Source organism: Agelaius tricolor, unplaced genomic scaffold, assembly GCF_023055355.1.
Source record: "Agelaius tricolor isolate 1412-34295 unplaced genomic scaffold, bAgeTri1.0.p SCAF_17, whole genome shotgun sequence".
NCBI lineage: Eukaryota > Metazoa > Chordata > Aves > Passeriformes > Icteridae > Agelaius > Agelaius tricolor.
This window is the reverse complement of record NW_027269277.1, coordinates 18,835,103-18,893,155: the sequence shown is the minus strand read 5'-3', so window position 1 is coordinate 18,893,155 and position 58,053 is coordinate 18,835,103. Positions and strand designations below refer to the sequence as shown.

Here is a 58,053-nt window from a genome sequence, read left to right as displayed (position 1 = left end):
GCTGTGGGTTCCAGCGTGACCCAGCATGAAAACTCCCAAAGGACCAGGATATGCCCTGGTTTCCTTTCAGGAGTTCTTTAGATCCCAGAGGGTGGGTGAGTATCAGCAGCACTGAGCCTGCCCCAACCACCCTCACCTTATCTCCTCAAAATTCCCAAAAGTCCCCAAACCACCTCTGGCATCCTGTGCCTGCGGCCTTCCCAAGGGCCCTGTTGTCCCACACTGGGTTATCAGATCCTACATGACCCAAGGGGTTCCACAGACCCCTCTCCCCCTCCTTCCCAACCCTACAATCGCTCCAGGCCCTTCTTCCCTTGCAAAACCAACCGAGTCCTAATTGGAAGCACAGGATTCTCTTGTGGGAATTAGAAATGGCAAAATGAGGAATGAGGAAGGGATAAGGAAGGAGCAGACATGGAAGCTCGCTGCTGTTTTGGAAGTGAAAAAAGAAACCAAGTCCAGGTGGTTGGACTGATGGTTACCAACCCCAACGAGTCCATGGCTCCATGGCTGCTGGGATGTGGGGTACTGTGACCGTGTTCACAGGGATCTTGGATGAGGGAAGAGATGAGGATCTGACTCCTTGTTTCAGAAGGCTTGATTTATTATTTTATGATATATATTACATTAAAACTATACTAAAAGAATAGAATAAAGGATTTCATCAGAAGGCTGGCTAAGAATAGCAAAGGAAAGAATGATAACAAAGGTTTGTGGCTCGGCTCGCTGTCTGAGCCAGCTGACTGTGATTGGCCATTAATTAGAAACATCCAACATGGGCCAATCCCAGATGCACCTGTTGCATTCCACAGCAGCAGATAATCAATGTTTACATTTTGTTCCTGAGGCCTCTCAGCTTCTCAGGAGAAAAAATCCTAAGGAAAGGATTTTTCATAAAAGATGTCTGTGACAGGGTACAGGCTCCTTGGCCACAGGAACAGCTGAGCTGGGCTTTCCACAGCCATTTAATGGTGATCCTGTTCTCCTGCTCACTTCCAAGGTCTTGCTCAAAGACCCGAGATGTGAGTCAAGGGAAGGTGGAGGCCTTGTCCAGATCTCTTCATTGCTAAACCTTAACATGAAACAGCAGCTCTGGGGGTTCATATCTGAGCAGCCTGGCCCAGTGGAACTGTCCCTGCCCATGAGAGCTCAATGAGATGGGCTTTAAGGTCCGTCCCAACCCAAACCAGTCTGGAGTTTTGGGATTACTGAAATGGGTTTTGCACAGCAGTGGGTGGATCCTTTGAGGTGGCCTTGTCTGTGGTGCTACAGATTCTGGAGATTTTTGAAATTTCTGGGCGTGCTTTGCCCAGAACAATTCCTCCTGTCTGTTGAGGAAATGAGTCCCACCAGATCTGTGGCGGAAGAACAAGAGTTGGTTGTGTACCTGTCTTCACAGGTTGTTTTTTCTTCCTACTCTGCACGAAATTACATTTAAATGGATAAAATGCAAATTCACGGAGGTGTGACCTAACTGCCACCAGGAAGATGTATTTTCCTGCCTCAAACAATTATCTGACAAATAGAATTCTTTGATCAATCAGTGAAAAAAGCCCAAGAAGAAGGAAGGAGACAGGTATGGGCAGGGCAGAACCGAAACCAGCCCGCAACAGCCTTGATGTGGGGCAGCTCTGGGAAGGGTGTCACCAACCCCTGGTCTAGGAGGGACTTCCTTATTTTTAGACTAAACCATGAGTTGGTAAAAGCTGCCCTAAGAGAGTCCAGGCACAAGGATGAGTTGGTTCTCTGTGCTGAGACAGAGATGGAAATCCAGTTCCCTGGGAAGCTGAGCTGGCCAAATCCTGCTTTCCTGAGAAAGGAGCCCCCTCCGAGGCACGGGAGCCCTGGTGGTGCCCAAACGTGCTGCCACTCCCCAGGCATTGGTCCCTCAGTCCCAGAACAGGCCTGGCCATGGTCACTCCTCAGTATTCCCTTCACAGTCTCCTGGAGCACACATGGGATGCCCTGCAACGCCATGGGTGTTGGTGCAATTTAATTCCTTGACAATGTGAATGCTCAGTTTTGTACCAGCACTTCCCACCAGTGTTTCTTTTAATAAAAGAATTAATAAAATAATGCCCTGCTATCTAAAGCCTCCTCTCCCATCCCTGCCTCTCCTTCCCTGTCTCTGCACCCACAAAGGGCTGCTCCTCTCTGCCAAACATGGTCCCCATGCCTGAAAATGATTTCACTGGAGCTCAGCTCACTTTGGAGCAAACACCAAGGTGAGAAGGGGTGGAAATTATTAAAACCATCCACAAGAGAGATTTAGGAACAAATATGACAAAGTTTGCATCCTTTAGCCCTAACTCTGGTTGACATTGCTGTTTCCATTGGGAATTGGGCCTTCCCAATTGGGAATGAACTTCCTCCAGCGTGCAGCAGAATGGAAAACACAACAAGAGGTGTTAAAACTCAGCAATAGCTCTGATGAAAGGCGCTTGTGTTTAGAGAGCCTGACTGAAGGAATTGAGGGCTCCTGTTGTTGATCTAAGGGAGGTGTGTTTGTTTCCCTCTAAACTTGCAGGAACACCGGCAGAGGCTGTGGAGACCTGGGGAATTTACTTTGGAAGAATTGTGGGAATGTGATGATGGGGATCTTGCTCCAGGCCCCAACGTTCTTGGGCTGGGTTTGTGTGTCAGAGCCCCAGCACGGTGCTGCTCACCCCTCTGGGGGATGGGCTCTAAGCTATTTCCCAGCCCAGTTTGTCCTGGGAACTGCTCAGAGCCCAGTAACCAATTCCATCATGTATTTGGCTAAAGGGATAGAACCAACAACCTAATCAAAGAACCCCAGAATTATTTGGGTTGAAATATTTGGGAATTTAAAGATTATTTCCTGCCATGGAAACACCTTTCACTCTTCCAAGTTGCTCCAAGCCCCATCCAACTTGGCCTTGGACACTTCCAGAGATGGAGCATCTCCAGTATATCACTGCCATGAAAAAGTATTTTTGATAAAATGCTGTGAAATACATTTCCCAATAACATCAATTCTTTGCCATTTGTCTGAGATTTATCAGCAAACCCAGCAAATTTTTGCTCCACAATCTCCATGATGTTGGTCAGAAATTCCCAGCTGTGTGTGCAAGGCACAAATGACCTGGTCCAGTGGAAGGGATTGGAAAAGGGTTATTGATTGGGTTTGGTCCCTCCTGACCCAAACCATTTTAGGGTTATCTGATTCTCCCAAACATGTTTGTTTTGTTTTGTTTTGTTTTTTTCAAGGAAATACTCCCCTTTATTTAGCAGCAACACTGAAAAATCAAATTTATTCCCTTCTTTGCAGCAAAGAGAGGTGAGAACTTGTTCCTGGCACAAACTGATTGTGCCATTTATTGTGTTAATTAAAAATCCCCTGTTTTTCTACTTTATCACCTGATGGTGGAAAACAGGTGCAGAGCAAATACCTCTGACCCATAATTACTCCTGAGTCACCAGAACACTCATGAGATGCAAGTGCCAAAGTGAGCAGCCCAGACTAGGGTGACTGTTTGGGTTTTTTTTTTCCTCTAACATAATTTGTTTGTTTCCTTACTCAGTAAATTATAAAAACTCCATTACTGCATTAAATTTTACACCCCTGGCTCAGTTGCCCATAAGTACAGATAGATTTCCTTGTGCTCTGCTGGGAAGGGACTCTTTACATACATTTTATAAGGAAATACTAATCCTGGTTCTCCCTGAAATGAAGTCATAAACTCCTGTCATTTTCTTATCCTGCTCCACTTATAACAGAAGGTCTGGATTTTTTGTAGCTCTGGTTGGAATCTGTTTCTATTATCCCCCCTGATTTCCCATCCAGAGCTTTCCTCAAGGGCTGACACATCCTGGGCTCCCTTTACCTGCTGCAGAGCTCCAAATGTAATTTTTTTACCAAATCCTGGCAGTTTGGTGTGAACAATGAAGGGGCACTTGGGGAACTCCACACCATTCCCTGGAGCTGCCACCTCCCATGGCACCAGCATGGAGATGGTCTCACACAGTCCCAGATCACAAGTCAAGAAGGGACCTTCTACTTTTCTACTTTCTTGGGGTTTTTCTGCTGTTCCAGCAGTTTATAGCCAATATTAACAAACCTCACTTGCTCAGGAAGTTCAAGTCGTTTTTCAAGCATTAAGGTGTTTAAACATGAGAGGAGTCCCGTGTTGTGGGACTTCACCACATGCCTTAAAGTTAAGCCTCTGCTGGGTGGTGATGAACCTCAGCTGGCGCCTACATCCGTTTATTGAAGAAGTGTTTATCACACAACCGTGCAAGGGTTTGGCTTGGAAGGGACCTGGAAGCTCATCCCCTTCCACCAGCCCAGGTTGTTGGGCTGTCCTAAGGCATGTGCAGGGAGGAGAGCTTGACTAACTTCCACTTCCAGATGCTGGCACGGGCTGGGAAACCACAGGAGGCTGGGAATGCCCAGCTGTGCCCGAGCAGGCTTCAGGGTCAGGAGGCTGCGGGGTGAAGGGGAGCCTGTGTTCCATCCCAGGAACAGCTGCCAAGGATCTCTGACCGGGACTTTGGGGAGCTGCTGGGATGAAACAACATCTGTGACCTGGAGAAGGAGCAAGAGCTGCTATTTATGGCGACTTCTGAGTGCACATGGGACGGCAGCACCAGCTGGACAACAACGGCAGCGCCAAAGCAAGCGAGCACCTCGGGCTGGAGTTGGTGTTGACATGTCAGAAATGAGGCCTGGGTGGAATCCAGCCCCAGGGCTCCCAGATATTCCTGCCCAACTCCCACAGCAGCAGGAGGAATCCAGCCCCCGGGCTCCCAGATTTTCCTGCCCAGCTCCCACAGCAGCATCAGGTGAACAGGTGGGATGTGGCCTGAGGGAGAATTCCATGAGCAAGATGCTCCAAAACAATGATAAGGAGCAAGAGAAGGGAAGGGTCTTGTCCCGTGGGAGGTGGGACTGTGGCTGTGCCAGGGGAATGACCTCCCTGCCCAGAGCAGGAGGGAGGAGAGGGAACAACGACAGGGAACTGGCAGAGGTGTCCCACTTGGACACTGCCTCCAGGATGGGAAAAACACTACAGAAAACCTCCAATCTGTCACGCACCTTGCAGTGTTTTGAAGCCTTTGGGTCTAACTCATTGTTTCCTTTGTTGAGGTTTGACTTTAGTGATTGGATTCCCTCATCCCTGGCTCCCCCCGGGGCTTGTTTGCTTTGGGAGAGAGGAAGGTTTTGTTCTCTGCTCTTGGCAGAAACTTCTGCCCCTCCACAGCGCCTAACACAGGGACAGGGGTGGGGACAGCCCTGGGGACTTGTGTGGGGACAGCTCTGGGGCAGCAGCACTCAGCCCAGGAGCAAGGTGTTGGAATGAGATAATCCTGAAGATCCCTTCCAACCCCAGCCAGCCCATGACTCTGAGCCCTTGGCAGCCCCCAGCTTGGCCACGGATGCTCATGAATGTTCCTTTGCATTTTCCAGGAGCTGAGTGGTCTGGGATGAGCTGGGAGTGGCAAGGAAGATGGCAGGGAAGGAATGGGGTGAGAATGCTTGCTGCAAACCCTCTGTCATGGAGCTTTGCCAGTTTGGGAGGATGAAGAGCTCGGTGGAGATCAAATGAAATACAAAGCCTTCTCCTTATGTTCCAAAAAGAAGATTTATTTAGTGGGTTTTGGAATTTTAAACCACACAGATGTGAGTGTTGTGGAAGGGGATGCACAAACATTGTGTTCACAGTCCAATGCACTTCAGAAGCACAGGAGCTCTGGGAGTTCCTGCAGTAAATCATCAGCTCCTGGGCAGCTCTCCTGGAGATTCCAGGCACTTACTGGGGATAAAAAACAAATCACTGCAGAAAGGTCCCAGGAGAGGCCCCAACTGGGGAAGTGCTGCCATTCCCAAGGAGGTAAGAGCAGATCAGAGAAGGAATGGCTCTCCCAAGGCCATGTGCTCCAGCAAAACATGGGACACCTCCTGTTTTTAGGGAGAGCAGACTTTGTTCCTTTGCTGAGGGAAGGTTCCTTCGGTTCAGACCACTCTGTTCTTCACCCTTTCAAAGATCTGCATCACTTTTCCAGCTGGGATGCAGCCTTCCCGCACGATGGTGATGCCACCTTCCCAGAGGGAGAATGAGCAAGTCAGGACAATCCCCAGAGTGGCACAGAAAGGAATGTAAAGGAACATCTTGCACCAACAAAGCCACTCAAAATAAACTTGTGTGGAAGGACCAGAAAGTGAAACCACTGATGAACACTGACATCACACTTTGTTCAAGGGTTTGGTTTTCCACTAATGAATCCTTCTCAAATGTCAGCCCAGAGTCACCCAGGACACCTCAGCGTGTGCTGCTGCATCACTGTGGGCAAGCTCCTGTCCCACCCTCATTGTGGTGGGCTGAGGCACCACCCACCCTTCTTTCCAGCAGTATCCACCTTTCCATGCAGCACCCACCTCTCCTCCCAGCAGCACCCACCTTTCCTCCCAGCAGCACCCACCTTTCCTCCCAGCAGCACCTAGCCCTTCTTCCAGCAGCACCCACCCTCCCACTCAGAGCATTTCCACCCTGTCGAGGCAGATTTTCCTTGCACAACTGTGTTTGTCCTCCTCCCTTGTTCCCTGTCAACACAGAGGTCCTCCCAGGACATCTTTTGTTTGTTTCCCTTCATCAACATGTTTGCAAATGTCCAGGCACTCAGGAGCTGTTACTCTTGGAGCACTCTGTGCTGCCAGACTGATACTGGGAAAGGCATGGAAGCCTCCCAGGAAAACGCCAGGGCTGACACAGGGCGGGTCTCACACTCACTTTCATCAATCTTTGTGCAGTTGACCACAGTGGACGCCACCACCTCGTCAGACTCTCCATCACACAGAACACCCTCCAGCTTATGGCCAAGGCGCCTGGGGGGCAAAAAATAGCAACAACCCTTCACAGACCTTGCTGTGACCTCGTGCTGAGGTGGTTCCCCACGGTGCAGGGCACCAAAGCAAGCTCTGCCAGCTCTGAAGCAGGAGGGTGGCACTGCCAGGGAGCAGGGACTCACGAGATGACCATGTCGTGGTGGGTGCTGTCCACCTCCCCGCTGGGGTTGGCCGAGGTGATGGCCAAGGGCCCGGTCATGTCGATGAGGTGCACCAGCACCGTCAGGTCAGGGACTCGGATCATGATGCTGTCCTGGGTTCCCACCCTGCTGTATCCTGCTCCGACCCCTGGAAGGACAGGCAGAGGATGTTGGCAGGGGCACAGCTGGCACAGCCCCTGTCGTGGCACCAGGGGGGATCTCCTGCTGCCTTTGGAAGTGACCCAGCTCCATGCACCAACTAAATGTGTTTCTTTGGATGTCAGTTCCTGAGCAGAAGTCTGTGAGAGCAGAGGTACAGTTTGGGGTCCAACTGGGTAAAAAGGAAATGATTCACAATTGGAGACATCACAGCTGTTTCCACAGACACAGGTTCTCCCTATATCCCAAGTTTGACTTCCTGTGACCACTGCCCACCCTCCCACCCTCCACCACCTCCCTCTGCCTGTTAAACGTGGTTAACTCAGAATCACTGAATCCACTGAGTCAGGAAAGACCCCTGAGATCATCAAGTCCAGCCTGTGACCCAACACCACCTTGTCACCCAGACCCTGGCACCAAGTGCCACATCCAGGCTTTCCTTGGACACCTCCAGGGATGGAGACTCCAACACCTCCCTGGGGAGCCCCTTCCAATGCCTGACCAACCTTTCTTGGAAGATTTTTTTCTTAATGTCCAACTGAAAGCTCCCCTGGTGCAGATTAAGGCTGTGTCCTGTCCTCCTGTCCCTGTTCCCTGGGAGCAGAGCCTGTCCCCTTCTGGCAGGAGCAGTGCAGACCCAGAAGGTCCCCCCTGAGCCTCCTTTGCTCCAGGCTGAGCCCATTTCCAGCTCCCTCAGCTGCTCCTCACAGGACTTGTGCTCCAAGCCCTCCAGTTCCCTCATTCCCTGCTGTTTGCCCAGGAGCCAGGGTTGAGGTGAATCATCCCAGTGCTCACAGTGCCTGCCTGTGTCCGTGTGCTGGAGGCAGAGGCGATGAGCAGGGATGACCATCAGAACCCTCTCATCTCCTGGACACTGCTCCACCCTGCTTTGCTCATTCCAGTGAGCAGCAGGGGGCTTGGGAGAGGGGACCCTCCCAGGCTGAGGAGCCTCCCTTGCCTCTGGTTAAAGAGCTCATCCTGCTGCTCCCACTCTTGATGAGTCATTCCAGCTGATTAACACCCTCTGCTAAACATCCACCAAAGCATCCGGGAGCTCTGGGGAGGATTTCTTGGAGAAAGTGATGGGAATCTCTCCCCATCACATCCCAAAGAGTGTTGGGATTGCAGACCTGCCCTGCTGAAAACATGAAAGGGGGACAGAAGGGTTGTGCTGCTCATCTCACCCAACTTCTTCAGCCACTCTCCCTTCTGGATAATGCAGCCAATGCCGCCAGGATAAACGTTTTCCATGAATTCCCAGAGCAGGGGGCTGATGGGCGGGGCAGCTGCTCGCAACTGCTCCAGGTTGGAAATAAAGATGCAGATGGGCTTCTCTTGAGGCCTGTCCTGAAAAAAACAGAGGAGGAAAATAGATGAGGAGAGAAAGTTTGCCTGGAGAGCCTTGAAGCCTGCTGGGATCCTGGTTTGTGTGTTTCCCATGGAGCAGGAGCTCCAGGCAAGGAAAATGCTGTGTCTGCACAAATGCTGAGCTGTGATGGATGCCCCAGCTCAGATCTGCACGTGCAAATTAAAGAGGAGACAGAGCAGCAGCCTGCCCTTGGGAACTCCTGGGATGCATCCAATTCCCCCTCTTTAAGCACATCCATCACAGGGACACCGATGCTCCACTCAGTATCAGCATTTTTGGGATGTTGCACCAGGGGCCTGATTTTTTCCAAGCTTCTGCTGATGTAAACCAAGGTCAAACACACCAATTTGTGATGGGATAAGGGATGGGGAGCTCAGCCCCCTGCAAACCAACATCTCCATAATCACCCCTCCAGAGCTTTGAAAGAAGCTTGGTGAAATAAGTTCAGTGTGAAACCAGCAGTGGAGATGGAGGGGAAATAAAACAAGCTCGCAAAGCGGTGTCATTTCAGTCCTCAACTGACATCAGCTTCAATGGGGCCAAATGACTCAGGAACTGGGCATGTATTTACATTCTGTTTGTATTCTCTCATCGGCAGGGAAGGTCAGCACTGGCACCAGGGCAGTGCAGAAGAGACGGCCTTTGTGCCGCTGCTCGCGCTCGGCCAGCTGAGATCGTCTGTTATGGTTATTTCTCCAGGCTAGCCAGGAAATTGCCTCATGGACAGCAGACAGGGCCAGGTTGCAAAAGCTGGATTGAAGGTGCAAACTCTGGGGCTGGTTCCAGCACTGAATGGCTCCAAAAGTCTGGGGTAATGTAGCCCTGGGATTCTGATTCAGCACTTCGTGAGGCACAGAGGACAAACACAGGTTTGGACCCGCTTGTGAGTGGCTGTTCCTGTTTGGGGCTGTACTTTGTCCATCCCCAGGGATGTCACTGCCTAATTACCAGTGCTCCAGCCTGGAGCAGAGGGGCTGTACCCTGGGTTGCTCAGAAAATGGTCTCTGATGTTCTGGTGTGGCTGCCATGAACTCTGCCCACGGTCACCTCCTGAGTCTTGGGACAACCTGAAACCAGGGGCATCCCCTTCTGCTTCTGCAGAAACTCAGGACAGGACACAGAGCCAGGTTAGCAGGGACATCCCTGAATTCCCACCTTGATCCTGTAGACCTTCTCAATGGCCTGAGGGTGCTTGCAGGAGGCTGCCAGGGCATACACGGTGTCTGTGGGGACCCCACACACAGCCCCCGTGTTCAGCAGCTCCGCGATGGTTCTCAGGCCACTCGTGAGGTGGGACTTGGGGCAGACACAGGGCAGGGGATCCTCCCTGTCCTTCCTGGAGCTCTGGACCTGCCAGGAATCAGGAGGCAGTGAATAAGCAAAAATATGGAACACAGGGGAGGAATGCACCCAGCTGAATGCAGGGATTCACCATGCCATGATCCCTTGGCTGTCCAAGGTCACAGGCAGCACCTCTAGGAATGCTTCTCCCACAGCAGGGGATGAAATTCCAATCTTTAAAGTCAAAGAGAGCAGCTCAGGGTGGACATTTCAACTGCCAATGCCTTGAGTTAGAGGAGATGAATCCTACCCAGCACAGCTTCCTGGGGAAATGGCTGCTCTCCAAAGTGACCTAAAGAAACTGTTCAAGAATCCAAACTTCAAGATGGAGTTTCAAGTGCCTTCCCACGAAACGCTGACTTAATGGAAATGTTTCTCTGCAGCAGGAATTTGAGCTGGCAAATCCATCACCCTGGATAGGGGTAATTGCCCTAGGCAGACACACCAGATGGCAGAAGGAGTTTGAAGCTAAGAAAAGATGGGGAATTCTTGCTGTCCAGTCTGGGAAATTTGTAAGCTCTCTGCTCCCAATGTTATGGCTTTAAAACTTCAGTTTATGAGGAATTCTTAGACTGGGGATGACTGATTCCCCAGGAGCAAGGTATGAGTCTTGTGAACATCCTTGCCCTTTTCCCAATGTTATTCCTAATGGAAGAGAGCTCATTTCCAGCTCACAGCTCCCTACAGAAGTGCTGTGACCAGGACTTCGAACAGCACTGAAGGATTCAGCAGAAGGGAAATTCCACAGGAATCTGCACTGAAGGCCCCAGAACATCCCCTCTGAGCAAGGAAGCTACACCACCATGCCAAGCTCTCTTACTGTGAGCAGAGGAGGTCCTGTCATCAGGAGGTCCTTCCCAAACATGCAGTTGGTGAGAGAGGCCATGGCTCCATAGAAGCAGATGACACTGAGGATGCTCAGCACCACAACTGGAAAAAATCCCAGAGTCAGAGGCAGGAACGGTGATTGAATCCCTATTAAATATTAGACCCTGAGGTTTCCGGGTGTGGGGGTGCCTGGCTTCTTCTGGCCCTAGATGCTGGACCAAAGGTGGCAGCTGTGGTGTTTTCACCACAGAGATACCTTTGGCCAGCTGGATGCTGCAGCTGGGCACTCGGAACAAATCCAGGCAAAGTAGGAACTCAGTTTACCTTTGGTGGAAAAGGTTCAAGCAGCAGTGAAGAGAAAAGAAGCGGGTTCTGTCATAGAGACTTAGTCCAGAGTTTAATTGCAGCATGGTAGACCTCTGAATGTGGTAACAGCTCACAGACAGACCACAGCCACATGGTCTCGTGTCCTTTTAAGCCCCGGGCACAGGGGGAGGGGAGAGGACAGGTGAGGGCCAACCAGGTGTGAGGAGGAGAAGGCTCAAGGGATACAGACACTTGGACAGACCTGAGGAGCATCTTTTGAACTTCTGTCAATCACACGACGCCTTGCTGGAATGTTAAGATTGATGGACAGCTCTTAGGCAGGAGGGCAAAAGGGGGAGGGGGAAAGGTTGGCACACCTGAGGAGGTTGGGATAGGTAAAACAGGAAATCACACTGCAACATCACTGGAGGGATTTAATAGTGTGGATGGGGCACTTGGGGACAGGGTTTGTCAGTGCTGTGGGGATGGTTGGGCTCAGTCATTTGGATTTCATGGTGCTGTGATTCTATTCTGTGGTGACAAGGTCCTGGTGGAAAAGCTCCCGCTAATCCCCTTGCTAAAGCACTCCATGGAATTAAAACTTAAATTGTCACTTGCAGCAAAGCCAAGGCTTCAGCAGAACTGCAGCCATTGACAGCTGTGGCACATCCAGCTCATCCCACACCTCAGGGAACATCCACTGGGAAGCAGAGCTGGACAGAACCTCTAGAGGTGCTCTGATCCAGCAATATCAGGTTTATTTGGAACCTCAAGGCCCTGAGGGTTATAGGAGGAAAGGTTTCCTTCTTCAGTCATGCTTGCACACACCCCAGACTTCCAAGGAAAGAGGAACACCCTGCTTGATTTCCCCACACTGCTCCCCAACCCAGGACCCACTCCCTGCACTCTGTGGGTGAAGGTTTAATATCCAGGTTCCCCTAAAACTCACTTTCAAATGGCAAAGGGAGGTTCCCCAGTGTAAAGAGCAGAAAACAAACAGTCAAGAGCTCCATGGCCAGGGTCAGGCAGAGAAGCACCATATTAAAAGAGGAAGCTGTGGAAAGAAACACAAACAAGAGAGACCCACATCAAGCACGGCCCATAAAATGTCCATGAGCCAGCAGAAGAGTTCCTAAATCAACTGAGGCTTGTTTGATTGAACCGAGCAACCCCAGCTCTGATTTCCCTGTTGGTGGAGGAACAAAGAGGCATAGCCAGGGTCTGTTCAGCCCTCAGGTTCCACAGACACACTGCCAAACCCTTGATCTGCCAGGACACTGTGCTCACATGGAAAACACTTCTCTGGCAGCCAAGCAGGTTCTGATTTACACCAGCTGGGCTGGAGCGTGGCTGAGGATTGGAGCCAGTGGCCCAGTGCGTCGAACACTTTCACCTGATTTGATCCTTTTATTTTCTTTGAGATGTTCTTCCATTCCCTCGGGGCTGTTTCTCTTAAGCCCAGCTCAGCTTCTGTTACTGGCTGTGGGCAAAACATCTCTGTTCTTGCTTAATCAGAGCGACGGGCAGAGCTGAGCCTCCCTCACTGGTGCATCTCCACCACGGAGCAATCACAGCAGGATTCATGATCTGACCCCAGATGCCCCTCAATAAACATCCCACGTGGTTCTGAGACTTACCCAAAATGATTAAAAAAGCATTGAGCACCAAAAAGGCAACAGAGCCAGCAGTGAATCCCTCGGTGTGCCCTGCCCCGATGTCCAGCAAGTGTCCTGAAACAGAAGCAGCACATCTGGTTATGAGCAAACCACAAAGAGCAGCGTGACAGGAGAGTGGCAGGAGAGTGGCAGAGCCTCAGCTGGGATTACCACAGCTCCAGCTGTTGGATGGTGGCCTCCCAAAAACCCTCCCTCACCGACACCCGCTGCTTCTGCCACGCAAAGTATTTGAGGTATTAACTGTGGGGCTGGTGACAGTTGTCCAAAAAAAGCTCTGGATTTTACCTCCAGCTTGGAATACTCAGGGCCTGGCTGGACACTCCAGCAGCTCCTGCCACAAGTCCCAAGCCACAGCTTTAACTGTCCCCACAGGTGCTCATTTTAAGAGCTCCTGGCACGGAGGCTGTGTGAACACTCTGCCCACCTGGAGCAAAATGCAGCTTTTAAAAGCCAGGCTCAGCTTCTGAGAGCTTCTTTCATGGCTGTGATCAGCTGGGATAGACTTCTCCAGGCTCCCGAAGGAGAAATCCAGAACCTGGAGCCTCTCACTGCCTAAAAGCGTCTCCTGAGTTGTTATTCTGAGATAACAGCCCAGAGCCAGCCCTGTCTCACAATGTTTTTGCAGGGAAATCTTGCGTTTTATTGGAGTTGAAGACACAACTTGAACTCCTGGAACTGAGGGCACCAAGTGCCTGCAGCAATGGCAACCAAATGCAAACCGGGGTGATTGGTGAATTATCTTTTTCCATGAAGGAATATCAGTAAACCTGATGTCACTGACTCTCAGGAAAGAAGGAATTCCATCAGAGAAAGCCATCTGAAATTCCCTGGGAACGCCCCTTAAGCCAGGAACCATCCTGTGCTTTACCTGCCAGGCGCAGCCAGGTCCAGGCTGCCCAGAAGGCAGCGTAGCAGAAGGGGAGCACGGACCCGAACCTCTTCCCGCCCTGCACCTGGATCCGGCACACGAAGAGCTGCCCCAGGGCCCCTGGGATGAGCACAGAGGGGATGGAGAGCAGCTGCCTGCCCGGGGCACCCACGCTGCCCTGCACGGCGGCTGCTGCTGCCAGGCCATTGCAGATGTAGAACAACGAGTCTGGCACGGCAGCGCTGGTGCCGCTGGGGATGTCCTTGGAGCTTGAGAGCCAGCTCTGGGCAGCCCCCAGCATGGCCTGGAGAGCTGAGCTGGGCACGGCCTGGGTGCCCACGGGAATCAGAGCCTTCTCCCCGATGGAGTTGATGAGGCTGGCGAAGGTGGCATACAGGGAGAGCGCGGTGCAGAGGCTGCAGGCGGCCCCCAGGAAGGGCCGGGCGCCAGGCAGTGGGATCTGGTGGATGAAGGCCAAGGTGAGGAGGATGAAGGAGGCGTTCTGCAGCATCTCCAGGGTGTCTTTGTGAGTCGACATTAGAAACAGCAGGCAGGCAGTGGCCAGGAAGAACCACGCTCCAAACATTCCCAGCCTGCTGTCCTGAGCCACGGGCAGCCCGAGGAAGGCAGTGAGCACAAACTCCTCCCAGGACATCACCAGCCACAGGAGGCTGTGGGCACCAAACTTGGTGGTGTGGTAGCTGTCCCCTCTGAGGTAGCTGTAGAAGCTGGAGAGCAGCTGGCAGCTGGAGATGATGGAAATCCACGCTGTCCCCACACAGAATGTCTTCATGTACCCAAAGAAGTAAAAGGCAAATATAAAGGGTGACACAGTGTCGCAGATGTTCCCCAGGGCCATCGGCTCTGCATACTTGGTGTTCTTCTTCTTTTCTTCCCCAAGGGCCTTGGAGGAGCTCTTCTGTGCTGATCCCAGCAGCAGGACGTTGAAAAGGGGGTGCCCAAAGCCAGGCAGGACGTACCTCTGGGTGATGCCCTTCAGGAGCAGAGCCACAGCCCCATACAGCCCGCACAGGACGATGCCCAGCTCCAGGACCCCAGACACCACCAGGGCCCAGTCCCCGAAGAGCGCGACCGCCTCGAAGCTCAGGGCTAGTGCGATGGCCCCGAAGATGAAGGGCATGATGTAGTTGACGGTGGCCGAGCAGAAGGACAGGATGAAGGAGATGGCAATGTAGGCCACCAGCCCGGCCACGGAGCTCTGGCTGGCTGAGAGCAGGGCCGTGCCGGCGGCCGGGAGCTGGCTGGCATTTCCAGAGGGGAGCGTTGTGTTCTCCGGGGAGGGATACGCGGCAGACAGGACCTTCGTGGCCCCATAGCTGCTCCACAGAGCAGAGAAGGTGAGGAAGGCCGCGCCTCCAAGGTGGTCATACTTGCGGAAGGCGAGAAATCCAGCCAGGAGCTGGACAAAGCCTCCGATCAGGATGAGGTGGACACCTGAGGGATGCAGGAATAGGTCAGGTGTGAAGTCAAGCACAAAAAGGCTGGAGCTGCAGGAAGTTCTAGGGCACACCCCCACAGCAGGTCCCATGGCCTTCCTGTGAGCAGCCATGGGGCCTCTGCCTGCCCCTCTTCCCACCTTTATGGGAAATTTCTCTGCGTGGCCCCTAAGCCCCTTGGCTCAGTGTGCTGAGCAGGCCTCAAGGACAGCTTGGATCTAGCAGGGAATGGCACCTGGAATACTTGGCCCTGTGGCTGGGGAAGGAGGAGCAGCCATCCCCAGGAGCACACCAACCTGCACAATGGACACAGCCCACATTTCCCACCAGTGGTGCCCACTGGCTCATGGGGATGACCGTCAAAGAGCTCAGGGGACATTCAGGCCCACCCACCCCACCCTGAGCAGCAGCACCCACCTGCCAGGACCTGCTCTGCTGCGCGAGGCCCGAGGCCGGTGGCGGCCACGGTGAAGTTCTGCAGGCACAGGAGGAAGGCGCTGACCACGTTGCCGAGCAGCCCCAGCACCCCCGGCTCGCTGTAGAAGACGGCGGCAAAGCCCTCGGTGCTCGCCATGGCCCTTGCAGACAAAACAGCAGAGTTGGGCCTTGCAGGCAAAACAGCAGAGTCAGCCCTTGCCTCCACAGCCTCCTGGCCGGGCCCTCTGCACGGGCCTGGGCACCTATCCTAGGTTGACTATATGATGCTTTTATCCCCAGTTGTCTTGTTCTGTTCATGCTGAATAATAAGTTTTGCACCTTTAAGCCTTGTTGCAGAGAGTGAAGGGGGGAGAGAAGAAGCAGCAGTTTGTTTTCAGACACTGCACTCACTCCTCCACATTCCTGCTCCTGGACTGTGTTGTCTGTGGATGAACAGACAGTGGGACAGAGCTCTCCTTTGCTTTTAGTTAGTTTTAGCTTGCTGAGGCAAGGAAGTTCCCTGGACTGTGGTTTTTTTTCTTTTTTCCCTTTTCTTTGGACCTCTTGAAACCTGCTCTGGACTGAACACCCAGAAGAGCACCGGCAGCTAGCACCTGTGGCCCACCAGGCCGGGCCCGGCCCACAACATTTCCAGCACCGGAGGGACTGATAAGAGCCTGTGTGAGCTGAACTGCAGCCGAGGGAGGGGACTTTCTCAGTTTGTCATCTCTTTTGGAGCAGCAAGGAGTTTTATTGTTGAATATTGTTTAGGTTTTATTGTTTAATAAACAGGTTTTTTCCACTTTTCTCCAAGGAGGTAGTTTCCCCCAGACTGGTTGCGGGGAGGGGCCAATTGAATCTGCTTTCCTAGAGGAGCCCCTTTGGGGGTTCTCTCCAAAATTTGCCCTGAACCAGGACAGCACCCGGCCAGCCTGCAGAGCCGTGCCCCTGCCCCGAGCAGGGACAGGCTGGTGACAGGCTCAGGTGTTTCCATGTTCCTCCCCACTCCTTGCTGCAGACAAAGGCTCCATTCAAAGCACCACTTGAGGTGCCTACTTTCCGCAGCCCTATCCAGAAAAAACACACACAACCTATTTAGGCGACCAGGATTCCTGGCAAAAACATGTTTAGGTGCCCCAAAGCGCTGCAGGTGGTGGTGATGGTTGCTGTCCCCTCTTCTCCAGGCTGCTGGAGATGGAGAGGCATGAATAGCCCAACACAAACCAACAAACATCCAGACAAAACCCACAAGGTATTTTTGAGCCGTTCCAGGACGTTTCTTATCCACTATTGCAGACAAACAGGGCAGGCACGGTGCACACACACACACAGTCTCCCTTCCAGATGGAATTTTCCAGCTCCATCCCTTTCTTGAAACCCCAGTGACTAAATAGGCTATTTTCAAACCCTTCATATTTCTCCCATGAACTCGTCTGTTTGCAGGCAGCCCCCACATTTCCACTCCTCAGCACTCCTGGGTACCAGGAGCTGAAGTTTTCTCTCTGGAGGGTTTTGTTGGGAAACAAAGATGAAAATAAAACAGCAATGTTCTTGTTATTTGGGTATTTTTAGAATATTTGGTGAGCTAAAAAAGCTGGAAAGGGAGAAGGTGATGTATTCTGTTCTCAGCCACTCCAAAGAACCCTTTGGAAAGGGAGGAAAGCTCCACTATTGTTAGGGGAAGTGAGGAGGAGGGAAGGAGCACCACCCAAAGAAAAATAATATGGGAATAATAATGAACCTAAATCCCGGGATCGCACAAATCCTCAGACCAAATTTACATTTTGCAAACATCAGTACCTTCTGGACTCTCTTGTTCTGCTAAAAACCCTGTGTTTTCCTCTCTCCATTTATTCTAAAGGATGTCAGTTCCCCAAAGGAAGAAGGATGAAGGATAAATCGACTCCAACAGCTCCAAACTGCTCTGGCAACATCAACTCTCATCAAATAAGTAAAAGCTAAAAATCTCCAAGCAAAGCTTGGGGAACAATGAATTATTCAATTACTTGGTTGTGCTAAAGGCTGGGATTTTGAGTTCAGAGAGGGAGATGCACCAAATCCCTGTTCCCAGAGAGGAATTCTCCCTTTTCCCATCAAGGCACTGCCTTTCAGGAGGTCCCAAGGAATGCTGTGCCCTTGGGCAGAGCTGAGCCTGTGGATTCCATTATTTAGTCTCTATAATTGTTTTAAATGATACTTCTATATAAAGAAGCAGTTTGGTTTAAATGGTTATATTTGGAAATGAGCCACAAAATTAAGCTCTTCCAGATGTTTTGCCCTGAAACAGCCCAGGCAGTGGCTCAAAGGCACACTCAGAGCCCCTGCTTGGAGTGGGTCCCAGGAAGAGGGGGAGCTGGGATTTGGGAGGGAGCTGGGCTGGCAAGGTGACTCCTTGGCTCCCAGCAGTGGTTTTTTATTTGCCAAAGCTCATTTTGTTGGTGTTTTCTGTATAACAGACCTGCAACAAAGAGCTGAGGTTGGGGAGGGAAGGAGAGACACAACTCACAGGGATGTTTTTCTCTTCTTCCAGTGCAGACATGGGGGAAGGAAGACAAACACCAGAATATGCTGTCAGGCTATGGAGGTGTAAAGGGGAAGGATGTGAGAGGATCCAGCCCAAGATGTGGAAAAGGAGGAACCCACTGCTCACACCCACCCCTCACACACCAACCCAGACTCGTGGTCCCTGCCCTGAGACATTGGGCACAATGTCCCTGGGCATTGTCCCTGCCTCAGTTTCCTGCAAGGTCAGGATACATCAAACCAGTAAAATCCTCCTGGTGCTGTCTCAGGAGCAGCAGCACCAGAACACTGAGGGCTGCACTGAGCTGGAAAAAGGAGGCCCAGCAGGGGAACCCCAGGGGGGTTTTCTGATCAAATATGCCCAGGTCTGGCCCTGGGATAGCCCCACCCATGGGTGCTGTCTCTGTCCTTAATGCTGTCATTTCTCCACACACACCACAGAACCCTGGTAGCGCGACAGGATAACATGGGCCTGTGCAGGAGGCAGGGGGCAGATGGAAAATCCCCCTGTGCCAGGTGGGATTAGAGGCTCTCTGCACACCCAGGGCACCGGGAGCACAGCCACTGTCCAGGGAACCACGGGATGGAGATGTCCCCGTGCTGAGGAGGCACCTGGACACCTGGGGTGCTGCCTGAGAGCTGCTTCTCCCGGAGGGAAGGGGCAGCCCGGGACGATCCTTCCCTTGCTCAAATCCCTCATACAGCGAGGGCAAAGCCAAAGCCACACCCTCCCTCATCCTGCCCCCTCCACCTTCTTTCCTCTCCCTGCTTGCCCCGACATCCCTCACCCCGGGGGCTGCAGGAATGCCCTGTGAGGTCCTCCCTCCCTCCTGGCTCTTGTCCCCGCTGACCTCGCAGCTGCGTGGGACAGGCTCTGGACACCACTTCCTTCACTCCCTGCTGTCCTCACAGCAACTTCACCCCCTGCCAGGAAAGGTCATTCCCATCTCATCCCAATTCCATGGGGCTGTCAGGTTTGCAGGAATCTCTCTGTGCATCTCACAGCTGCTGCTGCTTCTCCATGACCAGTATTAACAAGAATATTCCAGGGCACAGGAATATTCCATCCCCAGGAGGCTGGTGCAAGGTTCCCATGCCATGGGACACATCTGCAAGATCCAAACCATTCCATTTTCACTCATCCCCAGGGGCACCTTGCCATTAGTTTTCCATCCCACCTTGTTAGTGATAACAAACATTTACAGAGCTCTGAGGAAATGCTGCTTCTCTCCAGGTAAACATGGAAAGAGAACAAAATTCATTTTGGATAAACACACAGCGAGATGAACAGTGCACAGCCACAACACACAGCTGGATTTCACATCACAACCCTGCCTCTCCTCTGGTGCAAACAACGACGGAATTGCCAGGGATGCATTGCTACAACAAAGGTCTGCATGGGGGTTAGTAAAAAATCCAATTTTAAGTAAAGGTATGTCCCTCCAGGCTGTTACACTGCCCAACATAATAAATGTCCCCCGGTTCCACTGCTGAACAAAGCAAAAAGCTGTGGCACTCCCCCAAAATCCAAACATTGCTTTGGGAATGAAGGCTCCCGGTGTTCCCTGGAAGCTCCAGGGTGCACTCCCAGTTCAGTGACCCAGCAGAGCTGGAGATGGAGAAGAAGGAGAGCTGGGAAAGACTCAGCCAAACACCCAAACACTGAAGGTATTCAAGAAAAGCATCCAAGAAAACCACCACTGCCTCACTTCTGCCTCTGCAGCTGGGATTTACCTGCTTTGGTGACACTTCAGCTCAATGGGAGGATGCTCTTGTCCCTCTCATTTCCTGGTGAATCTCACTTTTATAGTCCTCCTTTGGAGGAGGAGCCTGGAGCCAGTTGCTTCACCCATTGGCACCTGTGGCACTTTGGAGACAGGAGTTTCCTTGAACCTTGTCAGTTATTGTCTGAAATCTTTATTTATTTCCTGAAACTGGGGGGAAGGGAGGGTTTCCCTTCTGTCTAGCACGGACAAACCACCCCTCCTCACGGATTCCCCCCACCCTCTGGCTCCCCTGGGACTGATGTCATCCCCCTGGAAATTCAGTTGCACAAAACAGAAAGCAAATTGCCTTTTGGAGGCAGATATAAACCCTGCCACCAGCACCTTCCAGCCACACACCTCTGCCATCCCTCGCGCCGAGCACACCGAGCCGGGAAAGGCACTGGGAAAAGCAGCCACCAGCATGGTCTACTCCACCTTCCAGGTAAAACTCTTCCATGCAAACCCTCCCCACCCCTGAGCTCGCCTTTTGCACTTTAAGGAGGAAATGTCGCTTTCCGGGCAGTTCGTGGCACTAAACGGGAACCTGTCCCAAAATTAACAAATTCCAATGGTTTTCACAGTCACCTAATTCAGCTACCGACCTTTTCCTGCCATCCTGCTCCTTTCATGTGTCCCAGACATCCCCTGGACTGTGCCATCTGGGGGTTGTTGTTGTTGGGATGTGCTCCATGGGCTCTGCTCCCTGTGCCCGCTCCGAGCTGGTGCCACTCGCTGCAGGATCTCGTGGCAGGGCTGCACAGGCTCTGCTGCCCCTTCAGCTGTGTGGCTTTATTTCCCTGGATGTTCTTGGCATCCCTGCTGGAAGCAGCTTCGGAAAATATTTTTTTCCCTCCTTTAAATATGTCGTTACTTTTACGTGCTCGTTTGATCTGTGAGTGTCTCACGATGAGAGGCACAACCAGGAAAACTGCTCCAAAGAACCTTCCAGCAGCTCCAGTGACAAATTCCCTCTCTGTGTCTCTCCTCTAGAAATCCCAGAAGTTCTTGGCAAGCTCTCGGCAAGTCCACAAAACTGCTACCCATGGTTTGTATCTCTCAGCATTCCCCATCCTTTCCTAGTGGGCATCCCTAAATAATTGCTGGAAAAGAAGGTCCTGGGCTGAGCATGCTGGGAGAAATCCTCAAATTCTTGGAAGGAAAAGCTTCCAAATATTTGGGGGTCCTATGGTTCTTCTTGCCCTCAGGGATAAAGGACCAGGAGAAAAGCAGCAAGGAGTAAAAATGTGGATTGTTAGTCCTGTGCTAAACCAGATCTTTAACTGGTTTAGAACCAGACTTTCCAAATTCTTTGACCACAACTGTAAGGTGTTCAAAGGGTGGCTCAGATCCTTAACTCCTCCACTTGTCACTGCTTCCTACTTACACCTGATCCTGCTCTGAGCATTGCCTGCAGACATTCATGGATCTCCTTCTGTGGCTCCAGCACTATTAACTGATCTTAAAATATGTTCTTGATCTATTATGTTTATTAACTTTCTAAAAGTTTTCTTGGTTTAGTATAAGTTTATTATAAGTTATTAACTTCTTTTAAAAGGGGCTCTTGGTTAATTGTAAGTTTTATTCTGGTTTATTAATTAATTTTAAAATATATTCTTAGTCTATTGTCTCAATTTATTTTAAAATGAGTTATTAATACAATAAATGCAAGGAATGCTGCCGAATGAGATCCGAGGACAAAAGAAATAATAATCCACAGGGATTTATTTGGTCTTGTATCAAATTAAATTTTTGTATGAAGTCCTGCCATACCAAGAAGGAAAACCCTGGAGTCATGGAGTGCTTTTAGCTGAAGGGTTAAAAACCCCGCTGCCTGCTGAGGTGACAAAGAGCATTTGATGCCGGAGAGGAACCAATCCAGCTTTGCTGGGTGCTGGGTGATGGGAGCAGATTTTCCTGCACCCTCTCCAAGCCCTGACATCACCACTCGCAGTTCGGGGAGGGTGCGGGGGGACCTGGGGATGCTCCGGGGGGACCTGGGCTGGGCTGGACAGGGGTCCGGGGTGCTGAGTGCCGGGAATCCCATAGGAACGCGGTGCCGGGAGGGGGATGAGTCAGGCGGTGATGGCATTCCCAGCTGTGTTTACAGGAGCCTCAGACGGGGCTCGAGGTGAGCCCGAACATGAGCCAGCGCTCCGTGAGTCACTGGTGTGGCATTTCAGGACGAATCCAAACTAGCGATATTAGGGAATGGTCATTTCATTAATTGCCATGTTTGCTGCTCCAAAACCAAAGCCTCCTGTGTACCTGCTGATCTGGATGAGCTTTCCTCTTGGGGCAAAGTATTTTTAATTTTTTTCGCCCATGGTTCATTAAATTTGGACATTAATTCATTTTTTATCTCCATCAATGTGTGCACCCCCACATCCACCCATAAGTAAATGTGTGGATTTGCCATCCTGCAAATGTTGTCCACATGGAATTTTATTTTTCCTGCTCTCCTGTGCACTCTCAAATTAACAGTATAAATTGTAATGGGCCATAACAATTTTAATTCTATGAGTTATAAATATAATTGTATTAATAATATTCTGTATTCTGATTATAGAATAATGAATAATTTTATAAATTATAGATTAATATATAAATTATTAAAAGATATATATAATTAATATATTATATATATATATATAAAATCTAAACAAGGCAATTTGTCACTGAAATTAAAATATACAATATACACAAACTGGCTATTTTCCATAGAATTTTAACTTTTAATGATTAGCATCCTTTGGAGTACAATAGGGCTTAAGAGCTTTGGTGGCTGAGTCAAGACACTTCTGTGATTTTAGGATGAAACACCTGGATAAATCCAGGCTTTGCGTCTAGTCTTGCTTTCCAAAAAATTATGGAAGTGTTGGATTTCTGCAGTACATTTGTGTTTGGCTTTCCTCTGGATAAAGGGACATAATTTGTATTGATGCCTCCCAAAAAATGATTGTTGGAACCCCAAGGTGAGGAGATGGGGCTGAACTCTGAAGTTTCTTCACCTGAACCTTCTGGAAGCCACCCCACCTGTGGAATATGAAATTTTATGTATAGAACCTATGGAATCAGAGAGTACCCCAAGTTGGGAGGGAGCCATGGGAATGATGAATTCCAGCTCCCTGCCCTTGCAGGCTCCCCAGACCCACCCACCTGCCTCGGGCAGGTGCAGCTCCCTGGGCCTGGTGACACCAGCGCAGGACTCACCACTGTCCTTGTCCCCTCCCGGTGTCCCGGTGCTGCAGTGGCAGCCCAGAGCGCTCCCGAGGACACGGTGACCAGCAGCTTCGCCTCGTTCATCCGCGCCGCGCGGCCCGAGCACCTGTCCCCGACCGTGCGGCAGCGGAGCAAGAGGATGATCCTGGACAGCATCGGCGTGGGGCTCGTGGGCAGCACCACGCGCGTCTTCGACATCACCCTGCGCTACTGCCGGGTAGGGACAGCCCCGCCACTGCCACTGCCGCTGCCACTGCCATTGTCACTGCCATTGTCACTGCTACTGCCACTGCCATTGTCACTGCCACTGCTACTGCCATTGTCACTGCTACTGCCACTGCCATTGTCACTGCTACTGCCACTGCCACTGCCATTGTCACTGCTACTGCCACTGCCATTGTCACTGCTACTGCCACTGCTACTGCCATTGTCACTGCCATTGCCACTGCCACTGCCATTGTCACTGCCGCTGCCACTGCTACTGCCACTGCCATTGTCACTGCTACTGCCACTGCCACTGCTACTGCCACTGCCACTGCTACTGCCACTGCCACTGCCGCTGCCATTGTCATGCCATTGCCACTGCCATTGTCACTGCTGCTGCCACTGCTACTGCCATTGCCACTGCCACTGCCATTGCCACTGCCATTGCCACTGCTACCCCAACTGCCACTGCCATTGCCACTGCCACTGCTATTGCCACTGCCACTGCCATTGTCACCTCTGGGGCTGATCCTGGTGGCTGCTGTGGCCGGCACCATCCCCACTCCTTCTGATGCCTTGTGAAAGCTGCCCTAGAACAGAGATTAGATGGAGCTAAAGAATAAAGTAGGAATTTATTAAAAGGCCTCAATGGATCCACCTTGGGCAGTACAAGAGCCCAGCCTGGGCTGCACCCAAGGTGAACCAAAATGGTCACGAAAATCCCAGCCAGTCACAGGGGTCCCACACCTCTCTAAGCCTTGGTCCACCAGCACACTGGAGTCAATTGCCCAGCTACAGCCCCAGCCTATGAAGTCCCACCTTTCCTGCTTTTCTCTCTTCAGTCTACCATTGTCCATGCTTTTGGGCCTGAGATTTGGATCATTTGTCCTTGGTCCCCAGCTAGAGCAGGAATTGTTTTGTCTCCCTGCTCTGTGCACAGAGCTCACCATCCCCTCATATGAAGCCCAGACCCACACCCTAAAGCAGCACAGAACCTGAAAAACATAAAAACTCAAACCTGTGGCATCACCTCCAGGGCTCCCCTGACATTCCCTCCTTCCCACAGGAGCTGTACTCCTCCGTGGCCGTGAGCTCAGTCTACGGAAAGCCAGGGGTGAAGCTTTCCCCAACACTGGCTGCCTTCACCAACGGCGTGGCGGTGAGGCTGGATCTTCCCAGGGGATCTGTGCTCCCGGATTTTCCAAGGGGGATCTGTGCTCCTGACTTTTCCAAGGGGGGTTTGTGCTCCTGGATCTTCAAGGGGGATTTGTGCACCTGGCTTTTACAAAGGGGATTTGTGTTCCCAGCCCTTCCAGGGGAATCTGTGCTCCCAGCTCTTCATGGGGAATCTGTTCTCCTGTTTTTTCCAGGGGGAATCTGTGTTCCTGGCTGTTCCAGGGGAATCTGTGGTGCCAGGAATTAGCATTCCAGGAAACAGAGTGGTCACTGATGGGGGACAAAAGCTGGGAATCTCCTGGCTCTTAGAGGAGCCGAACTGCCCTGTGGGGACACTGAGTGGAGGCTTTGGCAGAATTTCCTCAGGAATATCAGCAAGGAGCCCTCATTCCCACAGCACCCAGCCAGCACATTCCCATCTCTGTTTCCCTGGCAGACCCATTCCATGGATTTTGATGACACCTGGCACCCTGCCACTCATCCCTCCGGGGCCATCCTGCCGGCTCTCCTGGCAGCTTCCCAGATGCTCCCTCCAAACACCAAACCCAATGGCCTGGATTTCCTGCTGGCCTTCAACGTGGGCCTGGAAGTGCAAGGGAGGCTCATGCACTTCTCCACTGAGGCTCATGACATTCCCAAAAGGTAAAGCTCCTGTTCTTCACCGAGGATGAAGAGGGTTGGTGAGTCTGGGTTTAAAATGTTTGTTTAGGTTAAGCCAAGTTTAAGTCCAGTTTGATTTAGCTTTACCCCAGAGTAAAGCCTTACCGAAAGCCAAATGCCAGAGGCGATTACACCATGCACTTATTTGGTGATTTCCAGAGATTTTGCCTCAAAAATAACCCTCAGGAGGACTCTCAGGGAGTCTGCAGTGCCATCACCTGACTCAGCCAGGGCAGGATCCCAGAACCAAGCAGAGTTTGGTGGTGGGCATGGCTCCTGGGCCAACTGCTGTCTCCAGCAGTGCCCTGGTGTGATCCAAGCAATGGAATCAAGCAGGAACTGTTCCCTTGGATGTGGTTGAGGCTGAATTGTTTGTCTGAGGGATAGAAAGTTTGGCTGGGTGGACACAAACCATGGCACGTCCTGGAGAAAGTTCAAATTGCTCTTTGGAGATGCTGAGCTCACCCTGGTGTTTCTGAGGAGGTTTCAGGAAAAACTCCATTTTTAGACTAAATTTATGTTCATTAACTCTAAATTTAGAGTTAAATTAAAATGCAGTAAAACTCTAAGTTTAAAGTTAATTTATTAGTTAAAATGTATGGTTAAGTTCTGAGTCAGGTGAATCCCACCTGCACCAAAGCCATGAGAGAGTTCCACTGGCTGATGGGCCCCTCACTTCCCATTAATATTTCCATGGGAGGGGTCCTGTGGTGTTCCCTGTGCCAGGCAGCCAGGGCTGCTCATTCCTGCCATCCCCCTGCAGGTTCCACCCTCCCTCGGTGGTGGGCACCCTGGGCAGTGCTGCAGCCACGGCCAAGCTGCTGTCCCTCAGCTCGGCCCAGTGCTGCCACGCCCTGGGCATCGCCGCCTCGCTGGCGGGGGCGCCCATGGCCAACGCCGCCACCCAGGCCAAGCCTCTGCACGTGGGCAACGCCACCCGCCTGGGCCTGGAGGCCGCTCTGCTGGCGGGCCGAGGGATGGAGGCCAACCCCCTGATCCTGGATGACATCCCGGGCTGCTCGGGGTTCAGCGCCTTCTACAGCATCTACCAGCCCAAGCCGCTGTCCGCACCTGGCGAGCACCACGAGTTCCTCCTGGAAAAGCAGGACATTGCCTTCAAGCGATTCCCAGCCCACCTGGGCATGCACTGGGTGGTGGATGCTGCCTTGTCCGTCCGGAACCTCTTCATCAACTACGCGGGCTCCTTCTCGCCGTCTCTGATCCGCACCATTATGCTGAAGATCCCGGTGTCCAAGTACATCAACCGGCCTTTCCCCAGCTCGGAGCACCAGGCGAGGCACTCCTTCCAGTTCAACGCCTGTGCCGCCCTGCTGGACGGTGAGGTGGGCCTGGGCTCCTTCTCCGAGAGCAGCATCCACCGGCAGGAGCTCAGGGACCTGCTGGACAAGGTGGTGGTGGAGCACCCTGAAGACAACGTGGCCAACTTTGACAAGATGTACGGAGAGGTGGCCCTGCTCCTGCACAGCGGGGACGTCCTGACGGGCAAATGTGACACTTTCTATGGGCACTGGAGGAAGCCCCTGAGCAAAGAGTCACTCCTGAAGAAGTTTCGATCCAACGCCTCCCACGTGCTTCCAGAAGAAAAAATAGAAGCCATCATCACTCTGGTGGACAACCTGGAGAACCTGTCAGACAGCTCCCAGCTGGCCTGCAGCCTGTGAGGGGACAGCATGGGGGCTTGGTGAGGGGCTCGTCCCGGTGAAGCTGCGATTCCTTTCTTCATTGGTGCTTTCCTACTGATTCCCAAGGACAGGCAAGTTCCCACCCTTCTACTAGATAATTCCAAAGGAACCCATGAGGCAGGAGGCGTCTGGGTTAACACATGGAGTAAACTTCAACTCCTCATTGGTGCTGGCTGAGGAGCTGAAAGGCCACCATAAGTATAAAAAAATTCCCATGGAAATCTCTGAGAATCCTGGAGTATCATCCAGTTCTCCAGAAGGAACACTGCCTGTGCATTTCTTACAGCTGGATTCCAAACTTTTCTGTGCAGAATGCCTGACTGCCCAGGCTGGGAAGAGGAGGAAGCTCAGCTGCAGAGCCTGTGCTTTTCTCAGCGCTCCTCTGGGTACTTTTGGGATCAGGGTCAGGCAGTCCCACAGACACAGGAGAAATCTCTCCTTGCTGCAAACAGCCCTGCCTGCAGAACTCTCCAGCAGAGAGGGATTCTTTTCCTTCCCAGTGAAAGCCTCCCATTTCTCCAACCCGTGGGCAGTGTTTGCCACTCCTCTGTGTACAATGGTTTGAGGTGGTTTGAGGACCCTTGAGATCTGGGTGTCTTTTCTGAAGGGGAGGCAGGTGAGGAATCCTACATCAGTTCTACACCCTGAGGGTGATCCCTACCCATCCCAGGGCTGTCCCACACCATCCCTTCTGCCTTTCCCAGACTTTCCCAGACACCTGTTCTGAGCTGGCCCAGCAGGTGGCCCATGCTTCTCTGGGAAGTGACTTGGGCACATTCACTGTGACTCCCATTGGGAAACTCCTGTTTCCCTCCTGTGAGAGGAGGGGAAGCTCACTGAGATTTGGCTCTTAACTCATCTTTCCATGAAAATGGATGAAATCTGGAATCTGTGCTCCTGAGCAGCCATTCCCTGAAAGGCTCCTTACCCCACGCCCTCCCTGAGTAGAGAGATGGAGAACTCAACACTTCTCCGCATTAAACACTGGGATTGCTGATCCAAAGAGCTCCTTTCCAATGTGATTGTGATAAAATTGTGGAATCTACTGTGGGAATCTGTATTCAAGAGGGATGAGATGGGAGCAGACAAGAAGGAAGATCCTTTTCTCTTGCTGGTTGTGGTTTGTGCAGGGAATGAACCATCCAGAAGAAAACTGTTTTCCCACCTCTGTTCATCCACTCTCTCCCACTGTCTAATATTCACAACGAATCTTGCTGAATAAAGAATGGAATGAAATTTTCTCCATAAAGATTTTATGCTGTGTTGTGTAAACCATCAGTTTTATTTGGAATACTCACAATACAGAGGCTCTTCCAATAGATGGGGAGCCCAGCAGAGGTTGGGACAGGGACAACTGCAATGCTGGCCTGTGGCCAGTGGTTCATCCAGGGAAAAATCTTGAGCCCCACAGGTTCTTTCTCCCAGAGACAACCACAACCACCAGCCAGCAAAGCCTCCAGTGCTCCAACACCATCACTCCAAGAGAAGTTCCTCCATCAGCAGCACATTCCAAATACTTGATAAATTTCCATGACAAGTTTTGAGTTTCCCTTGGTTTGGGTCAGGTGTGAGATCCCCAAAAGTGTCATTCTGTGTTTCACCCTGAGGTGAATGAGAAAGCCCTGGAGCCAGGCAGGTCCTCCAGGCCTTAAAGGGATCAATGTGTGGGACAGAACCAAGATGAGCTCCAGTGGAGGGAACAAAACCCTCTCCCATGGGCTTGGACCCTTTCCCATGGGCTTTGACCCTCTCCCATGAGCTTTGACCCCTTCCCATGGGCTTGGACCCTTTCCCATGGGCTTTGACCCTTTCCCATGGTCTTTGACCCCCTTCCATGGGCTTTGACCCTCTCCCATGGGCTTGGACCCTTTCCCATGGGCTTGGACCCTTTCCCATGGGCTTTGACCCTTTCCCATGGTCTTTGACCCCCTTCCATGGGCTTTGACTCTCTCCCGTGGGCTTTGACCCTCTCCTGTGGGAACCAACCCTGTTCCATGGGGATTAACCCCTTCCCATGGCTTTGACCCTCTCCTTTGGAGATTAACCCTCTCCCACGGGCTTTGACCTCTCCTGTAGGGACTGACCTTTTTCCGTGGGAACCAATCCTGTTCCATGGGGATTAACCCTCCCCCATGGGCTCTGACCCTCTCCTATGGGCTTTGACTCCCTCCCATGGGCTTTGACCTCTCCTGTAGGGATTGGCCTTCTTCTGTGGGAATCAATCCTGTTCCATGGGGATTAACCCCTTCCCATGGCTTTGACCCTCTCCTGTGGAGATTAACCCTCTCCCACAGGCTTTGACCTCTCCTGTAGGGATTGGCCTTCTTCCATGGGAACCAATCCTGTTCCATGGGGATTAACCCTCCCCCATGAGCTCTGACCCTCTCCCGTAGCCGGACACGGCCGGGGCACATCAGCACCCTGGAGAGCAGCCGCCGGATGCTCCGCGGGCGCCGGGGCCGAGGGGACTCCGCTCCCGGGGATCCCTCCCTGGGATCCCTTCCCAGATCTCCATTCGAGGAGATGCCCGTGGATTTCTCCCATGGCATTCCTGTCTTTAGTTCCCACAAACGACTCAATGAAAACCAGCTCATCTCTGCTGATCATCCAAAGCAATGAATATCTTGTGACCTTGCCTTTTTTTCACACCATGAAGAATTTTGGATTTCCCACGGAATTCCAGCAAAGAAAAATGAGTACGATTCAGAGATTGTTTCAATTTTATAGAGGATTTGCACTGTAGAGGTCAGAAGAGTCCTCCCTCCTCTCCAGCGCTGTTCCCGTGAGGATATCGATGCTACCTCGGTGTGGCCAGCCTCGGAACTGCTCTGCTTGAGAATCCCCAGGTCCTTCATTGTTTTATACTTTTTAGATAACTTTGAAATGGCTTTTTAAATAACTAAATGAAGAAGAAAACTCAGGACAGTCCCACAGGTAACCAGGAGCCATCAGAGTCAGACTCCTCTGTATCAGACCATCCTCAATCCCTGCATAAATCCAGGTGAACTCCTGGACTTCCGACACTTTGCTCTTCATGTAGGCTCCTCATCCCCGCTTTTTCCACTCCTGAATGACAGAAACCTCCCAACTATTGATACAGAGCTGAGGATGAAACTTGGAGCTTCAGTTTCAGGAGTGTTTGAGTGTCACACCGAGGCCAAATTCCAAAACCCCAGGAGAGGAATGTGTTTGGACAGCCACAGCTGGATTTAAACCTCTGGTGTGGTGGGAGAGCCACCAGCACCAGGCAGCTTGAGACAAGAAGCAGGAGGATGAGAGGAAGTGAGACAGAAATTTCCAACTGTGGAAAATTCCTGCTTTCCCTTTTGCTACACTGTCCACCTGTGACTCTGGAGAGGAGTGGCAGGTGGACAGTGTAGCAAAAGGGAAAGCAGGAATTAGGGAAGATGTCCCGGCAATTGCAGTACAGCAGCAACAGGGCAGATCTTCCCAGAAGGCCATGAAATCTCCATGATGATGCATAAAAGCAGGATTCACACCCAGAGCAGAGCGGAGCAGGCTGCCTTGGGAAAACTCCCAACGTAGGTCCTTGCAGCCCTACTTTGTGGCTATGATTGGAGGTTTGTCCCAGGTCCACACAATTAAAGCTTGGACCCTTAAATGGGCCAGCCCAACCTGGCCTCTGCACCCCATCTTCTGCTGGGACCCGGGCAGAGCATGGGCTGTGGTCAGGGCTCCCCCTCAGTGCCTGCAGCCACTTCCGTGCAGTACCTGGAAACCTCAACCAGGTTCTCGTCGGGGTCTCGGAAGTAGATGGAGGTTATTGGACCCACAGCACCAGTTCTGGCCACAGGGCCTTCTTCAATGGCCACCCCACAGGCCTGGAGGACACAGGAAAGCAGGGGTTTGATGGTCATATCATCACTGTGCCCTCCTCCCCCAGCCTTGACAACATGAACTGTTGGATGAGACAATGAGACAACCCCGACATGCCCCAGGAGAGTGTCCATTAGAGTCCCTGGATTTGTGTCTCCTGGGGTGACACTTCCCCGGGGACACTCTGGGTCTGCCTTACCTGCAGATGCTCCAGCAGCTGCTCCAGGGGCTCTGCTGTGATCAGGCAGAAATCTGCAGAGCCGGGCACGGGGCGCCGAGCCTTGGGCTCGAATTCCTGCCCAGCCTGGTGCAGGTTGAACTTCTGCTGGCCAAAGCACAAAGCTTTGCGATTGCCCTGCTCCAGAGGAAAAGGCAGAGTCAGGGAGGCTTCCTGGGCTGGACACCCTCAGCACCCATTGTGAAACCCTGACCTGAGTTAGCAAGACCCCACCAGGCCCCCCACCACTGCACCCTTTGGGAAAGCAATACTATTAATGCCCAGGATGTGTGTTTAGACACTGAACAGAGTATTTGCCACTTCGAAGTTCATCCAGACACTGACCAGAAAACTCTGCTCATATATACTGGAAAAGGGTGTGTATGCCTGAGAACTGCCTGTGCTGCTGTAAAAATTGATAACAGCGATGTTATTTTGTCTAGTAGAAATCATTCTAATTTTTGTGTTTGTAATTTTGTTAACATTATCGAGTGTGATTTTTCATACTTGGCCCCAGTGACATCCCACCAGTTGATTAAAACCAATTGTACAATGTATCACAGACTATCACCTACCCTTACACCCTCAGCACCCATTTCACCCTGGGGGCCTGGTGGGGTCCTGCTAACTCAGGTCAGGGTTACCTTGAAAGTCACCACCTCCATGCCCAGGACTTTGGAATAAAAGGCCACAGTCTCCTCAATGCTCTTCACAGTCAGCACAAGGTGGTCCAGGCGCTGGATGAAACATGAGGGTGGGCTTGTGCCCCCTTCCTTCCAAGCCATGCTCTCAGGGCTGGGAACTGGCATGGGAAACCAGAGAATATGGAAGTTAGGAGCATCCAGCTGTGCAGGGAAATGGAAAATGGTCCAGGGAGCTGAGGGCTGAGAGGGATCGCCCGGGTTTTCCTCTGTCCTGCAGGTGGCAGAAGTACAGAAGCCATAAATCCTTGTCCCTGCAAGAGCCTTGGACTCTGGTCTGCATCTGGTGACACCGAGCCTGTAAGAGCCCCTGGCTGGGCCAGGTGTGGGCACCAGCTGGGTGACATCGCTGAGGGCTGATGTCACCAAGATGCCAAGGTCCAACACACAAACCCCTTGTGCACCAAGGATGGGACCATGTGCGTGATCCTTTCTCCAGCCCCCTCTGGGGTCCTCCCAGGTGTGGACACTCATCCAGGTGGAGCCAAGCCAGACACTGGAGACAAACTGGGGCCTGGGACAGCAGCAGGAAACATCTGGGAACACTTCTTGTCATTTGTCTTTGAGCTGCCAGATGTCACCACCAGACAGAGGGTGAAGCCAGGGGCCCAGGGTGACACAGCACCAGGGTATGGGGACTCACCAGGCTGGGGTCACAGGTTCCTGGTGGCTTAGGTTGGGTTCAGACCCTCTGGCACTACCCTTGGCTTTTAGGGACATGGTGTTGGCAGGCCAGGGGGGATGGTTCGACTCAAGGACCTCAGAGGGCTCTTCCAGCCTAAATGATTCCATGATTCTGCATGGGAAATGGTTGGTGAGGAGAGATCTCCCAGCCCCACTGGCACAGGAGCAGGGGCAGTGTAAAGCCAGGTGCAGTTTCACTGGGATGTCTGCTCCCTGCAGCCAGAGGAGCCCGTTTGGAGCAAGATCCCATTATCCCCTTCCATGGCATGCCCTGGGCTGTGCCCAGTGACTGCGCTGGTTATGGGGGAGCCACCAGCAGATCCAGAGGGATCCCTGCCCCTCCTTGCTGTGTTTGGTGCTCAACAACCTCGGAGCCACCTGGCTCAACCCCTCTGCAAATCCCTTCACCCCAGGAGTTCTCTCTGGTGCTCCCAAATTTCAGCACCTTCATGTCCCAGCCTACAGCCGCCACCTCCTGCCCTCCCCTCCCAGGTGAGCCCCTGAGCCAAAACCTGGAAGGAAACGGGGCTGCAAAATTTCTGTTACCTGCAGAGGGACGAAGAGCTGGGAAGGCAGTGCTGGGAGGTTTCCTGTGACCATCCCCTTCCTGCTGGGAGCAGCCACGTCACGGGACAAAGGGAGGGAATGAGGAGGTTGGAAACAGGAGCTCTAAACATTGCTCCCTGCAGAGGTGGACCTTGACCCAAAGGCCAACTGCTTGAAAAATCCCGGGAAAATAATCTGGATTTTTCCCTTTACAAGGGAAAGTTGGCTTTATGTTCTGGTTTAAAGCTCCCACTGAAGAATCCAGGATATCCCTGGAGAAGAGGGGCTGTCCAAGCAGCCACAGCAGCCTCCCACCTCCCTGCCAATGCACAGGGAATCTTGCCTCCAAGATAATTTTCTGACATGCAAAATAAATAAAATAATCTTTGTCCTGTGGGGTAAATATCAAGGAGTTCAAAGTCTTCAGTTGTTTAGGAAGAAGCTTGTGACAGACAACATGTGAGCCCCATGATCATCCCAAGAAACAGAGACAACATTTACAGGATGGCAATATATTGGTGAGTTGCTGTAGGGAGATTCCAACAAAAACAGGTTAAAAGCAGGAATTCCCTGCAGGATCGGTTTGGATCTCTGGAACTGCACATTTCTCCACTCCAGTTAAGATGTGAGTAAATCTGAGCTAAAAGCAATAAATCCATTAATATTTACAGCTCTGGACTTTCATCTGCTGGATGACTTTCAGTGGAGAGCCGTGGAGCAGCGGTGCCTGTTGGGATACCTGGATGTGGGAACACCTCTCACTCAGAGTGTTTCCATATGGTTTAACCTCTGGTTTAGCTCAGGCTCACTGAAATTTGAGCACAGAAAAGGAGAAAGTCCCTGGAGAGAAGACATTTTTCAATTGTGAATGTTTTGCTGAGTATTTGCGGCACCAGCGCTCACTTAGGGGGAAATCTGAGGCCTGGAGTGTCATTTCCTGATGGCAAAATGGTTTCCTGGAGCAGGGAAGTTGTGGTTTGGGTCTGACAACTCCACTTCCCCAAGAGAGATTTAGTCTAGGACCAACAGGTCGGAGATTAGGATTAAGTGCAGGGTAGGAACCCAAATATCCAGCTTGGGATGGTTTTGTGTTCAGCTCCTCAGTGGCTGCAGACAAGGACTCCTGAGCTGCTCCCAACATCCAGAGAGGGATTTCCCTACATGTTGGCCATGGTGATGGAGTTGAAGTAGCTCAGCAAGTCCTCCATGGTGAAGTCCAGGGCAATCCCTGCTCCTGCATAGCAGCGTTGGATGAGCTCCTCAAACTCTCGGTACTGCCGGATGAATCCCTGCTCCATGGCCTGCCACACCACCTGGAAAACCAAAAACCCCATCCCATGGCCTGCCACACCACCTGGAAAACCAAAAACCCGGCTCCATGGCCTGCCACACCACCTGGAAAACCAAAAACCCCATCCCATGGCCTGCCACACCACCTGGAAAACCAAAAACCCCATCCCATGGCCTGCCACACCACCTGGAAAACCAAAAACCCCATCCCATGGCCTGCCACACCACCTGGAAAACCAAAAACCCCATCCCATGGCCTGCCACACCACTGGAAAAGCAGAACCCTGCTCCATGGCCTGCCACACCACCTGGAAAACCAAAAACCCCATCCCATGGCCTGCCACACCACCTGGAAAACCAAAAACCCCATCCCATGGCCTGCCACACCACTGGAAAAGCAGAACCCTGCTCCATGGCCTGCCACACCACCTGGAAAACCAAAAACCCTGCTCCATGGGCTGCCCACCACCTGGAAAAGCAGAACCCTGCTCCATGGACTACCACACCACCTGGAAAACCAAAAACCCTGCTCCATGGGCTGCCCACCACCTGGAAAAGCAGAACCCTGCTCCATGGCCTAGCACACCACCTGGAAAACCAAAAACCCCATCCCATGGCCTGCCACACCACCTGGAAAACCAAAAATCCTACTCCATGGCCTGCCACACCACCTGGAAAACCAAAAACCCCATCCCATGGCCTGCCACACCACCTGGAAAAGCAGAACCCTGCTCCATGGGCTGCCACACCACCTGGAAAAGCAAACCTCAGCCCCTTCCCCTGCCCCTGCAGCCATCCAGGCAGTGCAGTCCTGAACCCCAACCATCCCACTCCGGTTACCGGCAGCAGATTTTCCTCAGGGGACAGATGTTTGTGGATTGTCCTGTAGAGGGTCTCCAGGGCCCTTTTGACTTCCTTGCCAGGATATTTTTCGATGACTTTCCGCAGTTCCTGCTTGCTGTAGGCCAGCTGGAAGCTGAGCTCCTCTTCCTTCACCCCCTGAGCCAGGCGGGCTTTCACCCCCTCGAAGAAATTCTGGGAAGGGAAGGGAAGGGAAGGGAAGGGAAGGGAAGGGAAGGGAAGGGAAGGGAAGGGAAGGGAAGGGAAGGAGACATTCCATGAGGAGCCATCCCAAGGTGGATTCCTGCACCAGGGCTAACACCTGAGTGCTGCCCTCAGTTCCCATGTCTAATTCAGTTGAAATGAAGAATTTAAGGATGTTTAATGCAGTGCTGGAGATTTTTATCCTCCAGGAAAGCAGAACATAGGGAATTTCATGGTTCTCTCCCCTCCCTGCTCAACAAGAAGCATCCCTAAGGGTTGCAGGCCCATGGAGCAATGGGACTGCTGGAAAATCCCTCCAGTTCCTTGGTGCTCCCCCCAGTTTTCTCCCCACAGAGGGTCTGGAGCCAGAGGTGGGGAAGGGGGATCCCAGAACCTGCAGAGGTGTAAAGCAAAACCTGAATTTTCTCAGTTCTCCTGACATCTGTGCCAGAGCTGGACAGGACACTCCACATCTGCTGTAAAACAAAGGAATAATCCCTTCCTTCATCCTCCTGTCACTTCATACAGCCCAAGAATCTGTTTGACTATTCCTGCTGCAACTTGGCTGTGGAGAAATACCCTAAATCCCAAGGATTTTGAGTTCCCAAATGTATGAATTGTTTCCAAGAACCAGGAATTGGCCTCTGCAATATTTACACCTCTTTGCACCTCCTCTTGGTGAAGAAAAACTGGGAGAGCTGGAGAAGGCCATGCCAGGATTTTCAGGTGCTCTCATATCTCACTCACTTTGTTGTGAGCAATAAAATGATCTTTTCCCTTGGGAAAGGGAGGGTTTGAAGCCATAGCAGAGCTCAGGTAGCACAAGACACAGAACTGATTTTCCAGCCAAGCCAACAAATGTTTGACAGCAAGGACTGGAAACAAATTGGAAGTAACAGGTCCCATAAATAATTCCAGCTGAGCTCCATCTGGGAGACATTTTAGGGAGAGGGAAGGAGCGGAAGAGCTGCAGCCTCGGGAAGGAGGGAATGTCTGTTTGAGTTAGCAGAGCCAGATGCTCTTAGCTCAGTTAACAAAGCAGCCACTTGGGAAGTGTTGGATGGATCAGCCCAGGCAGCTGTGAAAAAAGAGCTGGGATCTGCCAGATGTCGGCACGCAACCGGAATGGGGATGGGAACAAACTGGGAGCAAACTGGGAAAAAACTGGGAACAAACTGGGAAAAAACTGGGAAAAACTGGGAGCAAACTGGGAATAAACTGGGAAAAACTGGGAATAAACTGGGAGAAAATTGGGAAAAAACTGGGAACAAACTGGGAGCAAACTGGGAACAAATTGGGAACAAACTGGGAACAAACTGGAAGCAAACTGGGAGCAAACTACAAACAAACTTGTAACAAACTGGGAATAAACTGGGAACAAACTGGGAACAAACTGGGAACAAACTGGGAACAAGCTCCCCAGCAATGCTTTGGAATTCTGCCCCCCATATCTTGGTTCACCATTTGGAAATGGGCACAGGGACAAGGCAGCAGGAAAATGAAAAAACCCACACCTGGTTTGGATTGTCAGAAGAGGGAGTGGGAAAGGCTTCCCTGGGGAAGGGAGGGCTGAGCACATTGTCTGGATATCAGGAACTTTTCCAGTGAGAACAAGCTGGGATGGTCAATCACACCTGCCCAGGGGTGTGATGGAGTCCCACCACTGGAGCTTTCGGGATGGCACTGGACAGGGAGCTACAGAATCTCATCCAAGCAGTGAAGTTTGCACTGGGTGATCCTTTGGGATCCCTTCAGCCTGGGATTCTGTGGTGCTGCTGAGGTGGGACTGCACAGCCAGACCCAGCAGTGGTCAGGGAAGGGAGCACTGGACAGGGCATTCCATATCTGCTGTAGGACAAGGGAATAATCCCTTCCTTCATCCTCCTGTCTCTTCATACAGCCCAAGAATCTTTTGGGCTATTCCTGCTGCAATTTTGCTGTGGAGAAATACCCTAAGTCCTAAGGATTTAGAGTTCCTAAATGTACAAATTGTTCCCAAGAAACAGGAATGGGCTCCTGCACTATTCACACCCCTTTGCACCTTCCCTTGGTGTCTGTGCTCAAACAGGGAGAGCTGGAGGAGGCCATGCCAGGATTTTGGGAATCCCTGAGCAGAATGAAATCCAGGTGCTCTCATATCCTGTGACAGCAAAGTAACATAATCCCAGACTGGATCCAGGGCAGGGAGATTTGAACACCAGTTAGTCCAGAGTTTTGGGAAGAGCCCTTGGAGGCCCAGGCCAGGGTCCTGTGCTCACCTTGAGGCTCTCCAGGGGCTGGCCCACATAAGTGGTGATGTATTTCTCCATGTGCTCCCTGCACCTTTGCTTGGCTTCTCTCTTCTTGCCCTCCAGGCAGGGGATGTTCCTTTGGCACAGGAACTTGTGGATGTGGTGGAAATTTTCCATCATCACCATATCTGTGTTCACCTTCAGGTTGGCTGAGGAGAGGCTGCTGACTGGGAGGGAAGGAGGGAGTCAGGTGTGGAGAGAAGCCTCTGCAGGCTCTCAGGAGGGATGTGCCTTTGGGATGGTTCATTTGAACCATCTGACCTCAGAGGGAGTCATTATAACACGAATCCTGATCCCTGTCCATGATTCCGTGCCTGACCTGCTTCCCTGCCAACATTCCTGCAGCCTGGCATGGTCCATGGATTGTTGTCCATGTCCATGGATTTATGGGTCACCCCAGGCTCACCCACAGGTGGGAGCTGCCCCTCTGCACCACCTCCTGATCTGTGGTCAGAGCTGGGAATTCTGCAGCCCCTCGGGTCCTCTCCAGGCAGGAAAACAGGATATTTCCACTGACAGCAAGCTGAAGGCTCCAGCTGGGACAACACAGGGATCTACGGGAAGCTCCCCACCCCACTCTCCCAACCTCTCTCTCCCTACCAACACACCTTGGTGGTTTTGGGGGAGTTTTTCTGGCTCCCAAGACCTTGTAAGAGGAGACTGATCTGTGAGGAGCTCTCCCTCCACAGTGGGGCAGGAGATGTTGGAACTGGATCCAAAGCTGAGCCTTGTGTGTAAGCTGAGCCCTGTCACCCCCCTGGGGCCATCCCCCTGTGACAGAGCACCCAGAATTTGCCTGGTGCTCCCAGGACCTTGCTCAGGGAAAGGGGTTTGAGGTGCAGGCTCAGGGGACAGGCAGCTCCCACCCTGCCACACCTGGAATGTGCAGAGAGATTTCAGTGCCAGGGACAGGCAGCTCTCCCTGCCCTGGTGGCCCAGCTGGTCACTCCTGCAGCTGCAGGGGGACATTTCCTGCCCAGAGCACCCAGCCTTGGCACTCACTGCTGCTGAAGACGCTGCTGGCCAGCCTGAGCTGGGCCCTGTCCAGCTCCCCCCGGCGCTGGGATGTCTGGAGCATCTCCTCAGAGAGGGCCACCAGCTCCTGGAAGCGGCTGACACAGGGCAGGATCCCCCCTCTGGTCCTGCTGGCAGGCTTGGCCTCCTCCATCTCCTTGCACAAGGTCCCCTGAGAATGACACAGAGGTGACACTGTCAGATCTGGCCTCGTTTGGAGGAGCACAGGCCAGGAAACAAGGCAAGGAACTGGGTTTGGGAGGGCTTTGCCATTGACAATGCCTTCTGCAATGCCAAAGGATGTGACACCCCCTGTTGGAGGCTGACATGGAGCTGTGCCATTGCTCAGGGAGCTTTGGGGTCCCCATCCCTGGAGGTGTCCAAGGAACACCTGGATGTGGCACTCAGAGCTCTGGGCTGGGGACAAGCTGGGGATCAGGCACAGCTTGGACTCAGTGATGGTGGAGGTCTTCTCCAGCCTCCATGGTTTTGTTTGGAAGTTTTTGGAAGAGGTCAAACATCCCTCAGGTATGTTGGGCTCCCTCCCACCATGGACACTCACGATGAATTTGTTGAAGTTGCTCTTGGCCAGGAGCAGCACATTCCCCAGGAGGGTGTGGAGGAAGGACGAGGGGGGAGCTGAGGAAGGGCCCCGGGTCCCCAGCACGGAGTCACTCAGGGTCACCAGGACCTGCAGGCAGCCCAGGGGCTGAACCTTGCTGCAGACATCCAGAAATGCCCTCAGCTCTGGCTCCAGGCAGCTGAAGATCTCACTCAGCAGATGGGCTGTGGCTTCTTTGGGCCTTGAAAACCAAACCAAACCATGGGAAAGGTCAGGAATTAACTGGGAGGGGACACTTCAGCCTGTGTCCTGTCAGGGGACTCAGGGTATCCCTGCCCCCACATACTGGCTCTGGCTCTTGGTGCAAGGAGGGTCCTCTGGAGGTGCCGTGGGCTCTCCTGCCTTAGTGGCAGATCCCTGAAAGAAGATTAGAGTGGAAATTATCAAAGGATCCCAGAGTGGTTTGGGATGGACCCCAAACACCCTGCCCTGGGCAGGGACCCCTTCCACTGTCCCAGGTTGCTCCAAGCTCTGTCCAACCTGGCCTTGGACACTTCCAGGGATCCAAGGACAGACACAGCTGCTCTGGGAATTCTATCCCAGCACCTCCCCACCCTCACAGGGAGGAATTCCTCCCCAATATTCCACCTAAACCCACAAAATGATGATTTGTCTGCTCTCCCTCAGCCAGGAAAATGAGCTCTGGATTTATTTCTGCTGCCTCTTGTTTAATGCTTGGAGACCCCTGGTTTTCCTGGAGCTGTGAATTAAATTCCATTTCATTCTCCTCTTAAGCATCCCCACTGCTGGTTCCTGGAGGATGGGAGCCCAGGAGAGCCCAGGTACCCCACGGATGAGCCAGGCTGGGAAATGGGCCTGGAGAGGGCACGGTGCTCACCCTCACCTCCAGCTCCACGGAGTCACAGCTGAGGCAGAAGAATTCCTGCAGGAATTGCTGCTCCGAGGTGCAGAGGGGCTGCAGCTCGCTCAGCACCTGCTCCAACACCTGCTGAGAAACACCCAGGGTCTGGGAACCCTCTGGGACTCACCGGGGACACCGGAGCAGCTCCGTGTCCACTGAGGGGACATGGGGAGCACAGGGAGCGCCTCAGGCTCTGCCCAGGGAGGGACAAGGAACCCCTGAGGAGCCCTCAGCTCCTTACCCTGCACATGCTGCCCCTGGCCAGGGCGTCCTCCTGCCTGTCCCTGCTCCAGGGGAGGCTCCACCGGGGCTGCCTGATCCCTGTTGGCTTCTCCCACGTTTCCTGCAGACCTGCACAGGTGGGGGATGTCAGAAACCGCCTCCTTCTGGGATTCTCCAGCTCCTGGAGTCATGGATAGTTAAAGTCCTAAATGTCTCTTTTTATGTCTGACCTCATGCATGAATTGATCTTTTCCAGTTGCATTCAGATAAATGGGAGATGCAGATGAAATTCCCATTTTTTTATCTGCCTTCTCACTTGTTTCTCCCTCTTTTTCATTATTTTTGTTTCATTAAACTGCCTTTTGATTTCACTGATTGAGGTGTTTATCCCTTTGCTGCCTTGTGCTTACTCCTGACAGCTGGGTTGGTGAAAATCCCAGGGGATAAGAGAAGAGATCAGCACAAAAACCTGCAAAAGCCTCAGGAAAATTGTTTGGTGCTTAATTTTGATTGTAAATTGCCATAAAAAAATATCCAGGGGAGGTGGGAATGGCTTTTTCTCAAAAAATGCCCTTTTAAAATTAAAATCTTTCACCTGGAAATAAAAATATTTCTCCAACATTGGCAGTTTTAGCACTGGGGGCTTGGCCTGAGTGGAAAAGTTGAAAAAAATCCTTTGAAAGATATGTTTAAAAAACATTTTTCTACTCCCTGAAAGGAATCAGTGGGGAAACATCCAGATTATTTCCTAATTATTTCCAGAAATAGGAATCATTCCCCTATTCCAAAGGTTCTGGGGGAGTCAGGTCACCTCTCCATCAATCACAGTAACTCAAATATTTCTATTTGAGACACTCCCTGAAGGGTTTTCCCTTTGGGAAGGATTTGGGAGCTCCATGCTCAGCAGGGATGAGGGATGAGCCAGCCCTGCTCACGACCTCAGCCTTGCTAAAACCAGGACTAAATGAAGGAGCTGCTTCCTGGCCTTTTTCTCACCATTTCATTATAATTTCACCAGCTGGAAAGTGGCAAAACCAGGAAAAAATAAATCCTCCAACAGCAAATGGGAAAGAATTTAACAAGCCTGCAGAAAATGGAATGGCAAAATGAGAAAGGACTTAATTACTGGCCCCTAATTAATTATAAACAGCTCGAGGTTGCCTTCTAAACTCACTCTCCTGTCACATAAGGCAAGAAATCAGCAGGTGGTGCCATAAATAAAATCTTTTATGAGGGCAGGGAATCAACCCAAAAAATTTACTGGGATAATCAGGACAAAAGAAATGGCCTGGAGACCCGGACTGGAATATTTTACAGCAGGGATGAGGGGAGTTTGACAGCAGGGATAAGGGATGTTTTGGGGCAGGGATGAGGGGTGTTTGACAGCAGGATGAGGAATGTTTTGGGGCAGGAATGAAGGATGTTTTGGGGCAGGGATAAGGGATTTTTGACAGCAGGATGAGGGATATTTTCCAGCAGGGATGAGAGATGTTTTGGGGCAGGGAAGAGGGGTGTTTCCAGCAGGGATGAGGGATGTTTTGGGGCAGGGATGAGGGATGTTTTGGGGCAGGGATGAGGGAAGTTTTGGGGCAGGGATGAGGGATTTTTTCCAGCAGGGATGAGGGATATTTTCCAGCAGGGATGAGGGATGTTTTGGGGCAGGGATGAGGGGTGTTTCCAGCAGGGATGAGGGATGTTTTGGGGCAGGGATGAGGGAAGTTTTGGGGCAGTGATAAGGGATATTTTCCAGCAGGGATGAGGGGTGTTTTGGGGCAGGGATGAGGGATGTTTTGGGGCAGGGATAAAGGATGTTTTTGGGCAGGGATGAGGGAAGTTTTTGGACAGGGATGAGGGGTGTTTTGGGGCAGGGATGAGGGGTGTTTGGGGCAGGGATGAGGGATATTTTCCAGCAGGGATGAGGGGGGTTTTGGGGTAGGAATGAGGGAAGTTTTGGGGAAGGGATGAGGGAAGTTTTTGGGCAGGTTTCCTCACAGCCCGGCCTCCATCCATGAGCAGGAAGGACCTTGGCTGAGGTTCCTGCACAAGTTCAGCAGAGGCAGAGCTGCCCTGCAAACCCTCCCGGCTGGGTCAGCCAGCTCTGCAGGAACATTGCAGCTGCAGGAGGAGGCTCCGGGAGCAGGGACAGCCCTGGGGCCGCCTCCTGCAGCGTGTGCAGCACCCTGGAGAGCCACCCCGGGAATTCTGGCCTGTCCCGGGGCTGGGAAGGGGTCACCTTGCCCTGCAGAGGAGGGGGATGCTGTGCCCCTGCTCTGCTGCAGAGACGGCACAGGGAGCTCGCCTGGGACGCCGCCAGCCCCGGGGAAGGTGCCACCTCTGTGGGCACAAATTGCTAAAAATTCCCCCTTTTCTCACGAACTGTGAGGTTGTTCCAATGCTGTGCTCACATCAAGGATGGGCTCAACAGCCCCTGGGCTTCCTGCCTGTCCCAGACCTGTCCTCATCCTCTGGAGCAGAGTGGGGACATCCCAGGACAACAAAATTCACCCTGTCCTGCCCGTGGAGCAGCCCCAGTGCTGGGCAGACACTTTGGGCTGATTTCTACTGGAGCAGGAACACCTTGTAGCCTTCCAAGGGTTTTCCCCTGGGGTTTAATCCCTCCTGGTTTACAGGCTCGTGTAGGATTTAAAGATGGATAAAATACTGGAAGGAAATCCCAGTTTAATGTTTATGGAAGGGGATGGGGCAGACTGGCTGCCACCCACGCCCTGCACCACCTGTTGTTTAATTTAACAACTTTATTCCCATAAATGGCCCAGTAGTGCCCATTTAGGTGCCATTAGGACTATTTAGGTGAAATTTTCCTCCTTTTCTCCCCGGACTGCTGTGCAGGTATTTGTGTGAGCACTCCCCATCCTGCTTTGATCCCAGGGTTTGAGGTCCCCTGTTTTCCCAGCAGCTGAGTGTCTTTCCCAGGGGCAGTGATGCTGGGCAGGAGGAGCTGGTGGTGGGGATGTTTTTGGTGTGAGGAACCCCAAAAGTGGGAGCCACCAACCCCATTCCCTTCCTTCAGCTTCATCCCCTGGCTTGGGATCTGGACACTGGTGCTGAAGGAAGTGCAGAGCTGGAAGTGCTGACTCTGATGAACAAAACACACCAGGCTGACCTTCAAACTGGGCCAAACTGGCCTGGAAATTTCCATTACAGCCCTTTGTTTTGATGAGGGAAAATGTGACTTGTGGGCCATAAAAAATTTCCAGAGGAGACAGATCAGTTTCTCTTTTTATCTTCAGAAACACCTGACTGGAATATTTTGAGTCAGACCCAGCGATTTTGGTGGAAATGAGCACCTTGGGACAGCAGGGCCTGGCAGTCAGCTCACTGTGAAATCATTCCATAAACAGTGCTGTGAATTCCCTCTGTCTCCTGGGACAGGCTTCCCCCTGCAGGGGAAAGTGTCTGGGGAATCTTGCATGAAAGATGGACCAGGCTTTAGAGAATCCTAAAATCACAGAATGCTTTGGGCTGGGGGTGACCAAAAAATCACCTCATTCCACCCTGCTACCAGCAGGGACACCTTCCACTCACTATCCCAGCTTGCTCCAAGCCTGTCTGACATGGTCTGGAACACTTCCAGGGATGGGGGATTTACAGGTTCTTCCTGGAGCCTTCTCCAGGCTGAACAGCCCCAGATCCCTCAGCGTGGCCTCACAGGAGAGGAGCTCCAGCCCCTGGAGCAGGTGCATGCAAGGGAAGGGAAAACCTGGTGGGGTTTTTCAGGAGGTAATGGTGGAGTGGGAATCTTTAAGAGCCAGGGAGAAGGGAGCTGACAACAGGTTTTGTTTTCCAGGCTTTTCTACATCCCCCTCTCTCTCCTGTGGCTGCCTGGAACACGATCCCAGCCACCACTCTGTCATTCCTGAGCCCTGCACAGGGAAGGACACAAAGCTCCAGCTCTGAGGAGCAGCTGAACAAAAGTGGGGAATTCATGGGGCTGAGGCTCTCCCCAGCACTGCCTGGTGTGGAGCAGGGCTGGCTTTTCCCTCCCTGCCACCTGCAGAGCCAGGAAACAAAGCCCTGGAGCAAGCCTGGGAAGCCACCTGTGCTGGAGGTGACTGTCACCATCCCTAGGTGCCAAACCCTGCCCAGCAGCACCGAGGGCACATTTTGAACCACTCACTTCCTTTTCTTCTTCCTGACAGGGACATCTTGGCCTGCTCAAAAAGGGCTCTGATTTCCCGCTCGTAGAGCCTGCCAAGGTTCTGGGAATACACCTGGAATGGGGAGGAAAGGCCAGGTAAGAGCAAAAAGTCCAAATCTGGGCATTACAGACCTTTCACTTCAGCACAACGCTGGCATCCCCCAGTTTCCTGTTGGACACAGAGCTCCAGGCTGGCTGGACATCCCCAGAAGCTCTGGAAGCTCAGGTGAGAGCCAGGTCCCACCAGGAACTCCCCACTGACCTGGCTGCTCCCAGGGAAGGTTTGCAGTGCTTGCTGAGGGTCTCAGCCCTACCTTGGGGAGGTCCCAGAACAGAGCAGGGTTGGTGCTCCTCAGCCAGGCCATCAGGGGGGCGTAGGGCAGCAGCTCCTCGTGGTGGGGTCTGTGGCTTGGGGCAGCCATGGTGCCAGTGGGGGCACCAAGAGCAGGGGCCTGGGAATTGCCCTGAAGGGAGAGAAATGACAGAAAAAATCCACATAAAACAGCCTTGAAAATCTGCTGGGACACTGCACCTGCAGAGCTGTGCAGGTGGGATTGGAGTGGGGCAGGTTCAGAGCAGATCCAGATGGAAAAGTTTGCTCAGGGATGTGCCCAGCCAAGGTCTGCAAATCTCCAAGGATGGCAATCCCACAGCTCCTTCCCAGCTCCCTTCTCAGAACTGCTACTTGGAACTGAACACTAAGGATTTAAAGAAGTAAGGATTTGGGAATTGCTCCTTTCCACAGAAGGAAATCTCTGGGATTGCTGCCCACAGGGGTCTTGTCCATCAAATCATTTAAACAGCCAGATCAGTGCTGGAAGGTGTTAATCAAAGGATCACAGGATTGGGGTTTACCCTGGGATTTTAGGTTACAAACAGATTAACAACCCCCAAAATAAAATAAGAAAACCCAAACAAAAAATCTCCAGGCCTGAGGATTTAAGGAATGCCACCAGAGGGATTTTGGGAACATGGATTGCTCCTACATCCCTGGAAAATTAACCTGAGGACTGAGGGACAATGACAAAGGGAAGGTGTGTGTGAAGATCTCTTTGGAGAGACAATTTGGGACAATCCTGTCACAGCAGCATCTCCTGCACCACTGGCCCAACCTCCCCAGAATATTCCAATTTCCCAGGATTTCAGGCTGCCATGAAGAGTGGAGCCCACCTGCAGCTCGAAGATGTTGGTGATGTGGCTGATGAAGGAGCTCTCAAAGTTCTGCTTGAGGGTTTCAAACAGGATCAGCTGCTCAGCCACTGCCTGCAGCTTCCGGTAACCTCGGGGGGAAAAAAAGATATTTTGGGATTTGGGGGGATCTGGGGGAGCTGCAGACCCACACCCCTCAGAAAACTGGGAACTCAGGAAGAAGTCCTGAGATAAATCCAAAACGGCAAAAGCTTTCCTGTGGTACCAAGGAAATACAGACAAAGAGTGGAAAATAAAAAATAAAAATAATCCATGAGTCCAGCCTCAGCCAAGGAGACACGCCCAGTGTGACCACAAGGAAAACTTGGGATTTCCTGCCAGGATCCCTGCACACTTCCAGGGATCCAGAAACTGCTCCATCCTGCCACAATGAGCTGCTGTTTTCCACAGACAGCACCAGCCAGGATTTCCAGCCACAGCTTCCCCAGCTCCTTTCCGAGCTCCAAGAGGTGCCCGCCCCTGGCAGGGAGATCCCGTGGGAGGAATCCCTGCTCCTACTCACAGGGGTGGATGGGGAGGTCCAGGCAGGAGGACAGAGCCTGCGCTGCAGCCGTGCAGGCTCCGATGGCCGCGGGGCTGGACAGATCCACCCGGCTCAGGGCAGCACAGTGATCCCTGCTCAGCTGCAGCTGGCTCTGCAACACAGCCAGGGCACAGCTAAACACAGCTAAACACAGCCTAACACAGCTAAACACAGACAGAGAGCACAGCTAAACACAGCCTAACACAGCTAAACACAGCCTAACACAGCTAAACACAGACAGAGAGCACAGCTAAACACAGCCAAACACAGCCAAACACAGCCTAACACAGCCTAACACAGCCAAACACAGCCAAACACAGCCAAACACAGCCAAACACAGCCAAACACAGCCAAACACAGCCAAACACAGCCTAACACAGCCTAACACAGCCTAACACAGCCTAACACAGCCTAACCCAGCCAGAGCACAGCTAAACACAGCTAACACAACTAAACCCAGCCAAACACAGGCAGAGCACAGCTAAACACAGCCAGAGAACACAGCTAAACACAGCCAAACACAGCTAAACACATCTAAACACAGACAGAGAGCACAGCTAAACACAGCTAAACACAGCCAAACACAGCTAAACACATCTAAACACAGCCAGGGCACAGCTAAACACAGCCAGACACAGCTAAACACAGCCTAACACAGCTAAACACAGCCAGAGCACAGCTAAACACAGCCAGAGAGGACAGCTAAACACAGCTAATACAGACAAACACAGCTAAACACAGCCTAACACAGCTAAACACAGCCTAACACAGCTAAACACAGCCAGAGCACAGCTAAACACAGCCAGAGCACAGCTAAACACAGCCAGAGCACAGCTAAACACAGCCAGAGAACACAGCCACAGCTAACACAGACAAACACAGCTAACACAGCTAAACACAGCCAGAGAGCACAGCTAAACACAGCCTAACACAGCCAGAGCATAGCTAAACACAGCTAAACACAGCCAGAGCACAGCTAAACACAGCTAAACATAGCCAAACACAGCCAAACACAGCCAGAGCACAGCTAAACACAGCCTAACACAGACAAACACAGCCAAAAACAGCTAAACACAGCCACAGAGCATGGCTCACACACAGAGCACAGCTCACACACAGCCAGCCCCTCATCCCTGCCATTGCATCCCTTCCCATCCCTTTCCATCCCCTCCCATCCCATCCCTTCCCTTCTCATCCCTTCCCAGCCCCTCAACCCTCCCATTGCTTCCCATTGCTTCCCTTCCCTTCCCATCCCACTGGGAATTCTGCTGGCTGGGACTGCCCAGTGCTGCCCTCAGCAGCAGCTGCTGTGTCCATCAGGAAATCCATGGAAGTCCCCATGAAAACCAGTGTTCAGCTCAGGAACAGCTGCAGTGGTGCCCGAGGAAGGCCTGGTGTTGCAAGCTCTGCCTCTAATTAATTGATTAGTTCATTAATTGTTGGTTTTGTATTCCCAGGTCATGGTTATTTAATCAGCTTTGTCATTCCTAGTCCTGCCCTGGAAAAGGCCTTTCAGAGACCCCTCTGGGCCATGGTGAGGGTCCTGCACATCCCAGCTCTTCTCTGTCCATCCTCACCTTGCAGCACCATCCCCATTTCCCAGCCAGAGGAGCTCCACAGCCCTTGCAGACAATCAGAGCTCTCAGTGTTTAAAATTCCCTGGAAGTTTTTCCCAGCAGATTCACCAGCTGAAGATTAATGTCCTGGCAAGCCCACGCACCGTGAGGAACAGGATCTCATCCATCAGCCTGCTCCTGTTGGAGGCCAGGCGGTGCAGCAGGGAGCTTTCCCGGTGGATGTGATCCATCTGCTGCCTCACAGCCCCCAGCAGCTCCTCACACACCTGCAGGGTCTCCTCCACCCTGCCCACCTCAGCCAGGGCCTCGTCAAGGGTGCCCATCAGCTGGGCCAGCTGCTGCTCTGAGGAGAGGATGGCGTGGAGGTTGGCCTGTGGGAAGCAGGAGCAGAGGGATTCAGAGCTTGGCAGGGATGTGTCACCATCCTGGGCTCCAATGTCCTGTCCCTCACTCTCCTGAGGCACGGCAGGGACCGTGTCGCTGTGACCCGCAGGATGTTGGTGGAAGTGCCACTGTCCCACCTTGGCCAAATGCCACCTGCATGTCCCCAAAGCCAGGGCACACAGAACCCTGCCTTGGGCAAGGCGTCCCCTCAGGGCACTTCCAGCTGCCCCAGCAAGCAAATTCCTGGGGAGTGTCCAGGAAAATCTGGCCATGAGCAGAAAAATCTCCGTCGGTCCAGAGAGGCCACCAAGCCCTGCTGGATGTGTGCCCTGGGAAGGTGTCACTGCAGGGAGTGTCCAACCCTCCCCTCCACAAGTGGTGGAGTCCCCTGAGCACCTGAGTGTCCACCCCAAAGATTTCAGAGAATCCCAGTCTGGTTTGGAGTGGGAAGGGACCTTAAAGCTCTTCCCATTCCACCCCATGGGCAGGGACACCTCCCAATGTCCCAGGCTGCTCCCAGCCCCAGTGTCCAGCCTGGCCTTGGGCACTGCCAGGGATCCAGGGGCAGCCCCAGCTGCTCTGGGCACCTGTGCCAGGGCCTGCCCACCCTGCCAGGGAACAATTCCCAATTCCCAATATCCCATCCATCCCTGCCCCCTGGCAGTGGGAGCCATTCCCTGTGTCCTGTCCCTCCATCCTTGTCCCCAGTCCCTCTGCAGCTCTCCTGGAGCCCCTTCAGGCCCTACAAGGGCTCCCCTCTCCAGGTGGACACCCCCAGCTCTCCCATCCTCTCTAACCATGGACACTCATCTCCAAAAGCACCAGCCATGCTCCAAATTCTGCTTCCCTGCCACACCCAGGGACCCCATCCCATCCCACCAGCTCTGCCCAGAGTTTCCCATTTATTAATTGCTCTTTAATTAGAGCCAGAAGCCTCCCCCACGCCTGTCCCTGCCAGTCCTTCAGGCTGTCACCCCAGGGAGCATCCCCGGTGACATTGATGGGACAGGGCTGTGGGAAGGGGCTCTCTAGAGGCTCCAGGAACAGGAATAAAATCCAGCCACAGCACAGAGCTGCTGGGAGCTGCCTGCAGTTCCACATGTGCTGGGATCCTGGAATTCTGCAGGAATATCAATGTCCAAATCAGAGCCTTTGGCCTCCCGGTGTCCCGGCCGTGCTGTCCTGCCCTTTGGAGAAATCAACTTTTCCTTGCTGCCAGTGCAGGGATTTCTGTGATTCCCAGAACAGCTGGGTTAGAGGAGGGTGATTAATATGGGAGAGAAAGCCAAGGTGCTATCACTGGGATGTGGGGAAAACATTGAAATGGATGCATGTGCTGGTCTAACTTGCTGGGATTAATAACATTTAATATTGGAGATTAAGGCTCGGAAATGGAAATGTTCATTAATTAATTTGTATTAGAGGGAAGTCACATTTATTCATTAGAGGGCATTAAAATAATGTATTCAACGGTGCCTTTCATCTCAAAAAACTTAATAAAGATGTATTTGTTGCTCTCCCAGGGTGTTTTACAGCTGGGAACAGTCAAAAAGTGCCTGAATTCCTTGCCAGGAGCTGGCAGGAACAAACCTCAGGAGTTTGGGCTTCCAGATTAACTTCCAAGTGTAATAAATCATATATGGGAATACAGCAGACTCTGCAGCTAAAGGAGGTTCGATTTAGGGTTTGTGGTTTCTTGTATGGTTTAAGATATTTCCTTTGGCTTATTTTTTCCCCTTTTCCTTGGCTACCAACCATAAAATCCCAGATATTTTAGCAGAAGATAAGTGCTCAAAGCAGCTTTCCTAGGTTTTTTGTTCCAGCACTTAAAGGAGAAATTTCCTCTGCAGAAATGCAATAAATCACAGCAACCCCAATGGAGTCAGTAAAGCTCAGTAGTCAAAAGCCATGGAATGGTTGGGGTTGGAAAGGACCTTAAAGCCCATCCAGTTCCATCCACCCAGGGGTGGGAGCCAGGGATACTGAAGGATCCTCTTCCAGGGGACCCTTGAGCTCCTTGGTTTCATTTCCTCCTTTCCCTTCCAAATCCATGGAAAACCACAGAATCCTGGAAAGGTTTGGGACAGGAGGGACCTTAAAGCCCATTTTGTTCCAACACCTCCCACCATCCCAGGCTGCCCCAAGCCCCATCCAACCTGGCCTTGGACACTTCCAGGGATCCAGGGGCAGCCGCAGCTGCTCTGGGCACCCTGTGCCAGGGCTTCCCCATCCTCACCAGGAATTCTGGAAATATCCTGTGCCTTTTTCACTGGCCCTTCCTACTGGTTTATATTTTCCTTTTCAATCTCCTTCCAGCTCTGTTTCATTTTTCTCCCCTTTTCACACTCCCTGAATCCTGCTGTTCCTTCTGTAGGGACACCTTTTGTCCCTTCCCCTTCCTCAGCCAGCCCCAGAGCACCCCACAGTCAGACCCTTCCCTTCCCAAACCTTCCCTTCCCTTCCCAAACCTTCCCAAACCTTCCCTTCCCAAACCTTCCTGAACCTTCCCTTCTGGAACCTTTCCTGAACCTTCCCAGAACCTTCCCAGAACCTTCCCAGAACTTCCCTTCCCTGAACTTCCCTGAATTTTCCATTCCCCTTCCCTTTCCTCCCGGAATTTCTCCCAGAGCAGCTGATGCCCAGAGACTCAGCCCCTCCTTCCAGGCCCCTCCATGGCTCTGTTACCTCCTCCAGCTCCCGCAGCTCCCGATCCAGGTGCTCGGCAAAGGCCACGGAGCGGCTCAGCAGGGGCTCCTCGTGCTCCTCCAGCAGCGCCAGCACAGCCATGGCCTCTGCTGGGCCCAGCCCCTCCTGCAAGGTGCCCAGCCCCTCCTGCAGCTCAGCCTCTGCCCGTTCCTGCCCGTCCTGCTGCATCCCCGGGGCACAGCTCTCTCTCAGGATTTTTCCTGGGCAAGGCAGTGAGAAGCACAGAGAGAAGAAGAGTGTGGTGGTGTTTGAGGGTCCCCAGGACGAGGGAAGGGATGAGAATCTTGACTCCATGTTTTTGAAGGCTGATTGATTATTTTACGATATGTATTATATTAAAAGAAAATTATATACTAAAACTATACTAAAAAAAAAGAAAAGAGACATCAGAAGGCCAGCAAAGAATTGTGACCATGTTCACAGGGGTCCAAGGATGAGGGAAGAGATGAGGATCTGACTCCATGTTTCAGAAGGCTGATTTATTATTTTATGATATATTTTATATTAAAACTATACTAAAAGAATAGAAGAAAGGATTTCATCAGAAGGCTGGCTAAGAATAGAAAAAGAAAGAATCATAACAAAGGACAGAGTCTGAGCCAGCTGACTGTGATTGGCCATTAATTAGAAACAACCACATGAGCCCAATCCCAGATGCACCTGTTGCATTCCACAGCAGCAGATAACCATTGGTTACATTTTGTTCCTGAGGCCTCTCAGCTTCTCAAGAGGAAAAATCCTAAAGAAAGGATTTTTCATAAAACATGTCTGTGACAAAGAATGAATAATAAAAACCTGTGGCTGCTCACAGCCTCGACACAGCTGGACCATGACTGGTCATCAAGTAAAACAATGCACATGAGACCAATCAAAGAGGCACCTGTTGGTGAACCATCTCCAAACCACATTCCACAGCCATCACATAATTATTGTTTACATTTCTTTTCTGAGGCTTTTCCGCTCCTCAGGAGAAAAATCCTAGCGAAAGGATTTTCATAAAATATCATAGTGACAGGAGAGAAAACAATTCTTATCTCTACTTGCTGCTCCTGTTGTTTTTGCATGTGTGGAATGTGTTATGGAGATTGTTTGCCCAAAGGGATTTGTTAATTGGACACCAGTGAGGGTTGTTTTGATTCCTTGGCCAGTTGGGTCAAAGCTGTGTCCTGCCTGTCTCTGACAGTCACGGGTTTTTCTTTAGTACCTTAGTAGTACAGTATCTTTTTAGTATGGTATAGTATCTCTTTAGTATGTAATTTAGTGTAGTATTAGAGTAATACAGTATAGCTCAATTAAGCATTGGTTCAGCCTTCTGGAATCATGGAGTCAGAGCACATTAAGCCCTGCTTAGGGGCACCCTACCTGGGTACATACCTGTGGGGTGGGGATGGCCAGAGCCCTTTGGTGAGGCCATTTCAGCAGCCCTGCTCAAATCAGGGCCCGCTGAGGTCGAGGGGGGACTCCAACAGGTGGAATGAGATCACGGAATGGGGCAGAGAAAGATGGGTGTGGGATAAAGGGTCAGCTTTGCAAGAGGGACAAAACAGACAGGGGCTGGGTTGGGATTTTCCTTGCTCATGTGTCCAGGATTGTGTGCTGAGCCATCCTGATGTGTCACACAAAGCTGGGACAAATTCCAGAGGTGAAGAAACTCCTCGATTTAAATTAGAAACTCCTCTGATTTAAATTAGACACAAGGAAGAAGGGTTTGATAATGAGGGTGGGGATGCCCTGGCACCCATTCCCATAGGAACTGGGGCTGCCCCTGGATCCCTGGCAGTGCCCAAGGCCAGGCTGGATACTGGGGCTCAGAGCAGCCTGGGACAGTGGGAGCTGTCCCTGTCCATGGTCCTTAAGGTCCCTTCCAACCCAAACCCGTGTTTTTCTATGAAATGGACTGAAAGTCATCTGTTGTAGAGTTAAATATTCATGCAAATAATGCATATATAAAATACATTTTATATTCACAAATTTATTTACTCTTTGATGAGGGGTGTCACCAGGCTCCTGCTCTGGTGTTACCAACACTCATCTCCCCAGACCAGAGACTCCTGGAAATGAGATAATTTGTTTTTATTCCCAGCCTGGCTCCGTGTATCCATGGGCAGTGGATCAATCAATGGTTGCGCCCCAGACACCAAACCCAGCCCCTGCTGCTCCCCTCTCCAGACACCACCTCACCCTGTCCCACCACCTTCATTCACTGCCTGAATTGATTCACCTTTCACTGACAGGGACACTGCAAAAAGCTCAGAGCACTCCGAGTGGAACAAAGCCATTAATTAATTAATTAATTGATTCATTAATTACCTTCCACTGCACTCGAGGGGATGTTCACAAAGGGGACAGCACCAGTTCAGCTTCCACAAGCACTGAGGAAGGTTTTCTTCTCCCCCAAGCTGCTGGAGATCCTCTTGTAAAACTTCTCCAAGGGAAGCTCACAGTCCAGGCTGGCCTAGATATCCACAGGTAATTAACACATCAATTAATGAGGTTCAACCAGTCCTGGTCCAGCACTGCTCATTTAACTCCACATTACAGAACCCCTTCACCTTTTCCTGCAGTTTTGGGGGATGAGTGATGAGTTTTGACAGTGGCCAGTGGCAGATGCTTGGGATCAAAAGCAAGGCCGGAGTTCTGGTACCTTCAGGATTCCCTGGCAGCTCCCAGGATCCCATGATCCAGCAGCTCCCCGAGCTGGATGCACAGCCCTGTGTTTAACAGCCCTTGAAGGAGCTGCTGTCCCTGCTCTCCTCTAATGGTTTTGGGATTATTCAGAGCATTGGCACTTCCAGCATCCTGCAGGAATGAGCTGGAAATGCTGAGTGGGAAAGGGTGAGCAACTGGAGGTAAGAATTTGGGATAAATCCAGCACCCACCCCACCCCCACTGCAGATATTCCCTCTGCAGTCCCCATCCTGCTGGGATCTCAAAGCTTTCTTCACTCCAGACTGGGAATGCTCAGAGAAACCCCAGAAAGGCTTCCCCAAGCTCAGCCCAGGGATCCCTCTGGAGGCAGTGTGGATAATCTGGGTAACCAAGCATCCCATGTCCTGGCAGGGGAAGGAAAATGGACAGGGAGGAAACACTCCTGGCATTTCCCACGTTGTTTCCATCCATACAAATGTTCCCATCTCCCTCTTCCCAAGGGATGTCGTCTCCTGGAGGGCATCTCCAACCACAGGAGGCACAGTTTTGCCACTAAGCTTTGTGTAAGTGCAAAGAACAATGGGGGCTGCTGAACTTGGAATATCCCACAGCTGGAAATTCCTTCCTGCACCATCCCAGCTCTGCAGCACAGCCTGACCCTCCTGGAGAATTTCTAATTATGGGTACTAATCACCATCACAGCCATGGGGAGCTGATTGGGGTCACTGCAGTCCTCAGACGTGTTCACTCCTGGCCAGGTTGTTCCAAAATACCTTAAAGTGACACTTCCACCCGGGTGCCAGCCCCTGGCATGGCACAGAATTTCATGAGGAGCTATTAAAGCAGGGACACGTTAATTAATCACCTCATGAATATTCATGATGTTTTGGTCAAGGCAGCTGGAGCTTCAGCAGGGCTGGATTTGCTGTGTCAGCATTTGCTGGTGCCAGGGAAAGCCTGGTTTGAATTCCAGCTGCTGAGGGGGTCCCACCTGAGGGATGAGAGGGATAATTCTGGATAATTCTGCATGCAGGGAGCCAGGAAGGGGCAAGGAAGAGGCTCCAGGCAGGATGAGGGGAAGAGACAATCAGAGAATCAAGGAATGGTTTGGGATGGAAGGGACCTCAAAGCCCATTTTGTTCCAATGCTTTCCACTGTCCCAGACGCTCCCAGCCCCAGTGTCCAACCTGGCCTTGGGCACTGCCAGGGATCCAGGGGCAGCCACAGATGCTCTGGGCACCCCCACCCTGCCAGGGAACAATTCCCAATTCCCAACATCCCATCCATCCCTGCCCTCTGGCAGGGGGAAGCCATTCCTGTGTCCTGGCACCAGCAGAGGAGGATGTGGAGAGGTCATCCTGCTCATCCTGCTCATCCTGCCAGCAGGAAGGTGAAAGGAGAGGAGGCTGCAATCTAAAAATACATCTGGGAAGGCAAAGAGCTGCCTGATCTAAAGGACATCACAGCACAGTGGGAGCGATGGGGGCAGGAATGCAGGCTGGGAATCACAGGAAGGAGAGCCAGGTTCTCTCTCTGCCTCCCAGCAGGAGGTGGGCAAAAATACACCAATATTTAAGATCAGTATTATCAGTTTATCCCAAGAGATGTCAAATGAGGGGGGAAAGGTTGAAAATCCTGGAGGCATCTCCTACTCTGAATTCCCGAGGAGGCAAAGCAGTTGCAGGAGCCAGGCTCACCTGCTAAAGGAATTCTCAGGTGTGATGGGAGCTCCTGATCTCCTCATGTGTGGGAAATGTGAGATAATGAGGGGTCACAGCAGATCTGGTATCTGCATTGGGATTTTTCCTGCCAGCCATGCTGTACTTCATTTGTTCTGGATGTAAAACTGGGAAGCTGCTCTTTTTCCCATTTATTTTCACGTTTGTGAAACCCCAGGCATGTTGCCAAAGCCTCTGGAACATTCCCATTAATAAAAACCCTCATTATCCCAACTTTAACGATGCTCTGCCAGCCCCAGCAGCAGAAAGGGAGAACCTGATCCAAGCTGCATTTCCCCAAAACCTAAATGTCACCCTAAAGGCACAAATTCCTGCTGACTCCAGCCCTCCATAATCCCTCTTTCAGTAAATCCAATCTTTAAATCCCTTTTGGAGTTGTCTGAGGAGCTTTGTCCCTGTGGCCAGATGGGCTCTGCAGCCTCCCTGGGCTGCTGCAAACAGCTCAGAGCTCCTGGGCCTTCCCTGGAAGCTGTGTCCATGCAGCACCAGGGAATCATGGAACTTGGAAAAGGACTCCAAAATCCAGTGCAGCCTTTGGGTGAGCCCCACTGTGACCGCTCAGCCGTGCTCGGGGATTGGCCAGGTCAGGTCTTTGGCCAGCCTGACTTCCCCAAGTTAGAGATGGATGATCCAGGAGGGAAGGAAACCCCCCAGCATCCCCTCAACATCTGGGACATGGGGGATCTCCCTGCAAAACACAGCCAGGATGGAGAGAGGATCCACACAGGCTCTGGGAGTGCTGGAGCACCCTGGGCTCTGGAAGGTTCCCTGCCCATGGCAGGGGGAATGGGATGGCCTTTAAGGTCCCTTCCCACCCAAACCACTCTGGAATTCTGGCACTCCCAGCTCTCAGGAAGCTGGGTTGGAAGACACCCTAAAGCTCCTCTTCCTCCCACCCCTACCATGGGGGTATTGGGGTTTATAACCCCTCCAGATGTTACTGGGGAGCTTCTCCATTCTCAGCAGACCCAGCAATATCAGAATTTCCAGCAATCCAAGGCCTGGACAAACACCTGGAGACCACCAGCCATCCTTTCACAGCCTCTGAGCTGCATGGGGAGGGGAAAAACCAGGGGGCTACAGCTGAAACATCGGGTTTTGTAAATGTTTGAGTGAGAAGCACGGGCAAATAAAAATAAAGACTGCAGGAAAATAATAATAATAATAATAATAATAATAATAATAATAATAATAATAATAATAATAATAATAATATTTACAAGAGGCACTGGGAATGTTTAGGAGGAGGAATTTGAATTTGTTGTTGAATTTGTGGCTCTGCAGTGAACTGAAAGCAATGAACTCCTCAATGACTCCCTCTCAGTTACTCCCTCAGCTCAGCCACTCATTTAACAAGCTTGGAATCACATCCCCAATTATTAAAAATTCCTACCATGCCTGTGACCCCCCCAAAATAAAATGTGATTTGCAGCTAAAATGATTCTGTCAGCACCACATCCCTTTGAACCTTTCTGGGTTACCCTGGTTCCTCCATTCCTGTCAGGTTTTAAGCCTCTCCAATGGCATTTCCCTCCCCACACCCATTTCCCAACACTAATTCGTTTAGAGCAGCACTTGAACTCCAGGAAAATGATGGAAAGGCAGAGGAATAAAGGGCTCCGTGCTGCTGGATGAGTTAATTCAGGAGGCTCCACACCTCCCGTGGCTGGAATTGAAAAGCTGTCAGCAGCGAGCAGGAGCACAGCCCCGCCACCCCCAGCATCCAGAGACAACCTGAGAGACTTCAAGATGCCAGGGAAAGCTCCTGAGCTTCCCCCATCACCCACCCACAGCCCTGGAAAAGGGAAAGCACCTTGGGAAAGGGAAGGGAGGGCAAAGATTTACCAGAGGAGCAGAAATGGAGGGGATCAGCCACAGGGAGCCTCAGAACAGGAAATGATTTGTGGGTGAAATGAAAGCTCTGAGAGCAAAACAGGAAGCCTGAAGGACCTGGGTGAAGCCCTGAGCTGAGGCTGGGGCAGGAAATCCTCAGGTGCAGGAGGAGCATCAGAGCTGCAGAGGGAGAGGAGCAAAACAAAGTGAAATCACACCCCATTTCCTCTTTGTTTGGTTAAAGAGTCAAAATCGGGGTTAAATCCCCCTTCATTTCCTCTTTGTTTGGTTAAAAACAGTCAAAATCAGGGTTAAATCCCCCTTCATTTCCTCTTTGTTTGGTTAAAGAGTCAAAATAGGGGTTAAATCCCCCTTCATTTCCTCTTTGTTTGGTTAAAAACAGTCAAAATCAGGGTTAAATCACCTCCATTTCCTATTTCTCTGTTAAAAAGCGTGAAATAGGGATTAAATCACCTCCATTTACTATTTCTTGGTGTTTTAACATGTCAGTCTTTCCAGAGAGAAATGGTTCCTCCATCTCCACGCAACAAGCACAGAACTGCAGCTCCAGGGGGAATTTGGTTGGGATTTTTCTTTATCCCCCTTCTAAAATTCACCTCCCAGTGCCAAAGGCAGGAAAATCCCAGTTGTCCCAACCCTCCCAGCCCTGGCACTGCCTCCTCCTGTGGGCTCTTCTTGTGTGGATGATCAGCACTAAGGGTTTGAGCAGCACAGGCTCTACTGATTTAGATCATCCCAAGAAATCAGAGAAAAGGGAAAACTGCATGGGACACTGTGGATTTTTTGGGGTTTCTTTTGCTAGGGTTGGGGTTAAATGCACAAGATGGTATTTCTTGTTGGGACTCAGATGCTTATTTATGTTACAATCTCAAAAACCCTGAGTTCTACAGCACTTCACTCTAACAAACTAAAACTGGAGCCCCATCTCTCTCTCTACAAGGCCTTTTAAGGATAAACTGTCCAATTAAGAAATGACACCTAAATTATTGTTAACTTTTTAACCAATAACCAACCACCTGTGCCCTGCAATGGGGACTTTTTTATCCAATTACACAAAACCACCCAAACTCATGTTTGGAGGAGAAGGTGGAGAAGAAGGAGGAGAAGAAGGTGGAGAAGAAGGAGGAGAAGAAAGTGAAGAAGGAGCAGCCTCCACCCTAAAACCTCCATCTTGTTTTATATATATATTACTATATTCTAAACCCTTAAAAATAATATTACTGTATTATTTATATATATTACTATA

At 51.7% G+C, this 58,053-nt stretch overlaps 3 protein-coding genes across 3 annotated transcripts; 1 reads left to right on the top strand and 2 right to left on the bottom strand.

Moving 5' to 3' along the window:
• Window positions 1-20,136: 20,136 nt before the first annotated feature.
• Window positions 20,137-26,656, top strand: LOC139597111 (cis-aconitate decarboxylase-like). The gene is made up of 6 exons (XM_071442079.1): window positions 20,137-20,157; window positions 20,706-20,760; window positions 22,964-23,151; window positions 24,205-24,297; window positions 24,751-24,956; window positions 25,738-26,656. Exons 1-6 carry the CDS (start codon window positions 20,137-20,139, stop codon window positions 26,654-26,656), a joined length of 1,482 nt encoding a protein of 493 aa, XP_071298180.1.
• A 3,710-nt stretch (window positions 26,657-30,366) lies between these two features.
• GLOD5 (glyoxalase domain containing 5) lies at window positions 30,367-31,612 on the bottom strand. The gene is made up of 3 exons (XM_071442078.1): window positions 31,376-31,612; window positions 30,714-30,869; window positions 30,367-30,519 (listed from the first exon to the last, which is right to left on the bottom strand). Exons 1-3 carry the CDS (start codon window positions 31,538-31,540, stop codon window positions 30,367-30,369), a joined length of 474 nt encoding a protein of 157 aa, XP_071298179.1. The 5' UTR covers window positions 31,541-31,612.
• A 1,283-nt stretch (window positions 31,613-32,895) lies between these two features.
• Window positions 32,896-50,748, bottom strand: LOC139597439 (exocyst complex component 1-like). Its single transcript, XM_071442791.1, has 14 exons — window positions 50,545-50,748; window positions 47,619-47,846; window positions 45,878-46,010; window positions 45,337-45,446; window positions 44,481-44,630; window positions 44,146-44,239; window positions 40,027-40,136; window positions 39,768-39,869; window positions 39,210-39,280; window positions 38,864-39,104; window positions 38,290-38,473; window positions 37,255-37,454; window positions 34,793-34,987; window positions 32,896-33,975 (listed from the first exon to the last, which is right to left on the bottom strand). The coding sequence occupies exons 1-14, from the start codon at window positions 50,731-50,733 to the stop codon at window positions 33,820-33,822; spliced, it is 2,163 nt and encodes a 720-aa protein (XP_071298892.1). The 5' UTR covers window positions 50,734-50,748; the 3' UTR covers window positions 32,896-33,819.
• Window positions 50,749-58,053: the final 7,305 nt, after the last annotated feature.

What these genes read in the sequence shown, in the direction of transcription:
- LOC139597439 (XM_071442791.1), bottom strand. Translation starts at nt 50,733, where the DNA reads ATGCAGCAGGACGGGCAGGAACGGGCAGAGGCTGAGCTGCAGGAGGGG. An exon ending in GTCAGGAAGAAGAAAAGGAA is followed by an intron (nt 40,137 to 44,145) that starts GTGAGTGGTTCA and finishes CCACCTGTGCAG; the next exon opens with GTCTGCAGGAAACGTGGGAG. An exon ending in GCAACTTCAACAAATTCATC is followed by an intron (nt 38,474 to 38,863) that starts GTGAGTGTCCAT and finishes TGTCATTCTCAG; the next exon opens with GGGACCTTGTGCAAGGAGAT.
- LOC139597111 (XM_071442079.1), top strand. Translation starts at nt 20,137, where the DNA reads ATGGTCTACTCCACCTTCCAG. An exon ending in TCACCCTGCGCTACTGCCGG is followed by an intron (nt 23,152 to 24,204) that starts GTAGGGACAGCC and finishes TCCTTCCCACAG; the next exon opens with GAGCTGTACTCCTCCGTGGC. An exon ending in GCTCATGACATTCCCAAAAG is followed by an intron (nt 24,957 to 25,737) that starts GTAAAGCTCCTG and finishes ATCCCCCTGCAG; the next exon opens with GTTCCACCCTCCCTCGGTGG.
- GLOD5 (XM_071442078.1), bottom strand. Translation starts at nt 31,540, where the DNA reads ATGCCAGTTCCCAGCCCTGAGAGCATGGCTTGGAAGGAAGGGGGCACA. An exon ending in TGGAGGTGGTGACTTTCAAG is followed by an intron (nt 30,870 to 31,375) that starts GTAACCCTGACC and finishes CCTCTGGAGCAG; the next exon opens with GGCAATCGCAAAGCTTTGTG. An exon ending in AGCTGCTGGAGCATCTGCAG is followed by an intron (nt 30,520 to 30,713) that starts GTAAGGCAGACC and finishes TGTGTCCTCCAG; the next exon opens with GCCTGTGGGGTGGCCATTGA.